Below are 66,870 nucleotides of genomic sequence, written 5' to 3' on the forward strand. Positions count from 1 at the left end.
GTTCGGAAAGCAGTCTTAGAAATGTCCTCATCTTGGACTTTGATTTGATGATAACCGGATCTTAGATCTATCTTTGAAAAGTAACTAGCCCCTTGAAGCTAGTCAAATAGATCATCGATTCGCAGAAGTGGGTACCAGTTTTTGATAGTAAGCTTATTCAGTTCCCTATAGTCAATGCACATCTTGAAGGATCCGTCTTTCTTTTTAACGAAAAGAACTGGAGCTCCCCATGGAGAGAAGCTTGGTCTAATGAATCCTTTATTCAAGAGTTCACTTAATAGCTTGACAATTCCTTCATTTCAGCGAGAGCCAACCTATAGGGTGATTTGGCAATTAGAGTGGCTCTATGAACTAGGTCGATTCGAAATTCGATTTGTCGTTCTGGGGGTATTCCAGGAAGTTCCTCTGGAAACACATCCGGGAAGTCACATGCCACTGGGATGTTTTGAATGCTCGCTTCCTCTTTGGTCTTATCGACCACGTGAGCAAGGAATGCGTAGTTCTTCTTTCGTAAACACTTTTTCACCTTGATACTCGAGATAAGGAGAAGGTTTACGCTGGGTTTATCTCTGTAGAATATTAGGGTTTCGTGGTTAGGAAGATGAAGGCGAATGACCTTCTCGTGACACATAATATCGGCATGATGGGGGCTCAACCAATCCATATCGATGATCACATCAAAACTCCTAATATTTACAGACATTAATTTTATTTAGAATGTGTGATAGTTTAGAGTTAGTGCACACCCTACATAGATATCCTTAGTTGATTCGGTCTTCCCATTAGCCATTTCCACCGTGAAGGCTTCATTGAGCTTCTGGGGTTGTTGTTTTAGTAAATGTTTGAACTTATTACTCACAAAACTTCGCTCTACTCCACTATCAAATAAAATGCATGCATACGAGTTGTTAAGCAGTAACGTACCGGTGACAACGGCTGGGTCGTGCACTGCTTCACCCTGACCCATTGTCAGTACTCTCCCTGCTGCTCTTATCCCTTGATTGTATGCGTTGGGACAATTTCGCGTGATATGCTCAGTTTTCCCACATCCGTAACAAGTATAACTAGCTCCCGTATTGTTGTTGTTGTTGTTGGTTATCATATGGTTCTGTTGAAGCTGAGTCCTACAATACTTCGATGTGTGGCCCTTTCGATTGCACCTTATACAACTCATATCTCTACACTCCTCGTGATGGTGGAGGTTGCATTTGTTACACTTAGGGAGATTTCCCGCATACTGCTTGGAAGTATTTGGTATAGATGAGGCTGGAGCATGTGGTGTGGTAGTAGCTTGTGTTGCAGCATGGACAGACACCGTTTGTTGCTTCTTAGATGATTCTGAATTCCATTTTACCTTTCTCTTTTTGTTTCTTCCCTTCTTACTCTCTTAATCCTTCGGGGTTTTCTTCAGGATCCTCCTCAAGCATTCCTTGAGCCACTAGCGTTTGGTAGAAATGTACCCCTTGCTGATCATCATTCATGGTGACTGCATGGGGCGCGGGAACAAGTCATGTTTCGATTATTCTCATATTATTTTTTAATTATTAGTGTTTGGATTCCCTAGAGTTATTGGAGAGTAGGGTAGGCTTTTGGATTCATTTCCCTCTATGGTTACTCCCGAACACTTGTTGGTCATATTCTGAATAAATATAGTTAATCAGGCTATATTCATCCTTAATATGACTACATAACTGCCCAGGTTTAATCATAGTGGTCAATTTCCTCAAGAAGCTTTTATTACATATTGTTAGGTTATTATCCTAATATGCACACATATGTGTGAAATTTTTATTTTGTTCAGAGTTATTTAGTCTGTGTTTATAGTTGCATATCATGTATGGTTAGATATGTTAGTTCACTATAAACATTGCTCTGATACCAATCTATCACACCCCCGAACCAGATGGCGGAAACGTCCGGGGGCTCGTGTGACTAAAAATTAAATAATCATCCCAATGAATATACATGAAACATAACACATTCATCACCAGCATTACATAATACAACCGACATTGTTTACATCAAGTACATTGTTAAAATTACATAAGTTCAAATTGTTAAAATATGACAAGGATATTACATAAACAAAACCAAACACACTTGCAATTCTTCCAGCTTAACGATTACCTGAGAATATAAGTTATTTTGAAAACGGTCAACATATATAATATTGGTGAGTTCATAAGTATGTTTGAGTAAAAGTTTTTGTATCTTTCATAAAAAACCCAGAAAATCCGATATTTTTTGTAAATTGTCTGGAAATGATGTGAAAATCAAGTATAAATGCATGTGTGAATTTCATAGTTATAACTTATATGAATGTAGTTTAGATTCATTGTATTTTGAATAACTGATAAGTATATATGAATATTTTCCCCAGAAAATCTGATATTTTTTGTCTTAATGTCTAGGTGCTTGTCTCGTTGATTAAGTGTTTTCGTGATGACACAATTAAAGAATTAATCTCCTATGTGTTTAAGTGGTGTTGAATCCCTACGTGAGCCGTTATAACCATGCATGATAATGACTAGGTTGCCCGTCTTGGTATTTTTCCAAATGCCGGTCTTGCTAAGGATGTTGTCGCCCTAGACTGGCCTAGTCTAGCTGTAGCAAGCAACTAAGGCGTAGGGGGGGGGGGTTCACCTCATATAGATATATACATAAACTCCCGCTTTCAATCCAAGAAACTCTGATTATAACTACAAGCTATGATTGTACACTCGGAGGTGCCAACTGACAAGTCTCACTAGATTCTCAACCTTTCCCGATTGATAAGAATTTCCCCAAGTTTCATGTTTTACTCATTAGTTATAGATTCTTCCATTCCAAAGGTAAGTATACAAATTCAGAAATCATGTAGAGGTATATTTACGATCTACAAGTATGTGAATTTTCATTCCAAGCCCAGTTAACATGTAAATGGGCCACAAAGGTCCAATAACATAGTAAAAGAGCAATTTAGGCCCAATTGGCATGAAAATGGGCCACAAAGGCCCAATAAGCATGCAACCCATAATTTAGGCCCAAATCAACATGTAAGTGTGTCGCAAGGCCCACTAAACACGTCATGGAATACATTGGGCTCAATATATACTTAGTTGGGCCCTAAGGGCCCAACGGCTAAGTATCATGAACATTAAGCCCAATAATTGATTATTGACGTATTTCGTTCGTTCGTTTTGTTCCGTTGTTCGTTTTAGCTCAAGGTTTACCAAATTGACGTTAAGAAGCTTTCTGTTAAAATCGACATTTTGTCTAATGATACTCAAATTTTTAGTTAAGCCCAAAGTTTTGTAAAAATGACACTTTAGTCCATAAGTTATAAAAACTTGCAATTTTTGTCCCAAATGTCTAAAAATTTACGATTTGACCCAAAAGTTATATTTTCGCATTTAGAACCCTGTTTTACAGAAAAGTGCACTTTCAACCCCTTGTTTGTAAACATTTTCACTTTCGGCCCAATTTTGGAAAAATTTACATTTTTGGTCCAATTTGAAATAAATGTTATTTTTACCCTTAAATTTGGTTTATCTTCATTTATGATTCGAAAATTTGGCAAAATATCATTTCTAACCCAAAACACCATTTTTTCGAAATTTGGGCCCCAACAACCGTGAGGCCCAAATGTTGGTCCATTAAGCTTAAATTTTCTTTTTTAGCCCTTTTTCAAGTATGTTTAACATAAAAACACCTTTTTATACAACTAGGACCAGTTTGGCCCTTAAGAAAGCTTAAATAACACTTTTTACCCTTATATTTTGTTTTCTTGACAATTTTGACCTTTAACCAAGTTTTTGTTGAAACTTTTTGTATCTTAAACATGTAATCATTTTTGGTTTGGTAATGTGATGTATATAATGTAATAGTTCATAGATCTTTGCTAGATAATACTTAAATTTCAAGATTTGCTAAGATCTAACCCATTATTACCAAATAAACCAAGTATTCACACAAAACATGCATCTAACACATAGATCTACACATTTTACTTGCATTCTCCCCTAAAAATCATATGAAAACCGAAAACAAGGGGGTATGAACTCACATTTGCTTTGATGCTTCGGTTTTGAAGAAGAAGTGGGAATATTTTTGGTCTTAGCACACCCTTGATGTAGATCTCGAGTTTATGGAGCTTCTAAGGTGTGATCATGGAATAAAAACTATGTAAGAAGTAGTTTTTCATATTATATGGAAGAAGATACTTGTGGTTGACAATAACTTACCAAAGATTTGAATGGCTTGAAGAAGAATCCTTAGAACCCTAGCAAAATTTTGTGATCTTGAAGGAAAGGTGAGGATGATCTTAGAGAGGATTTGGATAGAACTTTCAAGTGTGTGTGTGTTTTTTGATTCTCTCGACCGAGGGTAGAAGAAGAGAGGGGAGAGTGAGGGGTGAGGTGACTATCTTGGGTACATGGAGGATCTTTCATGGATACATGATGTATAAAATGGAGGTGACACCTCCTAAAGTCAACCCTCCCTTAATCTTTTTTTTTTTTTTATACATGGGCCGGGATTTTTGGGCCAAGAAGAAAGGATAGAGTAGATTGGGCCCATTCACCTTAGCTAGGATATTTGGATCCTAAACATAGAATTTTTCAGCCTATTGGGCCCTTGGAAGCATTCACTGCCCAATTAGAATAAAAGAATGGCTTATGGCTCACTAATGGTTAATTGGATTAGTTATGGCCCAATAAGGCCCATTAGGGTTAGAATGAGTCATTCTAGACCCAAATGGTCCAAAATGTTTTGGACTTATGAATTAGGTCCAATTAGGATCCAATTAGGGCTTCTAAATCCCATAAAGTTGAATTGGGTGCTTATTGGTCCATTAGGCCCAATAAGGAGCTCCTAGTCCAATATGGATTAGGGCTTCTAAATCCCATAAAGTTGAATTGGGTGCTTATTGGTCCATTAGGCCCAATAAGGAGCTCCTAGTCCAATATGGACTCCAACTGGGATTCTTAGGGTTTTCAGATTCCTTGATGAATATAATTGATGAATCTAAACGAGCATTGAGTGAGATTTACTTAAAGTGCATGTTTTACAATGGATGAATGGTTACATAGGACTATAATTTCCTAGCTAAATGTTAGTTGTGATAGATGGTTTCCATGGCATCCTAGTATGCTTGTATGTTTATTTTGCATGATATTTCCTTGGTTAGCTAAGACCAAGTGGGGGTTTCCATGGAAGTCAGTGAAGACCATATGGGGGTTCCCATGGCAGTTGGCGAAAACCATGTAGGGGTTCCCATGGCAAGTAGTTAAGACCACGTGGGGGTTTCTAGTGGTATTTGGTGTAAGACCTTGGAGGGTTTCCAGGGCATTCTTATATGTTTATATGCATGACTTGTGCAATTAATATGATATATGTGATTATGTGTATAAGACCTTGCATGGTTTCCATAGCATCATTATATGTGTATATGCATGGTTTATGCAGTTGGTATGATATATGTGATTATGTGTATAAGACCTTGGAGGGTTTCCATGACATCCTTATATATGCATATGAATGGTTTATGCAATTGATATCGTTTATGTGATTATGTGGGGTATGCTCTGGGGAACTCATTAAGTTTCATGCTTACAATTTTGTTCATGGTTTCAGGTATCATCAGTTTAGAAAGGAAGGGCCCAACTTGATCGTAGTGCACACACCCTTGTTTTCTGCAATATGTGATTTTGGGATGAATTTTGGTAAATATTTTTAATTAGCAGCGTTTTTGAAATGTTTGGATTAAATGATATCTGTGATTTTGACTGTAATGAAAAATGAAATTTTTACCCTTGATTTTTGGGTAGTTACAAACAATATTTATTAAGTTTTTACAAGTCAACAAGTAATATTCTACTGATATTACAACTAATAAGTATTCTAGCAGTAGTGGTTTCCCCTTTTTAGGCATATATAATTAATCAATTAGTTTGGATTATAAATATTAGGAATAAGTACTACAAAACAAGAATAATGACAAGTATTCTCTAAATCATAAACATTTTGGTATCACAACCATGATGGCCTTATAATTTGTAGCAACAACTAGCCAAACAAAGTGAAAAATAGGAACAACCAGTTTTAGATTACCAATCAAGTCCACGTTATAACATAAGTGTGTGTTTGAATGTTATTATGGTATTTATGTTCCAACTAATTTGGTACAGATAAAACAATACGAAAAACATTGATGATAAATTTGTATCTAATTTGTATACATGAACTATTTTTTGGCATAAAAATGAAGAAAGTGGCAAAAATGTATATTTTCCATAAGTTATGGTATGTAGCTTTGTATAATGAGTTGAAATTGAATACTGATGGGAAGCGGATAAAAGTAAAACCTACTGTAGTACAATGTGATCAAAGAGAACATTGCTACATCATATGTATCTGAGAATGAGATCGACTACATGCTTAGCCGGCATCTTGAAATCATAAGTTGTATCGCAACCATCAAGTAATGTTTGGATAACGATGATCTTCCACATTGTTGAAACCTTGGAAATTATCCGCCAATTTATGCATGCATACTTTCAATGTGTTATTGAGTATTTCCAAAGGACCCAATCTATGAAGTATATTTACTATAAGTTTGGAATCATTTATAACCATTTTGAGATACGAAATACATACCAAAGTATAAAGTGTATTCCTTTTTGGATGACCAGAAATGGTGGGTCCAGATCAGGCAATTATAATGGTACGTATGCATATTCTTTTTAGGTAATCAGGAATGGTGGGCCCAGATCAGACAACCGTAATGGTATGTATGCATATTCTTTTGGGTGATCGGGAATGGTGAGCCCAGGTTAGACAATTGTAATGGTATGTCTGCATATTCCTTTGGATGACCATAAATGGTGGGTCCAGATTAGGCAACTGTAAATATATGTTTGGTCATCTTCCATATCACAATCACTTGATTATTATAATGATTCATCAGGTGAGATAAGCATTCTTTATAATCTTATACTAGGATATGTGGGGATCGATTAGGGTAGGCATGTTTAGGTATGCAAGTTATAGATATCCAAGTCGGAGGCACATCTATATATTGTTTGGTAACAGTTGGTTTTGTAAATTTAAGATATATATATATATATATATATATATATATATATATATATATATATTATAACATTGTGAGATTAAAATCCCTATGTACTCACCAGGTTTTCCAACCTGACCCATTCAGTTTCTTTGTATCACATGTAGCAATACGAAGATAATAATAGATAATGTAATCATTTGCTGAGAGATTAAAGGAGTTTGTAGGCTGCTTTAATATTGATGTAAGACTTGTTTATGCTTATGTTTTGTATCGGTTATGATATCCTAAATTTTTAATAAATCAATGAAAAACATTTTCTTTGGAAAATACTTTTTATGAGACAAATTATGCATCTATAAAGGTCATTCTAATTTAAAATAAGCATAAAAAAGTTTTAAAATGACCGTAATTTTGGGATGTCACAATTTGCTCTCATTTTATACACACATTTGTTGTATTCTCTCTCATTTTCTTTGTAAACGATAGCTATGGTTTCAGTTTGTTATACTTTGTTTCACTCAGCTCTTTATCATCTTGTGAGTAGATTTAGGTTGAGCGTAGAATAGGTTGATATAGTGAACTTTTTGTTGTAAGTTCTTGCAAACAATCTAGTTCTTATGATTAATAAAGGAACCAATATTATTAGGATGTGTTTGTGTATTTTCTAAGAGTGTACAAAAGGGTAAGTGTGGAGAAGTGTGTTATGGCAAACTGAAAAATATCCATATAGAAGGTATTTATATTCTTATTGAGGACACATGTGCTCATTCCATACAGTCTAAAAAGTTAGTTTGTATACTAGGATTTTTTTATCATTTGTCTAATGTGCTCATCCTAGGGTGGAATTGGTACGGTAGTGAGTTTTTTTCTCCAAACCAAGTACTGTACCAACTATAGTTGGTATAAGATTTTAGCTACCAGTACCGTACCAAGTGTACTTGGTACCAATTAATTTGGCTACTAACAAATTTTGTTGATACATATTGGTATTTGGTATATACCAAAATTTTTAACTAATATGTACTATTTAACTAATATGTACTTGTAACATCCCTAAATTCACGGCTAGAAAAGACCGGTTTATTTATGCTTTATTTGAAAATCAGAGTATATTTATAATGAAATATATTGCGGAATTTGTTCGAAAAAATATGATAAAGAATTTATCAAAACATTTCCGAAGAAATGTATTATATTAAAAACCTCAAGATGTCATTGTTAATACATATCAAAAGCATAAACATAAACAACATAGGCCTTATAATATCTATTTATTATAGTGACCTATAATCCATTGATCTCTTATCAGATCATCACTCTTGTGCTCTCTTGCCAATACCTGTATACGAGAAAACTGAGTGGGTCAGGCTTGGGAGCCTGGTGAGCACATAGGGTTTTCAACCCACAATAATTAAGTTTATGAACTTCATCAAATCAAACAAACTGATTACCCATTCTCGTTATCCTTACTTTTTGTCCCTAAATCATCTAAAGTAAGGGACCTACCCTAAGGATTTTCATCGGGATGGACACTACTGCTAAGGGGGTTCCTCATCTATACATGTTATTAAGGCAACCATGAGGGGGATAGAGTATACCTATGAACACATCGTTCACAAAAACCTACAGGTTGCGGGCCTGCTAGCGTTCCACTAGATTGTCTAGAAAAATTTGTGGTTGTCATCTATACTCTGCTAGATGACTGGAAAAATTTGTGGTTGTCATCACACGCCAACTATTTCATCTACTAATGTTTTACCCCAACATATTTGTAGATATAAAATACATATGCGGTTTAAATCATTTAAAACATGTATAATAGTGTTCATTTAGCATAGATAACAAGTATACAAATAATATGCACATATAACATGTAATTTATATAAAAATACTTCATATCTATATGTAAGATGAAAGTAACTATTCACTCACCTTAATAGCGTGAGTTGATAGAATCTAACTAAAGCGGTCAGCAGTTCGTGATCGTCAGGCTAGGGATGAGGCATGCCTTCAACAAACGAGAGAGAGAGAGAGAGACAGACAGAAAAGAGAGAGAGAGAGAGAGAGAGAGGTAAGAATTTGGTGTAAGAATGGCTGAGATCGAACTTGCTATTTATAGGTTGTTTTGGGCCCATTCACGTCGTGGACTTGATGTTCACGTTGTGGCGGATGGCTGAATTACTTTGTAGACTTGCCATCTGCGTTCTAGCTCCGAAAGGTGTCCGGATGGCATTTTCATGTCATGAATTTGATGTTCACGCCGTGGGATCTTAACACATCCCTCCCGTAGACTTAGTACGTGTTTTTCTAGCCTCGATTAGTGTCTTTGACTAATTTCACGCAGTGAACTTAATGTCCACGTCGTGGACATGAGGCGACTAGGGTTTATGCCACGTGTCATGCCCTCAGACAGCTACATCTTCGGAAGGTCATAACGTTTGCATACGAACTCTGTTTTCGACGTTCTTTATATCCAAGGGTAGGTGGAGATGTACTCTAAAACTTTCTTTTAGGTCACTAAGGCCAAAAAGTGCTTTATCATAAACTCACTTTTTTACGGTTCCCGGTGCCGTGCCGGTTTTGTCACGAAACTTCAACAGGTCATAGGGATGAGCAGTTTTTCCCAAATCCCGATCCCGTACTGGTACCGTACCGGAACCGAAACCGGTACCGAATTTAAAAATATGGGACAATACTTGGTACTCCAAATACACAAAATTCGGGATTCGGTATCGCCGGTACCGGTACTAGTACCGAAAATCGGTACCATTCCCGGTACTGGTTTCGGTTCAGTACTCGGGATTAACTTTTGATTGAATTCGGTTTTTGGGATATCGGGAACGGTACGGGTCGGTACCGGTTCCGTTCCACGCTCATCCCTAATAGGTCATAACTTATTCGTTATAACTTAGATGTCAGTGTTCTTTATATCTTGAGAATCCTTGTCCCGACCACTACAACTTTCTTCATAGATATTGGACCTATCTATTATTTTATTTTTGACGCTTATTTTTATTCTTAACTTATTATATCTTATAATTAAGTATAAACCACATAAAATCACATAATACTCAAATAATTTCTCTTTATTACTTCCATGTAGGTTATACTTGTTGATCCTAACTATTACACCATTATATTAATGCTTAGCCTAGAAACATGGGCGTTACAGTACTATTTAACTAATATGTACTATACATGAATATAATTTGAATCTATGGACATTTGGTCGTTGTTTCACTTAGGGGTGTTCGCGGTTCGGTTTGAAACTGTGAAACCGGCCAAACCGATCATCAGTTTGGTTTTACGGTTTGTATTTTTCTTTACGATTTGGCTTGCGGTTATAAACTTTTCAAACCATATTTAACGGTTTGGCTTACGATATTTAAGATTTCAAACCGTATAAAAACCAGACCGGACCGTAAGATTTGTATATATATATATATATATATATATATATATATATATATATATATATATATATATATAGTTAAAATTTCATACCGTTACTATACCAAGACTACTTAATTTGCATGGTATTACCAACCAAACGTATTGACTACCAAACAACTTAGCTACCGATTTTATTGGTTCGGTTGGTAAAATATTGGTTTGGGTCTCCGTGACATGTATTTGCCAACACTAGCTCATCCTAATAGATGGATAGAGCACGATATAATGCTTGCTCTATATTCCTCTATCATCGATGTAAGCATTAGTTGTTTGACCCTGACGCCCGGTCATGTTTTGAGCCCGATCATTTGTCTTATTTACGGTGCTTGGGTCCATCCATTTATTGAGTGTGATTTTGGGTCCAAACTCCCCTTCGAAGTCTGATTATTTAATAAAATTTCTTCGCAGTTTTTAGGGTATTAGGCAAATTGTAACATTTAACGGGGGCATAAAAACCATATTTTTTTCCTTTTGGTTAGACAAGATTGCTCCACCTGACCTTTATAATATATGATCATGTCATGTCTGCTCATTACATTCATCCGCACCTTTTGTCACGTTTATTTCCCATCTTAGGTCTTTAAATCTTTTCGATCCCTCTCAAAACTTCCGTTTCTGCAAATTGCCGCTGATTTCCTCAGGTTCTTCGCATTCGATTGAAGGTAAATCCGCCTACTACAGGCGAAGATTCAAACTGCATCTTCAGAAAATTAGGGTACGCAGGATTCGGTTTCTCTTACGCCCTTTTATTTATCGATTTCAACTTGTGTTTGGATCAACTGAAGTTATGAGATGAGATTGCTTTAGTTTGTAGAATTAAGGCCCAATGTGTCCGATTTGGTTATCTAATAAATGAAAATGAAGAGGTCGAGGAGTGAAGTTTTTGGTTTGAGGAGGGTAAAACTGCCACATATTTTGTTTGTTATAGCGGCATTGTATTTGATCCTTGTTTGCTTCAAGTTCTCTGCTTATTTCGAGACGTCGACCACTACTGAGGATGAAGCAGTTCGGAGAGATCAGTTAGAAGTCAGTAAGCCATCGTTAGGATCTGCATACGAGGATGGAAATAGCGAGGCGTTAGAAAATGATAACAGATTTGAAAAAGTGAAAGAAGAGAAGAAGTTAGAAGAGGAACCTGATGATAACTTTAGGGAAAGGTTAGAAAATGGTAGCAGAATTGAAAGAGCGAGTCAAAAAGAGAACGATGATAGTTTTCCACCTATTGATCTTCGATATGGGAGATTAACTGGTGATATTTTGAGGCGAAGGCAAAGGACTCGGGATATGACTGGATTGGAGAAAATGGCAGATGAAGCTTGGAGTTTAGGTTTGAAGGCATGGGAAGAGGTTCATAAGTACAACGAGAAGGACAATGATTTGACTTCCATACTTGAAGGAAAGCAAGAGCATTGTCCTCCATGGGTATCAATGAGTAGTGAAGAACTAACTAAAGGAGACCGAATCACATTCCTTCCCTGTGGTCTTGCTGCAGGATCATCAATTACAGTAGTGGGAACCCCTCATCATGCTCATAACGAGTATGTTCCACAGCTTGCAAAAATAAAAGCAGGTGACCCCATGGTTTTGGTTTCCCAATTTAAGGTCGAGTTGCAAGGGCTAAAGTCTGTAGTTGCAGAAGATCCCCCAAAAATTCTGCATCTCAACCCTCGATTGAGAGGTGATTGGAGTCAACAACCTGTCATTGAACATAACACGTGTTACAGGATGCAATGGGGTACAGCTCAGAGGTGTGATGGTTTACCTTCAAAAGGCGATGATGATATGCTTGGTAAGCTTTTCACTTTTCACATAAATTTTGTTAACATTACACGAGTTTCTATTCCTTCTTTTGGTATTTCAATCAGTCTATATTATCTTTATCAGTTGATGGATTTCAAAGATGTGAAAAATGGTTGCGTAATGATGTTGTTGATTCAAAAGAATCAAGAACAACAACATGGTTCAAGAGATTCATAGGACGTGCACAAAAACCAGAAGTGACATGGCCATTTCCTTTTGTGGAGGGAAAACTGTTTGTTTTAACAATACGTGCTGGAGTTGATGGATACCATATAAATGTTGGAGGAAGACATGTGACTTCATTCCCATATCGTACAGTATGTTACTCTAAATCCCTTTACATTCTTTATTCTTTTCTGAGTTAATGATGTTTGGATGTAAGATGTGTAAAAAAGAAGTGAGAGAATGACAGAAACTTGGAGAAACAGAAGGAAATGGAATAATTGAGGAGAAATTCACTGCTATTAAGATAATTGATTCGTTTTATTTATTTATTTATTTATTATTAGGGGTATACACTTGAGGATGCAACAGGATTAGCAATTAAAGGTGATGTAGATGTTCATTCAGTTTTTGCCACATCACTTCCAGCTTCTCATCCAAGCTTCTCACCTCAAAGGGTAATAGAAATGTCAGAAAAATGGAAAGCTAAACCTTTGCCAGGTCATCCTATCCGAGTTTTTATTGGGATTTTATCAGCTACAAATCACTTTGCTGAGCGTATGGCTATTAGGAAAACATGGATGCAAGCTTCTGCCATCAAAACCTCAGATGTTGTTGTTCGCTTTTTTGTTGCATTGGTAAGAGGGCATTCTTGTCTTTTCAAATGGTTTTGTAATTTATTTATCTGTTTACTTCTTCCACCCTATCTTTTAATTTAATTGTAGGTTTATTACTTTATATATATATATGTTTCTCATAACAAATTTTTTTTTTTTTTTAAATAAAAAATGTAGAGTCCAAGAAGGGAGCAAAATGCAGTTTTGAAAAAGGAGGCAGCTTATTTTGGAGATATTGTTGTATTAACATTTATGGATCACTATGAGCTTGTGGTGCTCAAAACTATTGCCATTTGTGAATATGCGGTTATTACAATTCTACCCTTTTCCTATACTTTCTATGTGAAAATTTAAGAAAATATGCAAATAACACCCCCTGTTGCAAGAAATACGTTCACATAATATATCCCTATCTTTTCTTTTGTGCCAATAACACCCCCTCTTTCAGAAACATGTTCCCTAATAACCTTCCCTGAAATATATTCCTATCTTTGCTTTTGTGCTTATAAGTAATAGCAGTTAACAAAAATATGTTCACTAATAACCCTATTTGAGATATACCTTTATCTTTGCTTTTGTGCCAATAACACCCCCTTTTACAAACCTATGTTCACCAATGATCCTTACTGAAATATATCCCTATCTTTGCTTTTCTGCCACTAATACCCCTCCTTCGAAAAATTTGCTCAAGATCAGGGATATTTTCTTAAAATTTTCCTTTTTCTGAATTGGCTTCTTATTTACTATGATTCAATAATAAAAAACCATTTGAAATGTAGGTTCAAAATCTAAGTGCATCATACGTAATGAAATGTGATGATGACACTTTCACAAGGATGGATATAATCTTAAAAGAACTCGACCGGGTCCCACGTGAACAGTCTCTTTATATGGGCAATTTGAATCTCTTTCATCGCCCTCTCAGACATGGCAAGTGGGCAGTTAGTTTTGAGGTATCACAACTTTTCATTCTTAATTAATTCATAAACAACATTTATTTATCTTTTTTCTTTTTTTAGAAAACAAACCCATGTTCATAAATCCACATCTAATATCTGCAGGAATGGCCTGAAGCAGTGTATCCACCTTACGCAAACGGACCAGGATACATAATTTCCAGTGACATTGCCAATTTCATCGTCTCTCAACACACCAAAAGAAAACTCAGGGTCCTCAATTACACTCCTTATCTCTGCAAAAAGACATAAATGCCCTTCTCTTCCCAATCATAAAAAAAAAAAAAAAAAAAAAACATTCCCATGTCCACCTGACAAGACACAACAAACTGACCTTGTACTATGTTTTGCGTGCATTGGCCTAGGACTAGGACTAGGACTGGTACCCAAAAAGGTAAAAAGACGAAAATGCCCTCCTCTTCCCCATCATAAAAAATAGACAGTCCCATCCTGACAAGACAGAAGAAATTGACATTGTAGTGTGCATTGCGTATGAATTGGATTGGGACAGAGAAAAAAAAAAGGTAATAAAAAGACGTAAATGGCCTTGTACTGTGTTGGTTTGGCAGATATTTAAAATGGAGGACGTGAGCATGGGAATGTGGGTGGAGCAGTTCAATAGCAGCAAGAGTCGGGTTCAGTACTCGCACCATGGGAAGTTTTGTCAGTATGGATGTATGGATAACTACTACACAGCACATTATCAGTCCCCTAGACAAATGGTGTGTTTGTGGGATAATTTGGCAAACGGAAGACCTCGATGCTGCAACTTTTAGATGATTTTCAATTTTCGTTCATGTAATATGGTGATGAAAATCAAACCATGTTATGTTTGTTATATGATTATTTTGTGGGCAATATAGGTTTTTAGGATCCTTGAGATTCAGATTTGTAGTAATTCACAATTTGTACGATTAATTTGTATAGAACCAATCACGTCTTTTTTTTTTTTTTTTTTTTGGTACCAAACACTAATCAATTTTACTTCATGAGAATTTTTCCAGTTTGGTGATTAACATTTTAACATAAACGATCTCAAAAGTTAAAGTGGACTTGTTTTTATTGGGTAAAAGATAGGAACCAAATTTATAATTTTGTCTTAAAAGAACATTTAGAATACCTGCTATGGTAATTTTGGAGTATGTAATTTGCCAACAAAGTGAACTAGATTTTTGATTTGATCAATGTCGTGTTTGTGGAATACTCGTTATAAACATTGATGGTTGAATCAACTTTGACATTTTAAAATCATAATTCATATAGATGTAAATCACAAGGATTGAGAAGAAAACATAGTAAGCTGGAAAAAGAAATAAAATCATCGTGTGTAAGACATAAAATCACAAATGAACTCATATGATTGTTGTGATTTTTCGCTAATTTGAGATGAATGGATGAAGTTCTAATGCTCGATGGGACTTTGTGTGATACATAATACTCTGCTTTGAGTTAATTGGACAGTTTTTTTTAGCTGAATTTCATGTTGAATATGTATGGGATTTGAGCAGAATTGGTGAATTTTTTACGATAAAGAAAACTAAAGATTTGATTAGAGAATAAAGATTAAAGAAGTGGGATTGTATCTTAGGTAAGATGTTACAACTATAATTGCAATTCTAAGATCATGTTATAAATCTTACTTTAGAATCGGTCATACTATGAGTTGTTAAAAAAAATTCGATAATACTATAATTTAAACTGCTTTTTGGTTGTAAGATCTTAAGACCCTATCTTAGAAATCATAGCAAAACTTAAAAAATAATTTTTTATGTAGAAAATACCATGTAGATGTTGATTTGTAATGCAAAGTTATTATTTTTTAATGTGACATGTTCAAAAAAATAGTTTACTCAAAGTTATAAACAGTTTGGAAGTAACTTTTAACTATAATATAAAAGTATTTTATCTTATAATGGAACAAGACAGTTTATTACATAGCATAAAATTTTATCAAAAGTGTGCTACCAGCTACCTTTTTTATTATTTTTTTCTCACTTTTTAGTCGATGAGTAATTATTTTAAAATCTACTTTTATATTACTCCTATAAACTTATGACATAAAAATTTGGTAAATAAAAAACCTAAAAATGATTAAAGGTAAAAATACAAAAAAAATAAATATGAAAAAAAAATACTTTTATAATCTTGAAATACTAATTTTAAAATTATAAATTGTAAACTGAAAAGTGCATAAATACCCAATTTCATTTTCGTTTACAAATATGAGACACTTTTTTTTTTTTTATTTAAATCTTTTTGTTTGTATAACTTTAATCCGCTTTCAATGTATTTTACAAATATGATACAAGTATTATTTTTTTTTTTTAAAAAATTCTTCAACTTTTTTTTCTTTTTCCTAAATATAAGTTTTAGAAAAAAAAAATACATTTCGCAACCTATTTTCAAATAATTTTTACAATTTTCCTCAAATCTTTTTTTATAACTTTTTTATGTTTTTTTTAATTGAACAATATCTTTTACATCTTTTTTTATGAATTAGTTTTTTTTTTTCGAAAATTTACATTTTTTTTTTTATTTTTGCATGGTTTTACAAACGTTATATTTTATTTTTACAAAATAACACACTATTGATTTAAAAAAACATAACTTTTGTATTATACATGTTCTTTTACCAACTACCATACCATTTAACCTAAAACAAATTGCATTATGTTTATATAATTTACAACATTTGATGTAACATGATACAGGCCCAGCCCAATAGGTTGTGTAAGGTGGACGACGGCCCCGGGCTTTATCACGGTTGGGCCCAAAATTAATTTATTTTAGTATTTTACTTATGCTTAAATTGTTTAAACTTTTATAAAGTTATCTTCAGTTGAGTTGGTTGGTCGGTTATTTTTTTTAAGATTACCAACAAATACAGGTTCGATTCCCGTTATATCCTTCTTTTCAAAGTTTTAGTATGTATGGTTTCTACTTTCTACACATTCTTTATTTATTCCTTTCAAATTTTATTGGGCCTGCCATTTGGTTTCAAAATATCAAAAAAGTTAGGATTCTAATTTATTTTATGAAAATATTTCCTTAATTCTCAAAGACTTCTTCCTTCCACTTTACTAAATCCTTAAAATAAATGATTTGCTTAAATATATAGGATACATAAATTTTCTTTATTATTTACTTGATAACCTTTATTATATTTAATAATTTTCTGAATTTCAACCCCCATATATCAAAAGAAGACATCATTGGCTTGGCTTAACGAAGATGTTGTCTTCCTTTTTTATATAGAAAATGACTCGAGATGATAACAAACAAAAGAATTTTGTTCATATTCAATTTTTTCTGCAACATATATTATCAAACTAAAAGAAGACGTCATCGGCTTATCGAAAATGTGTGTTTTATATTTTTTTTTACAACATTTTTTTGATATATATATATATATATATATATATATATATATATATATATATATATATATATATATATATATATATATATATATATATATATATATATATATATATATATAATTCCTTTACAGTTTTTATATCTTCGTTGTTTTAAGAGTTTACCGTTTTTACGTTTATGCGTATTCTTTTAAAATATTTTCCAACTTTACAGTTTAGGCTTACGTTACAAAATGATATTTTATTATTTTACATATTCATTTTAATATATGTTGGACTGATTTCTTAAATTAATACAGGTACCCATTGTATTTTTGGTAAGTGCAAACCTTACTTAGAGCATATAGTATTGATAACTTGAAGTGGTGTTATAACAAGAAACAACAAAAAGAAAAGGTGGTGTTCATGATGTTATAACACCTGTTAAAAGGAGAGAGATAAAAAGAGAGAATTTGTGCAGCCAATAGAAGATCACGTTTCGTTTAATCATGGGCACAACAAGAAGCAACACAACTAGATACAACAAAAAAATGATGATATTGATCTTGTAAAGACTAGGTTATAAGATATCACATTAGCAATAATAACATATTTCTGATTGTCCAACATACGATATTAAACAATTAATATCTAACTCGGTCAGTAATGTTCAACAAATATCTCTTTCAAACAATTAAAGTTGTTGATTTGCGGTTCCATGGAGCTTTTCAGGAAAGGAGTGGGTTATCAGGTGGCCCCATCTATCAATTATTTTTCTTTAAAGATCTAATTTTTTAAGTTATGCAATACTTAATTAAGGGATTTTGATTCTTTGATTTTTAAATCATGTAACGTTTTAGACACTATAATATCATATAGATGCTGTCTTAATTTATTATATATCGATCGATCTACCAGGTTGTACTTTGTAATACGTTTTAGACACGATAAGATTGGAGGATATGAAAGGGAAGTTTCCCTCACTTTTTGTGTATCATACCATCATTTTCCTCACTTTTATTTTGCTCACCTAAAATCTAAGGAATGGATGGGAAGGGTTTCCCTCACTATATATATATATATATATATATATATATATATATATATATATATATATATATATATATATATATATATATATATATATATATATATAATTTTTTTTTATGATTTATACTTTTTAAATTAATAATACTAAACATAAAATTTAATTAAAAATAAAAGCATTTTATTAATTAAAATAAAAACTACATTATACCAAATATTTAAATAAGTAGAAAATAAAAAAAAAAAAGCGCAAAAAAAAAAAATCAAACAAAAAATCAAAATACGTAACTCGGAATCATCGTCTTCATCATCGACCTCATCTTCTTCGTCATTCTCACGATCGTCACTCTCGTCATTGGAATCTTCGCTCTCGAAGAACATATCAGAATCCTCGTCTGATTCGTCAAACAAATCATCGTGAGGAAACTCTATTGAGGGCTGAATATGTGCCCTATAAATGTGCTCCACCAAATCAGCACGAAGGGCATGATGAATGTCGTGATTGTGTACTTCTCTTCTATTCGCCCTATACTCTTGTATACCAACGGCTACTCCTTTGACATTTGGCAAAACTTCATATTCGTTGTACCGATATATCGTTCTTCTTTCGTCTTCAAGAATCATATTATGCAATATGATACATGCATACATTATGTGTTGTAACATTTTCAATTCATATGACCTTGCCCCGATTGCTAGTACCCGCCAACGTCTCTTAAGTACACCAAATGTTCGCTCCACATCCTTCATAGCTGACTCTTACGCCTCTTTAAACTTTTTCCTTTTCGGGTGTAAACGATTTCACAAAAACAGACAAGAAATGATATATCGTCAATAAGATAGTAGCCACGCTTATATGCTACCATATTTGCTAGTGTATATATATATATATATATATATATATATATATATATATATATATATATATATATATATATATATATATTAACAACTATATATCTGTTTGAATCAAAAAAAGAAAAAAAAAATAACGGACGAATGAGGTGAAGAGTGAGAACGCGACATCCCCAAACCCACCCCCTTCCCGCGCTTCGCATCCCGCACGACGGTGCGGTGTTACCACATGCGGGAAACGTCCCGCATCCCTCCTCGTAGCTCCATTCCGTCCAACCTAATAATGAAACTTAATGTCTTTAGTTTTTATCTAATTCGAATGTAAATAAAAATAATAACTTAGCAAAAAATATGTCATTTTTTAATTTATCCAAACAAAAATCTAAATAGTATTTATATTACATAGCCATGTTAAATAAAGACAAAAGATTGGTCCCTAAGTGTTGAATAGGTCCCTCTTTCTGTTGTAAAATACCACCAAACACCCGGTACATGTCGGCAAGGAGTTAGGCCATGTTATACACGTAGCCATGCAATCTCTTCATTCCTATCATTGTTTTTCTTTCTTTTTTCATTTTTTATAGCGACCAAATAGTATTAACACAGAAAACAAAAACTTAAGTGAACACCTTATGCCGCAATAAAGAAAATGAAAAACATACATCAGCTAGACCAATCAGTCTTATACAAGTTAGATCTATTATTTATTCAATTGAAAGCGTAAATACTAATATTATCTGTAATACGCATAATTGCTCACCTTTTGTTCTTGAAAATAATGAGATCTTTTGTTCCTGAAAACAATGACATACATAAGGTGGAGTACATTAGAGACGCCTTCAGTTTTTTGCATCTTTGTTTTTTCTCCGCCACTAGAATTCAACATATCCTGAAATTTAGAGCAAGACGAAGGTTGATTATGAAGAATGTAAGACCATCCTACTGGCCACTTTCACATTTCCGAGTCAACATAACATATGCAGGAGAAAAACATGATCCATACTCTCATACATTGACCGACAAAAGGGATATAAACTTGAGGACACAACAATCCCACGTTTAATTAAGTTTGGAAAAGTGAGAATTTTGTTTTTAAGCATACACTACACGCAAGAATTAATCGATAAAGGAATCCATTTTACCCAAATTGTTTATGTGAAATTCCATTGGGAATTTTTGAAAGCTAGCTCCAATAATGTAGAATCCTCTAATACATCACACCCAAACCCTGAGAAAATTTAGGATCGAAAATTAAAGAGAAAAGAGGAAGAGTAATTTTGAAATTTACTATGAATTATCTAGTGTTTTTCAAGACTTCTATAGATCCCTATTAATAGTTGTAGGGAACCCTCATTTGAATATTATAATAATAATATTGTAATCTGATTTAAATCACTAACCATACCAGCAAATAGAAGCTTTCAGAAACCCTAATAAGTGCTCCTAAAACTGTCTACTATAAGGAGGTTTTAGAATATCTTAACTATTGAACAATTACACTCTAACCCTTTATCCTTAATCACCTCTAATTAATACAAAATCAATAATAAAATTAATTCTGATTAATTCTAATTATACCAAATATAACTTCAATGGAGAAGCAACAAAGAGGCTTTAATCTAGCACCAAATTGCAAGACTAAAATGGGGAAAAATGAGCATCATGCTCACAGTTTTTTTTTACAAGGAAAAAAAGGAGAAAAAGTAGGAAAAAGCTAACTCAAACCAAGTCCTACAATGGTTTATATACCTCCACATCAAGATCAATGAACCATGCTTTCAACAAAATCAAAGGGATGGAGCATTACACTCCACCTCGACTCCATCGAGGAGTTAGTGGTTTTAGGATAAATACTAGGTCTTTGTATATGATTCACTGTATTATATAAACTAGCATATATTTTTATATACAACCCTTTTATATAAAAACTAACTATTATATAAATAAATTCTAACAAGTTTAATTATATATATATATATATATATATATATATATATATATATATATATATATATAAAATCATACTTTATGATATATTTATAAGTTGTTATTTCTCCAAAATAATATTATTTCCCTAAATAATAATTTCTCAATTAGTTGTTAAAATATTATTTTCATAAAATAATAATTTCCAATTAAATACACGTGTGGATTATATTTATTAATAATCAAATTCAAATAAATAATCAGTAAATGGTAACTTGTTATAAGACCTAACCCTATAGGATCATATGTCATTAGCATTAACATTTTATAATGACTCTTTGGCCGAAAGATATTTTAATCTCCGACTTGCACAAGACTCGTCATAGATTGATATAGACAGTGGTGAACGTCTAACAACATTTCAATGCCCCTAATAATACATGACGAAGAATGACATTCATCAACATCCAATTTCCAAAAGCTCAAGCTAGAATTTATCTATAAGGTAAGTTTATCAGTTATCCATTTGTTACAGACATTCTGTTGAACATGAGACTTGGATCGCAATCAAACATTTGGTGTTCAACTTTAGATACCACGTGGTAGATGTCTAACTCTCAACACATAAGATGAACAAATCTCATCTTGATTACATAAGCCTCTTCTGTAGTTCACACTACACTTGAAAACTGATGGGTTTTATAGGTTACATTAAACATATTTTCACATCAAAATTAACACACAATCTAATTATTGGCATAACCAACCTATGGATCTATGTCTTTACACATTATAGCAATATAGTATTTAAACTACTACAAACCTTAGAATAAATTGAAAATCTCAAGTAAAGTTACATACCTTAGTGTTACAATTCTACATACCACTCTTTTACCCTCAATTAGTCTTCAGAAAACTAGGACCAAAATTATGGTTGCCTCTAATGGCTCATACTCAAACCCTAGAAACTAAATAATCGATTTAAAGAGAATGGGGATCCATAATTTCGGCCTAGGCTAAAAAAAGGGACTAATCGTCAAAAATATAGCCCTATGGGTCCTTTTGTAGTTGCAGATGTCAAAGGATAAACCCTATTCTGAATATTAAAATAATATATTTTAATCTTATTCAAATCAGCTTCCTTATTTGCACTTGGAGGCTTCTAGAACCCCTTAGAGAAGCTCTCCAAACCGTCCACGCAAGGAAGGTTCTAGAATCCCTCATTTTTCAACTTTTAAGCAATTGCAACTTAATCCTTATACCTCAAATTAATTCCAATTAACCTAAAATAAACTTCCATTTAAATCTGATTAATTATAAATTAATTCTAATCAATTTCTAATTAATTTATCAATCATATAATAAATTAATAAATTATTTCCTCTCTCTTCTAATATCATTCCTAGTTATTTATGGATATGAGGGTAACCCAAAAAGGATTTTTCTTTTATTCATAAGAATATATCAATTTAGTTAAGACCTTAAACACCTTAATCCAACAAAAATGACATTTATAACTGTCCGGTTAAGGATAAGCATTTTACCATATCAAAGCATAACACTACTACATTTAAGTCCCACTATGTATCTCAGGTATGAAGGATACAAAGATAATACCTTTTAATCAAGCAACACTCATGATAGCGATCCATGATGAGATCTTGATGCGGGTCCGTTCAATATCAGTTCTCTGATAAGTACCTATGAATATTTGTTACAAACCACTGCCTAATTTCATCTAATAAGAGTCAACTAATCCAATTCATATTAGTCTTACTTCAAAATTGTTCCCATAATTATATCCAACTATAGACTTTTTGAATAATAAGATTATTCATGGATTAAACATGTTAATATAGAACACAACAAGTACTATTCTAAAGATCATATCCCAATATATCAAAAACAATAAATAAAAGTTGTTGTCATAGTGTTCCAATATCCTTATACTAAATCCAAATCAAATCCCATTTCTAGAATAACAAAGTATTATAGCTGAAGTGTGACCATTCATACTTAGATTAAGAAAAGACTTTATTAACGGTTTCGACGAAATTTAATTTGTGTGAATTCTGTGAATACTATCACATCCATATTTGACTTTATTCTAATTATAACTCAATATCTTGAAGAATGTGATTGATATTCTGATGTGACATAGATTCTCCTATCTTGATTAAGTATACTCTTGAGGTCACAAAAGATTTCTATGTGATCCTTGAATGGTAGGACTCAATATAGTTTTTCAATAAACTCATTTATCTAATCGTATCAGATTACAACTTCTAAAGTACTCATGTATTATGATTCTATAGTAGACTGTGCTATAATATTTTGCTTGGACCCCATTCCAACAAAACTTACTCTTCATTCCATAATAAAGTCATAATCCAATTATACTTCATAATTATATTTATATGTTTTGAAGTTGGTATCTTTTGTATCTCTTTACATAAAGATATTCTAAACTGATTATCTTATATACAATATCTTAGTTCTTCTTAAGTACTCTTAGAATGTCCTTATAGTTATCCAGTAACTTATCCATGTATTCAATTGGTATCTTATTATATGTTCACAATATAATCATATACCTACTCTTGTACATAATATTGCATAAATGATGAATTTATTTCCCAAGCAAATATAATATAAATAATTTTATCTAGCTCAAACCTATGTGTTAGCTCCTTTTGAGACATGCTCAAAATGGTGTTATGTTCTAATTCCAGGAGTCCTCCAAATGAATCTTGTATCTTGATCTTTTCAAGATATTGTTAATATATGCAAAAGATTTAAAAACTTTAACATTCATCTTTATATATCTTTGTAGATTTGACATTCTAAGAATGTATCTTATCTTTCCTCTTAGAAACACTTTCCGAGTCAAGGTGAAATGAGCCTTTCATAGTTAGAATGTAGTTTCTCATAATTAAGTATGTCTTGATCATACAATATTAGGGATATCATTATTACTCCCACTAGTTCTTAGCAAACATATGTGTTATCTTCGTTTTGATATAAAAGCACACCTTGTGTTTTCATATTAAAATGACAATTTCAACCTTGAGATGTTTGCTTTATATCCACAACTGGATCTAAAGGTTTACACATTTTATTAGGATAACTTGGATTAAGAAACTCTCTAGGCTAAGCTATTTAGACATCTTTAAGTAGGCATCTATTAAGAAAATCGTTTTTTCATGAAATCTATTTGCCATATCTTATAATCAGAATATGCAGCTATGGTAAATAGTATCCTTCTTGATCTAATCGTAGCTACTTGTGAAAAGGTTTGATCATAGTCAATGAAATGAGTATGATAAGGATCATAGTTAATGGCATGAGTATAAGAAAAATGTTTTACAACAAGTCTTGCAAAATGTGTATAGATCTACATGTATGTATTCTTTCTAAAAGAATTGCTTACTCACTATAGCCTTGATATATAGAGAAAGATTATTCAAACTTACTCTTGATTATTATCCATGGATTACATCTCATGTTCATGACTCAAAGTTATTATTCAAGTTCAAGATCTGATATAACATTTTGGTAATTGATGAATTTTCCAGAAAACATCAATGAGTGATCTCATATTTCTCATATTACATATGATTTCTACCAAATATGCAAACAATTTGTGTTTATGAATAGTTGTTATTCATATTCAATAATTCCTTGTTGAAACTAATGCCAATTGTTGTGACATCAGGCTATAGTTCTTGAGCTGCTTCAAGTTCTATGTGTCGCTACTTGCTTTGTCATTAGAAAATTACTTTCTACTAACTAAACTCTCAGAGGAATAAGAAAACTTATTCTTGGTGGGTTTGAATAAATAATATAAGCAACTTTTTAGAGTACTCTACTAATATATAATTAGTAGCTTTTTGGTTTATAAGCTTAAGTCTAACAGAAGCTTCAAATCCTCAAAACATTGAGTAAGATAAGGGTGGAGCCTTCAATACTAAATCTTGCAAAGTATTTTATCTACTTATTAGTTGGTGTTTGTATTCAAAGTACAAGTGATGGTGATTAAAGCATAATCCCAAAAGTATAAAGGTAAATTCTACCGATTAGAAAATAAACCATATCTAATAAGGTCTATATCATCTTTTATTATCATTAAGGATTTATATGGTTCTACTGGTTTATATCTCAACACTATATTTGAAAAATTCAAAAAATATTTCATAGTTATGTTTTAACATGTAAAAATATAACTACAATGACTATAGTTATTAATAAAGTTGATTTGGTATCGTGTATACTTAACACTCATTAGAAAGAAAGTCATACATCACAGTGTATAGTTCCTTAATAATTATTTTCTCTAAAATTTAATGAAAATATCATTAACAATCTTTTGTATGTAGATAAGATTTACATATGACAAATAAACTACATTATTTCCCTTCAAAAATCCATTTCTTGAAGTTGGAATATGTATATTTTATTTATATAATAAAGATAACAATGTCTTGGATAAATTTGATTCAAAACAAGTTTAAGTAAAAAATCTTTGCATATAGAACTTGTTTATTTAAAAATTTTGATATTTAGTTTATAATTCTATTAAGAAATCTAATTCTCTAAAACGGAATTCTAATCATTATAGAATATGAAGGTGATCGTTATGAAAAACGATTTAAGTAAATAATCAAATTTTAATGAATTAACTGATACATAAATTTAGACATACTAAATTAAAACATACACTGTTCCAAAAAAAAATGTTTTACATTATAAGTACTTTATGTTCTATGTAACGCCCACAAATTTCTGGTTAGACAATTAAGATATAATAAGCGATGAAGACGACATTTTCATAGAAGATTATTTAGGATAAATAACTTTAACCAGATTTATAGTATATGTCGCAAGGATTCCGTTCATATAAAGAACTTTGAAATCCGACTTCGTATGAAAAAATTATGCTACTTCGAAATTTTACGATTAAACCGACACGCCTTTGTGTATCGTAAAAAGTGAAATATTGATAAAATTCTTTTTCGCGTAAGTAATTTAAACAAAAATCACAGAAGTCATAAAACTGAGAGCGTGCATATAAAGAACGCCTAAATCTAACTTCGTGAGAGGAAGTTATGATTTTTCGAATTTTAGCGCAACTATGTTAACACAAAAATTGAATTTTAGATAGGTTGATTTTTAGTCGAAACAATCTAGATGAGAATTGAAGATCTCTTTAATAGGATTCTGGTGATATAAAGACAACCTAAAACGAACGTCGGACGAGAGATTTATGAAATTTTAACAGACTTTCAAAGTTTAAGGTCGTTAAAAATCTAACTTTAAAAATAAAGTCAAAATTAATCGACGGAATCTAAATGAAAATTGTAGATCTAGTCAATAGCTACACCTGGATATAAACTGCATAAAAAACGGAGCTAATATGAAAAAGATATGATTTAAAAAAAAAACAAAACAAAACAAAACAGATCGCACAAAACCTCGCGCACAAATAATAGGCGCGGAGAGCCTCTGAGAACCCATAAGAACTCGCCACATGTCATTTCCAGTGGGGCCACATCATCACCCAAAAACTTGTGCGATGCGTACCTACTTTTTCGTATATAAATAGTAGTCGAAGTTCACTTCATTTCCACACCTTTCCTCAATCACTATCCCGAGTTTCTCTCAACCTTAGCACAATTTCCTTTAGGTTTTAATCTTTAACAAAGCCCAGAGGTCTCTAGGACCCCAACAACTAATATCTATCAAGCCAGAGTAGTGCCAATATAATTTCCAGACTTTTGTCTACGAAATCTGTGTAAATTAAATTACACTCAGTGTAACACCCGGTTCCTGGTAAGTATTTAAATTCAAGTAGTTTCATGTTTTGCCCTGGGAGTCGGCGAGTTAGAGGCCCAACTCGCCGAGTAGACTCGATTTTGACCGGGAGATTTAGTGACCTATTTGACGAGTCAGGGGACCGACTCGACGAATAGAAGTTGTTTTTATGAAACCCTAATATTTCGGGTTTGCACCCTATTTAAACAACTTATCTCATCCCAAACCAGCCTCCATCGCCCCCTCTCACTTCCAGAAGACCCTAAACTGAAACCCTAGCCTTATTTGAGTGTTCTTAAGCCATTTTTGTGCATTTTTGGTGGTTGTGAAGCTTAAGAAGGAGGAAGGAGCTTGGGAGTTCAAGTTGAAACTAGTAGATCCAGAGGTTGTGTTCTGTTTCCAGCTCATTTGAGGTAAAAAGCTTCAACCTTGACTTTCCATTTTATAGATCCTCTTTAGTGCTTGAATCTTGTCTTTTTTGGGGCATTTCTAAGTCACCTTCGGGTTTGGGGCATTATATAAAGGAATAACTTCATATTTGGAACATAAGAGGGTTCTCATGGCATAAAGGTGTCAACTTTACTGCCATAAGAGCCCCATGCATCTTGAAGACTCCATTTTAGGGCCTTTTGAGCTAAATGACCCATGCATGAACGTAAAGTTTATAACTTTACGTACAATATGGACCCTTGGAGGTCAGATCTATGATTTAGATGCTTTGAGACCCACTGTAATCAACTGTATCGTTTTGGATAAAGAGGGACTCGATGAGTCGGGTTGTATTTCCCTATCAAATCCTTCTGTTGATGGACTAGGTGCTAAGATAGAAGAACACTCATCTTTGTGGGCTCATTAGGGACCTGGAAATCATTGAAACTGGCAAGTGTATATGCGGACTCGGCAAGTTCAAAGCAATGTCCCAGCCACTTGATGACAGACTCGATGAGTTCAAGGAGAACTCGACGAGCCATAGACTAACCACCTTCATACGGATGGGGATGAACTCGGCAAGTTCAAGGATGATCTGTTGAAGGTAAACTCGTCGAGTTCTTGCTAGACTCGACGAGTAGGGACGAGGTTGTAACATTTTGTGGACGTGGGGACTCGACGAGTTGTTGAACCAACTCGGCAAGTCTAGTCAACCAAAGTTGACTTTGACTTTGACTTTAACTTGGAATTTAGTGACCCTTGTAAGGGATATGAGTATGAAATGGTAATGTAGAAAGGATGTTGTGTAAGGATTGAGGAGTCGAGAAGATTCGATTTTCATACCGAGGACAGCGTAGTCACTACACGACATTGAGGTGAGTTACCTTCCAGTAGAAGTGGGTCTAAGGCACCAAGGTTGGCCCACTAGTAGTTTATTATAGTTGAAATGATTGTCTTTGTGATAATCGTCTGATTTGCTACTACCTGGTATGTTTATGTGTTATCATGATATGTTATATGTGATAGTGATAGTAATAAGGGGAATAGTCCCCGATTACCGGTCGATAGGACCAAAGGGGTAGTTTAGTACCAACTATGCTAGACAATATGATTATGTTGTGTTAGTATGCGATAGTAGTAGGGGGTGAAATAGTACCCGTAATCGGTTGAGATAAACCGGAGGGGTAGGTCGGACACCCCGATATGTCTGACAGGGGTAGGTTAGGCACCCCGGTATGCCTAGCAGGGTAGGTTGGGCAACCAGATATTCCTGACATTATGTTTATTATAGGATATGTTGTATGGTGGGGAACTCACTAAGCTTCGTGCTTACAGTTTTCAGTTTTGTTTCAGGTACCTCTTCGTTGAAGGGGAAGGAGCCGGCGCGGTAGCAGCGCATCACATACACAAAACAGGTTCCGTATTTTGAGATCTATGGGATTGTACTCTGATTTTATTACTGTTCGATGTTATGATTTTGAGACATGTTTATTATGGTTTTATGGATTCTTATGATATCGACAATGTTTTAGTAAATGGTTTTATAAGTTAATTAATTTAAATCAAAATTTTTGGACTCGAAATTTAGGATGTTACACTCAGCTTTATTGTTGTGTAAATATATTTATATTCATAGTCATTATTATGAATCTATAAATAAGATTTATCAGTAATTCCAAGTCATTATATTGATTGATCTACTTACGAGGGTGATGTCTAGGCAAGATTTAGTGAGGTGTTAAAAATGGGATTTCCAAAAAATATATTACTTATACCAAACGGACCCTAACTCTGATATGATCTTACATGGTTGCTCCTTACTAGATAGATCTTGATGTAGACATTGGGATTGTTGAGAAATCTAGACTATTAATTAGTCATAAGAAATGATTAACTAAGACTTAGTGATAATTGAACCTAGGTGATATCAAAGGAAAGGATAAATGTTGAAGCGGAGTATTATCCAACTTTCCAGTCATCCACTTTAACAAGTAAGTGCATAGTTACTTTCATCTTACACATAAATATGAAGTATTTAGATAATTAAAGTGTTATGTGTTCCTATTATCTATTATCGAAACCTTCTATGTTAGACGAATTTATATGAGCTGATTTTATTTAACCACATATGTATTTTTTGTATACATATAATATATGGGGTAGTGAAGGGTAAAGAGAGATAAAAAATAATAAAGAGAGCCCGTGTAATGCTCGATTCCAAGTATGAAATTATTTCCATTTTGTTCATGAATTATCTTTGAACACGACGTGTTGAAGGCTCAACACTGCATGGTGATATAGTTTTGGCCTACATAGTTTAATGAGCAACCACGACATGTTGTGGTGTCTCAACATGGCGTGTTGTCGGCTGGGAAGGAAACCATAATTTTAGGGTGTTGCACCTTATATAATATCCTTAAGTCCCCAAGGGTTGGTCTCCTTACCAGCCTCCATTGCCACTAAAACCCTAATACGTCCCATAAGCTTTCTTGGTGGTGTTCTTGAGCCTTGAGTGGATTATTGTGGTTATTTTGCTCATTTCTAAGGGAAGCTTGAAGATTTGAGGTGCTTAGCTTGGTAGGAAGGTTATAGATCCAAAATCTCTCCACTTGTTGCAGTCTCTTTGAGGTATCAAGTTCATACCTTGACTATTAGATGTTTAGATCTCCTTAATTCATGCTTTTGGTCTTTTTGGGTTGAAGAGTGTGAGAAGTCGTTTTGGGGTTTGTTATTCCAGATCTGAGTTGCATTGGACCCCTTCGAGCTTAAAGGTGTAAGCTTTATGAGAAGAATTGGTTCCATGCACACATTAAGTTCCTTTTTAAGCTTAAGAGCTTCATTTAGGCATGCATAAACGTAAAGTTGGCAACTTTACGTGGTTTTCTAGCTCAAGGAGGCCAAACCTGTGTTTAGGGGCTTTGACTCATGAGTTAAGTGCTTATTGGTTAATCCTTGTGATATTAAGCCTTAGGGTTTGAGTTTTAGACCCTTTTTGGTAGTCCCTATGGGTAAAGTTGGAAACTTTACCCTTCTAAGTTCCTATTGGGTTCAGATATGAGCTTGGGAACTCTTGGAGGCGAAGGAAACAGCTTAATGTATTAAGATGTTGGGACCCGAGGAAACACGACGTGTTGGCTTGGATTTTCCCGCCTGTGAGGATAAGGGGAAACACGACGTGGTCAAAGGGAACCATGGCATGTTGGGTAAACATGGGCCGTTAACCTTAACTTTTGACTTTTTTTCTTTGACCAAGTTTGACCTATAAGGGAGTGTTGAGGTATTTTGAGTTTTATATAAGGAATTGTTACTGTTTAGGAGTTGGGTAGAGCTGATATTCGGAGTCGGGACCTATTTAACTATCGTTCAACATTCGAGTTGAGTTTCCTTACTGGGTTTAGCAAGTCTATGGCACCAAAGCCGACCCTTGATTAGTTATGTTGATATACTTATTGTATGCGTGATACTTGTATGTGATGTATATGTATATTTATTGGGCGAGGCCCGTTATGCGAGTGTGGGCGGGGCCCATTATATGTTATGTGTGGTATGCAGAACTCACTAAGCTTTGTGCTTACGGTTTTTAGTTTATGTTTCAGGTACTTTTGGTTCCAAGGGGAAGAGCTCGGGTTGACTGCATCACCCACACCATATGGATTCTATTTATGGGACATAATCTGATTTTTATGATGTTTAACATACTTATTTTATTGGGCTGTATGAACAATGTTTTGGGAATGTTGTTTTACTTAAATAAAAATTGAAAATTTTGGGTCATGTTTTAAGGATGTTTCAGCCCGAGACTTTTATAGTACTATCGGACTAGTAATGTAGTTACCTAGTAAGGTATGGATGATGACCACAGATTATTCTAGACGAATCAGGTCAAAAAATAGGAAAGTACACAACTTATAATTTGATCATTAATAACAAATTTTAATAGACATATTTGGTCTCATATATGCATCAGATCTCTATTGCTTAGTTGACTTTTATCACAACATATTTTCAATCTAATCATCTAGTTTGAAGATCTTGTGTAATTAGCCTACAACTAGGTTAAAGAAATCATGACTACACATTGGCCATCAAAAGATAACACTAAATAGTTAGATGACTTTTATCCCACTAGTGCATACAAGAGACGTGTGAGTTCTATACAAATAAGATTGCATAGATTTGAGGTTTTTAAGGGGTATTTTAATGTATTTATAATTCTAGGTTAAAAACATATTATATCATGGTTATTGCATACATCCAAAACCATGGTATACTTTTATTTAAAGTCACATTTTAATAATATTCTTTTATAAAATCTAAATTATATATAATTGATGCGATCAAATTTTAGATTTAATAACAAATATTAAGTTTGGACGTGTAAACGTTAATGAACATTTATAAACCTTTTAATAATTTTTTTTATATAAAATAAGGTTTGGAGTTTGACAAGTCTCTAAAATCTTAATTTTAAACTTATATAATTTTAATCCCGATATTTTTCGTTTACTACCGTTAGCTAGATTTAAACAATAAAGCTTATTTTAGTTTTAAAACTATTTTTACCATCTTATGTTCAAAGCTAAATTTTATTAAAACCAAACTCCTTGTGATGTTGTTTATGTCCAAAATATTTTATACATGCGAAATGTTTTAACAATAATAAGAAATCTCAACATAAATGTAAGCAACATAAGCATGGAAAATATATATGCATAAACTAACTATCTAGTGATATTTTTGTGGACCATCATAAAAATGTCAAGTGTATTCCTAAAAGGATATAAAAGACCAAAAATCTTGTAATGTTTTCATGCTCTCACTTGCTTCAACACCTTGTAGTAAGTTTATAGAAATAATTTTATAGAGTTTGAGAAACTTAAATAAAACCAAGTTTATAAACTTTTGAACTTCAAAATGGCCACCATCTTCATTCTTTTTACATTTTTATAAAAATAAACTATTTCTAAAACAAATTTACAAAAATAAAATAAATGCAAATTATCTGTTTAATTATTACATACCATATGAATAATTAAATATTACAATCATTTTAACAAATCAACACAAACACATTTACAAGTGGTCAATGGCTAGTTTATGTACATCATATACACATGCGCATGCACACACACACACACACACACACACACACACACACATATATATATATATATATATATATATATATAACAACACTTTGTTTTTTCTACAAAAACTTTCACCCTGATAGAAAATGCATGTAACTTTTGTCACTAAAAAATAACAATTATAAGTTGTCATAAAAAATATATATGAATTTTCTTACAAAAAGAAAATCATCCTTGTTTTCCAAAGATAAAGATTATAGCATCTTATCATATAATCTAACCAAGTTTGTAAAAATGGTTCTTATACAAATTATTGGGTTTTATTCAAAAATAGTCTAAAAAAGTGTCAAACTTGACATGATTAGCAACAGAAGCAATTTTAGATTTGAATAAACTAAAATAATTTTACCCGCTAATAATTATTTTGCAAAGCTTAGGAATATTAAAACTTATAGAAAGGAAGAAATTTACAACCTTTAAAGACTTTGGTTCTTTTGACAATTACGAAGTTGATGAAGACGACTAACTACCTAAAGAAGAGATTCTCTACAAGTATCCACCAATCAAGAATCAACCACCAAAGATGTTATTCTTCACTTGTATATTATTTGTTCTTAAGACTTCGAAGTATATACCAAATATTGTTGGATTAAGGTGAAAACCATAACTAAATTGATATAAAGCTACAAATGGAAGCAAAGTCCTTTTTGGGTTGCCCTCGAAACTAGTAATTGTGTAGAATGAATTTTTGGAGAGATAAGTTGATAATTGGTTTATTATATGATTAATAAATAGAAATAAGTGATTTGTTAATATATTATGAGATTATTATATTAATTAGAAATAACATTGTTTAATTTATAATTAATCAGAAATAAATTTAAATTAAGTTTGAGATTAATTAGTTTAATTAAAGGTACAAAGACTTAGTTTGTAAATGTTTAAAAGTTGAGCAAAAAAGGCTTCCGGAACCTTCCAGATGTGGACCATTTTTGTAGGAGCCCATTAGGGTTTCTGTAAGCCTCATGATGATAAAGATAACTAGATTAAATCTTGAAATTTGAAATATTATTATTATATTCAAGATTAGGGTGTCTAGAGTTTTCATATCAACTATAAATAGGACCCTTAGGGTGCCTCATTTCCATCCAACCTTTTACCAAGAGAATAGCCAAAATTCTCCTCTCGTTTCCTCTTTCCTCAAGTCTTCTTGTTACTAGGATTTGGATACAAACCATTACATGCATTATATTTATGGTACTTGCTTTCCTCAAGTCTTCTTGTTACTAGGATTTGGATACAAACCATTACATGCATTATATTTATGGTACTTGCTTTCCAAGGTTTTTGAAGAGGGATTTGAATTGGTTATTTACTATAATAATCAAAAGGTATGTAAACCCTAACTCTCTTACATTTTTTAATTACCTAGGGTTTACTAGGGTTCTTGATGTTCATAGTTTATTGCTATCAATAGAGATAACATAGGTCAAAATAGGTTGCATGTGAACTTAAGAGTTAAGTATTTTCCGCCTCATGCATAGATTTATAACCTATAAAACCAATCAGTGGTATCATAGCCATTGTTTTCTATTGATTATGCATAAAACGAATATATCAAAAAAAAATTATGGTTTATCAAAAATAAACCCTAATCCTAACTTTTTTTAATTTTGGCTGGGGTTCTTGAAACCCTAGCCTCCACCCTTGTATCAAAAAGATGGCTCTAAGGTTTCCTTAGGGTTTATCTTGTTTCCTTAACTATTATTTTAAATGCCTTAAATTTTGAATAATTAAAACTTGATAGTCCTAACCCTAATTTTCGAAAATTGGAAGGGTTTTGGATTCAGATTAAATTTGAATTATTTTATTAATTTTTTTAACTCAAATAACTTTTCAATCCCTAAATGATTTATTTAATTTAATTAATTGTTTATTTAAAAGATAAAGATAAATCATAATTGGTTTAATATTAATTAATTAAAAGTTTAATTCATACAATTAATATTTAAACCTTGTATTTTGAAAAGTTTTAAAATACACCTTATATATTAATAAAAAGATTAATTACTATATGTATAAGAAAACGTAGTTAAATCAATAGTATGTCTTATTCACGAAACTATGCTATAAAGAGGGTATAATGAAACAACCTATAAATGATCGTTGGATGAATGTCTTTTTCACCAATCGCTCTCCTATATGGTGGAGGGTCGTTAGCCGAATGGGTTCGATAGGACATAAGTTCATTAAAAGTATAATGATATAAAGTACTAGAATCTTGATTAACATCCTACTCTAGTTACTTTAGGAAAAATGTGAAATTGTATACAAATCCATGAAAACACACATCATTCTTTATATGTCGTTTGTGCAGCGTGTGTGGCTAATCGACATACTAATTTAGGAATATAAAGTTGAATGATGGTGCAAATTGTAAATTATCATTGTTGATGGAGCGTGTGTGGTTTACCGACACATCAATTGGAGATGATCAAAGACCTCGATGTTACCAAGCAGATCTGCATGGTTATTCACATCTCGTTTGTGATTATCGGCATCTCAGTCACAAAAGTGAGAGCGTAATCCGATATTAAACATGTCATTGATAAGATTCAATGAATCTCAAAAGATCTAGGAGTTTCATAAGATTGAAATTGGTAAAAGCCTTACCTATCTAAAAAGATTCGAATTTGATTACGACATCCCTCTTTAAAGTTCGAATCGAAAATATGGATCCTAGCCTTAATTTAAATTTTGGGTTAGTAATTAAGGGCTAAAATCAACTAACTTAAATTCTCTCTTTTCCCATTTTAGATGTATTATGAAGATAGAAATGGTCTTCCTCATTCTTATGTAAATGGTTTTCCTCAATCTTTCGAAGATGGTATTCCACATTTTGATCAAGGTGAAAATGTATTCTATTCTTCTAGTAATGGTGGAACTGGACATCACACTTCATCAACTCTTCCACCTCCTGCTCTGATTACTTTCCCAAAGTCACATTTTCCCCAAGTTGAAAGATATGAGACTAAATGGTGCGTATACATCAAAGTGGAGATTATGTATGTGCCCAAGTTCTGAAAATAAAGTCATACATTGACAAGTTGGATAGAATGAGTGTCATTTTCCCAAAGGAGCAAGCCATTAATTTGGTTCTTATCTCGCTTCCAAAGTCATATGATCAGTTCATTTAGAACTTTTATATGAATAACTCGATGTGACCCTAATTGATCTGACCCAAATGTTAATTGTTTTTAGAGCAGAAATGCATAAGAACAACTCCTAAGCATAATGTTTGTAGGGTCTGATTCCAAGGTTTCTATGGATATTGGCGATGGTGATATTGGTTGTAACATACACGTTCAGTTATCGTGTATTGTAAATTATAAAAGTGAATAATATTACAAAATATTATGTGAATATGAATGTTGAGTTCTAACAGATGTTTTTTACTAGAAATGAAGTAAAACTATGCTTAGAATCATTCAGAAAGTATTGGAAGTCTTATGAGATTCCAGTCAAATGCCAAATAGTGAAATTTAGCGAAAATATAAAATTTGAAATAAGTAAAATTTTATTATTTAAAGTTTTAAAGAATCTTGTTAGAAAATTTTAAGCGAAAACATCGTCAAAATCCGAGTTATAACGAAGAAGTTATGACCAATCGAAGATCCGTGATAAAACCGGCAAACACTATGTCGCATAAAACGTGAGTTTCCGATAAACTACTTTTTAGCCTTAGTGATTTAAATGAAAGTTGTAGAACTCGTTAAAATAATAAACTTTCATATAAAGAACTTTTAAACCTGTCTTCTTATGAGGGAGTTATAATTTTCTAAGTTTCGGAATAGGAGTAGACAGCTAAAAACTCGAAATAAAGATCGAGCGATATTTAGCCGACACAAACTAAACGAGAATCGAAGGTCTCTTCAATAGTAGTACAACGGTAAAAAGTCTGACAAAAACGGACGTCGGATGAAGAAGTTATGAATTTTTAACGGATTTTCCTGTTCTAATCTGTTAAAAATAATAATATTAAAATTAAATTCAAAGTTAGCTGTCGAAGTCTAAACGAAAGTTGTAGAGCATAATTTTACCTACACGTGCATATAAAGAAAGTAAAAAACGGAACTCGTATGCGAAGGTTATGAATTTCGGAAGATTTTGGCACAAAGTCCGAGGAATTTCCATGCATGGCTCGGAGTTGGCCACGCCACCTCGCCCAAGAACCTGCCTCGTGTCTGACACGCTTCGCTGTCTGATTGGACCGAAGCCGAAGCCTATCCCCGTCCAACGCGCCTCGCCCCGTGTCGTGCCTGAGCCTCACCCTTCCCTTTGTGTGTCTGAGCCTCGCACAAGCCACCTGGCTCTCACATCTACTGCCACGTGCAGCCTTCTCAGCCCTCGGATCCGAGGACTCTCACCCCTATAAATGGGATGCGAAACCTCCCGGGTAAGTTTGGATTTTTTGCCACCTTTTCACCCCTTATTCCATATTTTGGCTATTTCCACTTCCCCCGAAGCCCCGGTATTATTTTTAACACCCGAAAACGCCCCGAAGTGCCCGAGAAATTTATCTTTTCGGTTTGAAGCTCTACCTTCGCAGAGCCCGGTTTTTAAGAAAGCTCCCGGTTTTTATAGAAGAAAGCTATTTATAGGAACGAAGTGTTACACAAATTCCTATTTTAACCCCCGGTTATTTCAAAATGAATTTCAAAATATAGGAACAATTGTATGTTATGTGCTATATATGCTATGTGCTTTTCAGTTGTTATTATTTCCATTATTTATGATAGAAAAGTTATACCTTTGACCATGTGATCAGTGAAAGGACTTACATTCACGGTGATACTGGTATGTAGCCTCTGACCATGTAGAACATGTCTCTGTAAGAGAATGACTTCTATTCTATGGTATTGGCAAATGGTAAGACAAGGCTATAAGCCTGAAATCTACCAAAATATTAATTAGAAATTGTATGTCTTCTGTGCCATTTAGGCCAAAGCTTTATTGATGTATATTAAGTTTGGAAATTGTTATGTCTCATTGATTGTATATCTTTGAATCAAGTCATTGATTGATATGGAAAGTTTGTCACATGATTCACATATGTCTTTATTGTTCCTTGTTCCTCTTTGCTTCTGCAATATTGAAGTATATATATGGCATAACGTTATATTCTATCTATTATTGAACTCACTAAGCATCACCGCTTATCCTCTCAACGTTTTAATATATTGCAGGCAATAAGCACCAAGTATAGTTTTATACTGTTGGAAGAATTAAAATAGTCTATACTATTACTTTGTATTTAAGTTTTAGTATGTGTAAAATATGCAATATCCTTGGTAGTTTTGTAATAAACTTAAACTTAGTCGGTTTGTATCAAGTTGTTTGTAAATAAATTATCAATATAAAATATTATTTGTGAATATGCATATAGCATGTTTTGGAGTAACAGATTGTTTTAGTATTATGAAAGTGAGGGTCTTTCATTGGTGGTCCAGAAAATATTTCTCGTCCCATTGAAAAGGGGTCGTACAAGATCAAATTGTTTGATCATATGGTAAAGAGAAAAGGTTTTTCTGGGATCATTCCATGTGTTAACACCAAAGAGTCCATTTATTTCTACTACCAGTTGAAGGAACATTAGTTGCGAAACTGCCCAAAGTACATGAAGGATTTTAGAGATGGTAAAGTTAATTTGTATGACTCTACTTCAGGTACGTCCATTATCTGACTCCATTGTGTTATAAGTTCCTATTAATAGACTCTTAATACATGATGTGATGATCACATTTTGATGATATTGCAGGATCTAAGAGAAAGAATGAAGCTTAAGAAAAGTGACCTAAATGTGGTTGTGAGAGATGGACTTTTGTCACATGGTTCGATGGTTAGAATTTGGAGCTACTGTTAATGAGTTAGGACGGACAAAATCCTGATCAACTTAGCTCGAAGTGGCGCGATACTCGACTAAAATGCATCGAATTTTGAGGAATTTACAGCATCTTAAACATACAAAAAAGCGGGTCAAACGATTTTGATGTCTTCAAGGCGGCTTTGTACCAATTTGAAAAAATAACGTCAACTCTTAAAGCTTTTCTGTATGTGAAACCTTGGCTAAAGTTGAAAGATGATTCGAAAGGGAAAGAGCAAACAGAAGGAAGTTCACGATCTTCCGGTTCAAAGCGTTAAAGAAACCCCGATGCAACTTCTCAACAATCGGACGGACGAACACATTTTGATATCAACGATGATCTTTTTGATCTTGAAGACGAGCAACCTCTTCATCGGCCCGGTGGAAGAAATAAAGCAAAAAAAAAAACGACTTCAGGATACAGTGTTATGGATCAAATTGGAGAGAAATTTGATCGTTATGTGCACGTTCAAGAAACGAATATGGAGATGTTGAGTCGGGTAGAACAAAAATGATAGAAACACAATCGATGATTCAAACAAAAACTGATATAGAATTCTTGAAAATGAAAGCGGACGACCTCGAAGGCGAATATTTGAAGCTATTTCTCGAGATGAAAGAGTCCGTTCGAGTCCAGCCTAGAAAATAGGGGATAGTTTTTTTTTAGTTAAGCTTGGTAATTTTAGGTTTTTTATTTTTAATGTTTTTTTTTGTATTTTAATTAATGTAATTTTTATTTTTAATGTTATTTTTATTTTTTTTATTTAAGTTAATGTAATTTGGTATTCTAAATTAATGAAACTAGTATTTTAAAAAAGAAAATTATATGATTTTCATGTGTTTTTTATTTAAATTTAATTAAAAAAATAAAATGAAGTGGTGTGTTTAGTAGTATGTATATCATCGTTAGTGGTAGGAAGTGTGGTGATGATGTGACATCCACTATTATAGTAGCTAGTGGTGGTATAACGGATTACCAGGTGTAAATTAATTTCAATCAAGATGTTTTAACTTTTCTAAAAACTATTTAAAATATACTTTTAAGCATTTTTACTCTAATCAAATAAATATTTATAAACGTATATTTTCTTCAATTCTTTTATTTCAATCAATAAATATTTATAGAAAAATTATTGGTATCCGGACCTGACCTTGAAACAAATTTGTGTAAACGGTTAAGCATAACCACTACTTAGATGGATTTACTATAAAATATACCAAATCACAAATTAGTATTCACCTCTGATTGGGAAGGAGTGAACTTGACAACATCTGATTATGCTTCGCTAATGGCTTGCACTATTCCAAACAGAAATTGGATTTTTGGATTCGGCATGGTTGCAGATGTAACATAAGTAGAAATATGATCATAAAGTATTAAAATTATAATTCATAGTGGATTTAAAATATACATATGTATACGTAGTAGGTCTAATTTTTTAAATTTCGTTATAGAATATAATTTATGTGTCATATATAATCTATAAATAAATAATATAATAAGCAACGTGTCGTATCAATTGATTTATATTTATTTTGTCATAGAGATATCCCTGTCAAAGTGACTACTTAGCGTTCTATTTATATCACTCACCACATTGCTGAACAAATTTAAGTATTTATATTTCACTACGATGTACTATTGCACTTTGCTTCGTTAGTGATTTGTATGCACCATTGTTTTGGTAATTTATAAGGATTTATGTTTTAGATTATTATATTGTACAATTATAAAACATAATTTGTTGTGTGATTATATATGGATCATCATCCAAACATTAATTTGCCATTTTAAAGATTAAAAGTGTGAATTGTAATCTATTTAGTATACCCATGGCATAAATGGCACCATAATTCATGCTTATCCTAAGTGAAATGCACATGTTCGTATCAAAATCACTTTTTAAAAAAATGAATCCCAATATTCAAAAGTTCATTAAAAACTCATTTAAAAAATGCATATACATACTTCTAATAGTGTTTGAATGACTAATGGTTACCTATACATCAAAGTTTAACTAGGTATTTAATTATACTTAATGAGAATTAGCATTTGAAAACTAATGGAAGTGGTTTGAGGTCAAATGGATCAATAAAATCGAAGTTATAACATTTTCACAATCCTTTCAGCTTTATACTCAATCGTGTGGATTTTTCCTTGAAATTCCACTCAGTAGAGTGATTCCCAAACAAAACAAATTTGAGGTTAAACATTTTTAAGCCTCTAAAATATGTCTAAATCCATCCTAACTTCATTCCTTCAGCTCCTAATGAATTACTATTATAATTATCTAACATTTAGTTACATGTTTTAAAGACTCATTAACATCCTAACTTAATCATTAACTCAATGATTAGCAAGCTAAAATGAAGATTCAAATGATTTAATTCCAACATGCACATTGAGAGTTCATAGACTTTAACTCAAGGTATTAATCATCAACACTTGAATGTAGATCTTAAACATTATGATTCTAAATGATAATTCCAAACTAAATTCATAAAAATAATTGATAATCTAATGAAATAAACCAATTCACGTACATATTAGATTCAAAATGGCCATAAGAACACATGAACTCCATAAATAGTTTGAAATCATTCAATTAACCTAATATGAGCTATTAACCTCATGCTTTGAACTCATAACCTTAGATTGAGAATTCAACACAAACGTCCAAGTTATAACACTTACTAAATTTGTCCTTTAAGGTTTATGAGTTTCAAAATCACATCACAAATTTAATTCAAGCAACATTAAATGAGTTTCAAAATCACATCACAAATTTAATTCTAATTGGAACTCCATTCTAGCACCTAATCATCATCACAAGATAAATCAAACCATAGGTCACTAAAATGATGAAAGATGAATGAAAATGCTACCTTAGTAAGCCTCTTTTGATAATTCAAGCACCAAATCTTCAAGAGAGCTTCAATTAAGCATCCATATCCTTTTTAAATCACTTATTTTGCTTCAAAATGATGATAACTCTTTGAGTAGCTTTTATATTTATCAAATCAGCCCTAACTAACTTATTTTTTAACAAAGTTATTCTGTATCGGGGTGAAGTGAGTTACATGAGAGATATTTCCTAATTTACCCAAGTCAACTCTTAATTTACAAAACTTTGACTAAAAGTCTGGATTTTATTTATTTAAAGCCATGAAGTTCATATTAATCCTTATTATTATGATTTACTATATTATAATTTTATTTATATAATTATTATTATTTGATTTATTTATTTTAATTTTAATTATATAGAAATTCGCTTAAGGGTTAAAACTCTAGCCCAAAGTTTACGAGTGTTACATTTTGGCAATCTATTGTTAGGATTTAACCCCCCGTGGGTATGATCTTTCTAATTCTCAATACCACCATGGCTTTCATATCATTTTTTGTTCCTATCAAACTTTGCTACTTTAAAAAAGACCTTGTAACTTCCAATCCAACAACAAGAATTCTTTATTGTTAATATTTATAGGCCCTGCGTCTTAATGAATCAGAAAAATCCGAACATTTTGCCAAATAATTTGATGGGCACAAAGCAATAAAGATATCGATCCACCAAAGTTCTGTGTTTCGCACGTTCGTTCCATTATTCCCAAATGTTAATGGTGGAAAACAACATAATATTATGCGATAGGAGATTTAAATTATTAGCACAAAGTTAACATTCTGTATATTCCCTCTTAACCCAAATCTGTCAAATACGCATCCCTTAGTATCATTCGAACCCTTACGCTTATCAACATAGCTTCATCCTCCATGATTCGACATTGAAACAGAAACAACTGTAACCTACAGACGAGTTTAGAATAGAAAATCACATGCTTCACTAATTTGTTTATATACATTAATCTATATAAATTCCAAGATTTTTATAGGTAAGGTATCTTCTAAATTTTTTCTAAGGTAGGTTTCTAAATTCTTTTATAGTAATTTTAGATAAATTAATATAATTAGATGGATCCTAGCACCCACCTTCCTTATAAGTAGCCTCACCAATGAACCTACTAGATAAAAAAAAAAATTGCGAAAACCTAAATTGTAAAAGCTCATTCGAGAGAAATTGTCTTTTGATTGATCCATCCAAGCAAAGAACCCCGAACCAATTAGGCAATGTAAAGCTTTCGCGTAGACACGTGTTGAACAATCACAATGCTAGACTTTATATATAAATACTAAAATAAGATAATTATATACGAATATCAAAATTACATTCAAATTTGGATTAATTTTATAAATCTAAAACAAATCCATTTAGTGATATATTGAATAATTTATATCTTCTTATATTAATATTTAATAATTATTTGAATTAAAAAAAATAAAGAATATATAAAACAAAAAAGTCACCAGCAAAAAGTATAATAATTTAACCAAATACCAAAAACTTAAATGCAACTAAAGCATCATATATATTTTTCTGTGCCCTTACCAATCCAAAAGTAAATGTTGGGTGCACGTTAGAAGTTAGATATTTTGGCAACTGAAAGCACGTGAACAACTTACTTATAAGGGCTAGTCATGGTTCCCACGATCAAATGCCAAACCATTGGCCAACTTGTCATGACTCATGAGTATGAGAGTATGAGTCTGAATGTTTTTGGAATAGCTAGGATGTCGATAAAATTATGCTTTTGAAATAATTTTATCTGTAAATTATCGTTTGTTATGCTCTTATATATCATGCTTTTTAAGATGTAACATAAATCAATAATTTATTAAGAATGTCCATAACTTCAATGAATGATACGAATCGATAAAAAATAACTAAATGAATGACTTGTCTAGATGGGGAGCTATAGTTAATTTACAAATCGATATATTGGATTATAATACTATTTTTTTAATTAGGGCATCTTCAAGTTAATAACAAAATCTCATTTTATATCATGTTACTTAAACGCAAAATTATTTGGTGCATCATCAAAATGCTGTAAGAAATAATGTAAAAGTTTGTTGTTATTTTTTTATATCAGTTAATGTTAAACATTCATATACTTATACATTTTGTATTGTTGGGACCTATTTTTTTGTTTCATCTCTACTCCGTTGGGCTAATTAACTGCGGTTAGAAGCCTCCCAATTACCTCACTTCATGTGCATTGCACATAACCACAGCATGGACATTTCCCCATCCCTCTCTCTACTAATTATATGATATTAATTTTAAAGAGTTTTTCGTTTCACTAATCTAAACAAAATCACGAAAATAAATCAAACTAAAGAAAATGTATGTATCACACCATTGTGGGATACACATGAGATGAGTTAACAGGAGACTTCTAACAATCGTTAGCCTAAGGGACCAAAGGTGAAACAAAACAACATAATAGTGACAAACAATGCAACAAGTCAATCATCTTGAGAACGCATACAAACGATTAGAGAGCACGTGTAACGTTTCTTTAATTTGGTTTATATAGTATAATGTTAGTGTAACATAACATGTAAGACAGTTTTATGCAAAAACTAATAAATATAAAGGTATGTATGAAGATCCATATACCTTAGAAAATAAAAAATTGCTTGAAATGTTGTCTTGGTATATAAAATGGTGTAATATGTTGTAGATGAATAAGTTTGCACTAAAGACTATTATTTTGGTTTTAAAATTGGTGTTATATATTATGGGTTGGAGATGATATTATATCAAAACCAAAGCTGATTAGCCGAGATAATTAGAGCCATTGGAATTACACATGATGAAACTTTCCAGCTCTGAACAACCAAATATTAAGCCTTTTGGAAAAGAAAGAAAAACCTGGAAAACATGGGAAGAACAATGAAAAACAATAAATCAATAAGATATATCAAACATGTTAAACCTTTGCAATCCATATTAACTTTTTACATTAAAATAAAATAAAAAACGGTGCAACTCAGCAACTGTGGAACTAATGTTTTATTTTCAACCTTACTTTGAATCTATTTCCAAACAAAAAATTATTTCAAATATATTTATATTTTATAAATTATATCTTTTATTAATTAGTATTTAATTAGCAAATATGTACTTTTTTTACAATAGTTTTATAAACTTATCATAAATAAATGATATTTATATTGTACGATATATCTCAAAGATAATTTTAAAAATAGTAATTATATTATCGTGTTTTAATTTTTAGAACATATTTAAATTTTCCACCAATTTGAAACATAAAAATTAAACTTTATTGCTGTAATTAATTTAAACCAATTAATATACGTATTGTAAATATTGATTATTATCTTTTAAATATAACTAAGTAATTAAAAATAACTAATAACTTATAAACCTAAAATAAAAGGGATTAAAGTTGATATTTAACCTTTTTAGTGTAAATTATAGGGAAAATGACTTAAAAGAGTAAAAAAAAAGCTTCAAAAATGTACCAAAAAAACATTATTTTTTATATAAAAATAATCTTTAAGTTGAAGAATTTAAACAAAAAACACCAACGATGTACTAATAGAGGCTTGTGGTAACCTAAGGCAACCGGTTAACTCAGGTAAAATAATGCATTGCGTTATTTAATAGACATTTACATCTTCATCTACCAAATTAGGGTTCATCATCTTCATCAACACCCTTCTTGCAACAGCTCCTGATGACATCTTCATATTCATTAACATTTTCGAAATCAGTTTCACACATTTCCAAGAGTAGGAGTAAAACTAATTATGCTCACCTTTGTCACTGTGAGAAGACTTCCGTAATTTGGACCTCAACTATGAGGGATAATTCGGGTAAAAAGTTTTAGGTGTTGTTGTAACTCAATGGGAAATGAATCTATTTTACAGTTTAAAAATAATGAAAACAACCAGCTAACCTATAATACCTGGTAAAATAGGTTTTTTATGCTAAAAAAAATATAATGGTTTTTTTGTATATTTTTTGAACTTTCTTATCCTTTTAAGTCATTTTCCCTAAATTATAATATACTAGTACAAATGTGGATGGACTCTATCATTCCTAAATGTTATATCTAGGGATATTCAAAACCGGATATCTGAAAATTCAGATAATAATTTTTTTTATATCCAAATTCGTATCAAAAATTTCAAATATTTGAATTTCGGATATCCAAAAATTTGAATACGAATTTCGATATCAAACTGGATATCCAAAATTCAATCATTTTGATTGTCACAACCACCTAAACATAAAACCAAATAATACATTTATATAATCAATTCAAAGTAAAGCAAACTATATAAAAACATAATAAGTATAGAAATGAAATGAGAAACAGTTAGACGTATACAAATTATGATCATTGAAAGTGGAATTGTGCATATTAATATAGAAAGAAAACATATTAATATGTATAGAAATGAAATGATAAACTACATGCGGCATGTGTACATCTACGAAACCCAAAGCTCCGAACTTTGAGTTCACTCCTATTTTAAATGCAACAAAATCTTCGAACATAAAAAGTTGCAAATACTCCGTATCGGAAATATCAGAAATTTTCAAAAACTACGATCCGTATCCGAATCCGAAAAGTTGGATATCCGAAAATTAAGGTATTTGAAAATTCGGTTAATTTCGAATCGGATTTTCGAATACATATATTTTTGAACACCTCTATCCATATCGACCTTTCCTCTCCTCTCATTTTCAACAACTCTTACAATCCACACCATATGAAAATTTATCCCTTTAACTCACACATTTTGATATAAACTTTGATGCATATGGTATAAGTGGAGATGAGAGGAAGAGATAGGAAACAAGTATCCAAGCTATTAAACCAATATGTGGTACCGTTTGGTTGTGTATTGATCATTTGTCTCGACTTCGTATACTAATATCATTTACGTCAAAGTAAAAAGAAAAAGGAAAAGAAAAAGAAATATTGAAGTGGAATGGAAAACGACTTAGTACGAAACTAGTAAAGGGTTGAATGATGTTTGCGTGATATATTATACAAATGAATATGAAAGGACTAAATATGATAATTTCGACCTATTTATTTGTGAGGGAGGCTTTTACGTAGTCATGTAGATAAATGGTTATGTTTTGTGTATGAATTGAATAGATAGCTATTAGTTAAAAAATTAATTGATAGCTGAAAAGTTAGTCGTTAAATAAAATGATAACTGATAACTGAAAAACTAGATTATTAAAAATGTCGTTAGTTAAAATTGGCCGAAGAACTAGCTAGAAAATATAAAATGACATAAAATGACATTTAAACAAAATATATGTTTCTATAATTAATTAAGTAATATATTTGGAAAAAAAATTTAATTTTTTTTAAAACTAGCTTTTAAGTTACCTTTTAGCTTGTCAAACATGACAACTAAAAAAAAAAAAAAAAAAAAAAAAAAAAAAAAAAAAACTTGAAAAATAAGTTAACTTACCAGTTAGGTGTTGATGTGGCTTGCCAAACACAGTCATATACTAAAGTATACGAATAGTCCATGTGGTTTATGATAGTTTATATGATTGGTCTTTAACTTCCATTTTTTTTTCACCCGCTTTGTTTTTTTCAAGTTTGATCCCTTACTAAGTTAAATATGGATAGTTTGCTATTATTAAGACATTATCCACCCACCCTACATACCCTTTTAACCCTTCCTGTCTCCTTTCATGTATTAGTGAACCCCATCAACCATGACCACCACGATCACCCGTTATGACCGTCAAGATTACACAGAAAACACGCATTGACACATCAAAAAAATCATCAAGAAAACCTCATTACCAAAATCTACTCGAGATATGTTCCATATATAAAAACGATTAAACCTTATAAAATGATGAATAAGAGTTTAAATCTACAAATTAAACCCAAAATAAGCTCAAAAAAAACTTGTTGAACCACAAATGCACAAACATATGAAAATTGAACCCAAAAATCAATGATGATATAGGTTTATTTTTTAATATAAATCCAACAAATCCACAACCTGAAAACGCACTATAAAAACACTCATAGACTTACACATTAAAAATTCGAGATGCTTGAAATATGATGGTTGAATTATGCCAAAGATCTGAAATTTAGAGAAGCTTGAAATCTAAGGAGGTTTTCTGATTGGGATGAAGAGAGTTTGTAACATTTGTTTTCCAGGTATGAGTTATCTTGGTATTGATTTCTTTAGGATTGAGATTTGAGATTTAGGACGGATCATGGTGCGACATCTTTATGTTGCGACGCGAGCCATGTCATTTAAATAGCGACATGACTATGTGTTGGTCACGACATGAAGCCGCCAAGTCCCAAAACCCTAGGGCTCGGGCTTTGAGCCCTATTTAATGGTGCTAACTTTTAAGGTTTCATTTCATTCTCCATCATTCACCTCTAAAAATGCCATTGTGAAACCGTAGCACCCTCATTGCAAGTGCTTTTGAGTTTTGTTTTGTGAAAGTGTGTTTTGAAAAGGGTGATCAAGTTATTGGTGCAAGTGAGTCCTCCGAAGTGTAGATCCATCTTACTTCTTCACTTCTAGACCCTTTGTGAGCATAAAGATCATTGATTTATGTGTTTTCATGATTAGATCTAGGTTCTAGAATGGATTTTGGCTCTTTTATACATAAAGACTTGATATACATAGGGTTTGGGCAACCCAATAACCTTTGGATGAAATAGAATGATCTTCTAGACATCTTGTTATTGAAAAGTTATGTGTATGGGCTTCCTTGGCACCATACACAAGATTTTGCTCATTATAGGCTTATTTTGATATGGGGTTAGTTATTGTGATGGATAAAGCCTTGGGTCGAGATAAAGTTGGAAACTTTATCCCTTAAGACTTTTAGAAGGACCATATCTGATGTTTTCAGCTTTGGTCTTAAAGGGATTAAGACCTTTATAAATTTGGTTGTTTTGCCAGTATTTACAAAGGTTTTATGCGGAAAAATCTCATTATTTTAAAAAAAAATTTAATAAAGTCCTAAAAGTTTTTTTTGAATAAAAAAGTCTCATTATTTTTAGAAAATCACATAATCTATCATTTGTTGTTCAAATATAAAAAATGACTTTTTCGCTAATTTTGGTAAAATGTTAAATAATCGAAACTTTTCTGTTTAAATTAAGAAAGAAAAAAAAAACTTTTATGACTTTATTAAATGTTTTGCCAAAATAATGGGATTTTTCTGCATTAATCTCGTATTTGCAACACGACATTAAAGGTGTCGCGACTGACCATCCACAGCTATTTTTTTCATGTAGTCTTCACAACGCAACCAGAGTATGGGTTGCGACGCACAACCGTTGACCGTTGACCGTTGAATTTTTGAACAATTTCACTTTTAGTCAAACTTTGTAAGTTTAGGCCAAGGGTCGAGGCTTCACTTATGTGTGTTATCTAGGTGATTTGTGAGGTTGGCTCTTGCGTATTCGAGCATGTAGCTTTGATTCTTCAGCTTCATGTCCAGATGCGTTATCTCACTATACAATGTGTTATCGTATATGTCCTTTATATACTTGGATGTAGATGTATTGTGGTATGTTGATTATGAAGGTAGGCTAGTATAATCTTTACTTGTTGATTGTTCGATTGATTATTTGTGTGATATTTTGACATGTTATGTTTAGGGAGTTGATGGTGGATTGACACTAAAGCCGAGAGCCTAGATTACACACGTTCATGTTAGATGTGCACTAGAGTCGTTAACAAATGAGCCAACTAGACATGCACTAGAGTTGTTAGTCGTCATAACTAGATGTGCACTAGAGTCATTAGTCATTGTCTGGTGGATTGACACTAGAGTCGAGAGTCTCTATTCATGTGTATGTATTGTATATATATTGTTGTATTTGATATTTTAGAGAACTCACTAAGCTTTATGGTTATAGTTGTCGATTTAATGTTTTCAGGTAATTCTTCTGATCGAGAAAAGACCCCAGTTTGACTTCTTCTGATCGAGAAAAGACTCCAGTTTGACTGTACGACACCTACATCAGTATTGTTTTCTATAGACTTCGGCGGTTATGAAATTCGATACATTTTTACACTATGACTCGATGATGTTTTGGAATGATTTAAAACATTAATACATTTTATGAAAATATTTTGAATGATTTAGTTATTATTTTAAAAGAAATTGGTTGAAGTTTAAGACTTATATAATTTTAGCAATTTCCTGCTTAAAATATGATGTCGATGATGAAGACAGGATTCTAACTTGAGGTCATTCATATATTAAAAAAATACTATTAAAGGCAAAATAGTACATTTAAGTTGGTCAGGAATAAAACAAAAAAGATATATATAAGAATAATTTGAGTTAAAAAAGTGCTACAAACCAAATATGCCGTTATTCGAAACCACACCGATTATTTATCACTATACTGTAATATATATGTCATAAATTAATATTAGGTTATTTGAGCGATAAATAATATATATACACTATTTCTATACAAATAATAAGCTAAAATTAGATAAATTTAAATTAAACTAATAAATTATAAAAATTGAATCTTTAGAACTAAATTTGTTATAATGAAAAAATAATATAAAATCTTATTTAATAATTTATTATCAACCAACCATTTTAATATAACAAGTGATAAATAATATATATACACTATTTCTATACAAATAATAAGCTAAAATTAGATAAATTTAAATTAAACTAATAAATTATAAAAATTGAATCTTTAGAACTAAATTTGTTATAATGAAAAAATAATATAAAATCTTATTTAATAATTTATTATCAACCAACCATTTTAATATAACAAGTGATATTAATTTAGAACTACTATATTTGATGCCATTTTTTTTTTTAAATCGAGTTGAAAGTAACTCTTGCTATCTAAGTTGTGTTGACGTTTTCTAAGGTTTCTAAGGTGGTGTTTGTTTTTATAATAATAATAATAATAATAATAATAATAATAAAAGATATTTTCTAACCTCTTAGTGTTGTGCGGCGAAGCACACGCGCATCACTTTTAAGTTCGTAACAGTTTTTTTTGTAAGTTAAAGATGTCGGGCTCAAAAACTTCTTCCCGTCCTCTTCTCCAAACAACATTGGGTTTGGCTCTTGTCACCGCTTCTAACCTAATCTAAACAAAAAAAAAAAACGCGGACAAAATTGTAGCCGCATTCCCTTCTTCTGTCTTCGTTCTCCATCTTCCTTCTCCCTTCTCGTCGATCCTGTTGAAGACTGGAAGAACTCCTCCAGCCGCTCGCCGTTGCCGTTGCGCTGCCCAGTCGACCGTCGTTGTCATCGTCTTCAATAGGTTAGGTTTTTTTTTCTGATTTCTTATTTGAGTATCGATTCTATACTGTTGAGTACCAAATTTTTGATTTGAGTACCGATTTTATTGTTGAGATGTGAATAATCCTTGCTAAAATCTTTATTAAATGTTGATTTATGATATAGTTGTTCTTATAAGAGATTTTCTGCTCAAATTTAGGTTTTGGTTTATGAATTTTTGTGTTGAATTGTCATGAATGTTTGGTAAAATCATAATCTTTGTTGAAATCATATACTTATATGCTGAAATCATAAACTTATATGCAAGTTTATATGATAAAATCATAAATCTTATATGCTGAAATAAAAAATCTTTGTTGAATATGTTAAAGTCTTTGCTGAAATGTTTTTTTTTTTCAACTTATTTGCTGAATTGTTATCATTTGTACTTCTTGAATGGAGATCAAGTTTATGTTTATATGCAAGTTTGTGCTTAAATCGTTGAATATGCTAAACTTATTTGTCGATTGTGTTGTATAATCTTTGCTTATATGGTTTTTTTGTTCATTCATGATGCATTGTTGTTGAATATGTTAAACTTATTTGTTGATTATGTTGAAATATGATTAATCTTTGTTGCTAAATGTCACACCCCCAAACCAGAACGGCGGAAACGTTCGGGGGCGGAGGACGTCATATTCAGTATCATAACAGTTCATAGAAAGGAAAGTACACACCACCATATATATTAAAGTTTCCAAAATGTTTACATAATTGTATTCATTACATGTTCAAAAGTTAAATACATAAACATCTTTCAAAAGAAGTAATTAACGTCAGTACGTTAATTCCCAAAAGTTGATTTCCAAATGTGCTTAGCGGTTCCCTGAGAATACAAGTTATTTCAAAGAGAAAGTGTCAACAATTAAGTTGGTGAGTTCATGAGTAGTGTTTTGAGAAAATGTACGCCATTCGAAAGTTCGTGCATATTTTCCAGAAAATGCAGTGTTTCAAATGTAAAGAGTTGTGATTTGTTATGTTGAAAGCGAATGTATTAGATCCAGAAAATCCCATATTTTCCATAATGGTTGAGATACGAGTTGTTGTGTTTTCCAAGAAAAACCCTTATTTTCTTATAAAAATATGAAATGCATATGAATGTTCGTGTCATAAGTTGTAAATAATTGCACCAGGAAAATCCCTTATTTTCCTATTAGTTGTTTGGTTTGTATGCAGGAAAAACCCTTATTTTCCTATTAGTTGTTTGGTTTGTATGCAGGAAAAACCCTTATTTTCCTAACATAACTGGCAGTCTCTAAGACCGAAAATCGCAAGAAACCGACGTTCTCAAAAGTTGTGTCATAGTTTTATATAATAAAACTATACGAAGATCGCATTTGTTAGATGAAGAATAGTTTTAGTAGCTACTCGTTCATAAAAGCATAATACCATAATAATTGTATATCCGATGAGTTTTATAACCATACTAAACATAATATGCCTGTAACGACGTTCTTCAGGCGTCGCAGCGTTATGACAACTGTCACCCCAAAAGACGGACTGTAGCTAACAGTCAGGGCGCGGGATCATGACTTCCCGTATAGATCTATACACATTTGACACGTTCTCCGAACGGGAGACTCTGGTTATAGACAGGACTTGCAGCATTACTTTCTAATAAAGAAAAGTAACGTTTGAAGATATACACGTCTCATGGATTCTCAACTAAGCCTGTATTAAAGTGATAGTTTTCTATGCAAAGTTTATCCTTTTTCACAATGTTTGACAAAGCAAAATCATAAGTTTTTAGAATGTATAAAACGACTTAACAATGAAAGGTACTTTGAAATCATTATATACTTTGTATAAGTCTATTGCACACAAAGTATGACAAGAGTTTTCCATAATAGAAATAAGTTCCAAGTGATTTATTCGATAAAACAAGTGAAGTGAAACTTTATAAAATACACGATAATAATCGTATGTTTACTTGTATTCCCCCCCCCCCCCCCTAAAAGAGTATAAAAGCATTTAAATGTATTTAAAGTGTGTTTGAAAGGGGTATGAACTCACTTGATTGATTGAAGAAAGCGTGACGAAAACCGAGCAGAACTTCTACTCGAGAAAGCAGATCTCTCGAGATTCTCGGGAAATCTCGGGAGTCTCTGGAGTGTAAAACTTTCTTCCCATCTTGGATATGAAAACCGGGCCTTTGGGATGATTCCGAGGGTTGAAACGCAGAGCTTCGACGCGAGAAAGGAAGGAAATTAGCAATTTTGGCCGGCACCCTCGTATCCTTTTTATAGGGGTCTAAGGGGTTGCGTTACACGGGGCGTACTAGAGTACGCGCTGCGTACTCATGCGTCATGCATGAGCGCATCCTCGGTCGAAACATTGGAGCGACATGGACGAACCGGAGCCTAGCATCCGAGTACGCTGGGCGTACGAGGGATCGGACCGGTGACTCCTTCTTCGGATAATACCGGGCTTTAATTTAAATTATATTTAAATTAATTAACAAACTTCAAAAATTCATATCTTTCTCATACGAACTCCGTTTTTAACGTTCTTTATATCCACGCGAAGGTGAGACTACGATCTACAACTTTTGTTTAGACTCCGTCGGCTAGTTTTGACTTTATTTTTAATATTATATTTTTAATAGGTCGGGACAGGAAAAGTCCGTTAAAGTTCCATACCTTCTTCATCCGACGTCCGTTTTCGTCAGACTCTTTACCGTTGCGCTAGAATTATTGATCCTTTTGATTCTCATTTAGGTTGTTTTGGCCAAAAGTCTCTCGATCTCTATTTCGAGTTTTTAGCTGTCTACTGCTATATCTGTAACTTAGAAAAATCACAACTTCCTCATACGAAGTCAGATTTGGACGTTCTTTTTATGTACGGTTACGGTTTGACGATATCTATGACTTTCATTTAGACACCTAAGGTCAAAAAGTGTTTCGTTGAAACTTTGCGTTTTTACGTAACTTCGTATTGCCGGTTTTTGTCGGGAAACTTAGAATGGTCATAACTTCTTCGTTATAACTCGGATTTTAGTGTTCTTTATATGTATGAAAACCTTGTTACAATATCTACCACTTAGTATACTTAATTATGGTTTTATAAAATTTTAAATTTTGACCTGAATTTTGCTATTGTTACACTAAAGTATGTATTTTATATATATATATATATATATATATATATATATATATATATATATATATATATATTGTTATTAACAATGGGAGATAAACATATATGCACCAATGAGCAAACAAAATGCTTATTGCTCACTTGTATTGAAGAAGTACAAATCGTGGGTAGAAAAGGTTTGAGTTTGCACAAACAATCATGACACAAGTTAGGAACAACCATTAAGGAAAAGTATGGCGTGGATTTGAATCAACGACAATTAAAAAACGTCTATGATAACCAAAAAGCCAAATACACAGAAAGGTTATACTTAAAAAACAAAACTGGAAACCTTTACAATCCACAAACAAATACTTTTAACTTAACAAATGAGGAGTGAGAGGAGTTTAAAAAGGTATATATATATATATATATATATATATATATATATATATGTGTGTGTGTGTGTGTGTGTGTATGTCTGTGTATACACACACACATATTTATATGTATTTTGTTTATATAGTTACCATTAGTTTTTATATTACTTTTGTTACATTGATTGGGTTTAGGGACATCCGAAAGCCGCTTCTTTGAAAACTGACCCATTATTGTTTCCAGAGCTTTGTGCATAACTCTTTGATGGAAACAGTGCATCTGTTAATCTCAACTATGCCACATCCCAAACACCATTGGGACATGGATCATCATCTTTCCATGTCGTACCACTAAAGCTTATGGACTCCCCTTCCATTAACATAGATGAAGACGATTACTTTTCTAATCATACTAGTGAGTATTTTACTCAACCACCACCTTCTGCTGCTTCACCTTCTGCTGATTCACCTTCTGTTGCTTCACCTTTTGGTATCCCCAACAAAAGGGCTAAACCCTCAACTCTTAGACCTTGAGCTCCTAGTGCCTCTCCCAAGGTTCTAAAAAGCTCGCCATGGCTCCGCCATGGCGCGCCACGACTCCAAGGCTTACACCTGCCGCCAAGCTTTGTCAAAACGCCGTCTTAACTTATATATGTGTATAAAAATGAATAATAATTGAAAGTATATATAAAAATATTAATTATATAGAAAATTGCCGCCTTAGGTCACGTCTTACAAATGTCATGACTCGCCAAGGCTCGGAAAAGCTTGAAGCTTGGCATTGTCGCCAAGTCACACCTTACATTATTTAGAACCTTGGCCTCACCTGATCCACCTTCTTGTACCTTGCTTAAAGCTTCTATTACTGCTGATGATTTAGCACTGGAGATGCAAAAAACTCTACGCCATTTGACTCAAGGGCCAACAATTCCCCAATGTCTAGAGAAGTTTGAGTCGCCCGAGTTAGGCCCAATAGACCCTCTACGATTTGATGTGTATCACATTTTTGGAGGGACCATGAATATAAGAGAGATGTGGGTAAATTTTCCCAATGATCCAAAAATATTAAGAGGATAGATCGAGATGACAGGTGCAAGTTTAGGAGTTTTAAAGGATGGAAGATTGCTTGTTAAGTTTATATGTTCGAGTTGTTTAGGTTTTAATTGCATGTTTTGGAACTATATGGTTATGTTTTTTGGTTGTTTGCTACTTGAATATTATTTGTAGTATTTGGTACTTGAATCTTATGTTATTTGGTATTTGACTTTTATGTTATGTTTTTTGATACTTAAATCTTATGTTATTTGGTACTTGAGATTTATGTTATGTTATGTTAAATGGTACTTAAGTTTTATTTTATGTTATTTGGTACTTGTGTTGATTAATAGGTTCTTAATGGATCACGATAAAAAGTTACTTCTCATAATTCTAATGTACTTGTACGTCCGCTACTTTTGGAAGAGGGGTGTCAAACGAGTGCGGGACAACGATTCGGAAATGACGGGACATAAATTTACATTAGATTTACTTCACCGTAATCCTCTACAATGTGTTGAAGTACTACGTATGTCCCGTGAATCATGTTTTCGACTACATGCTCATTTTAGAGTAAACTACGCGTTAAAGGATAGCAAACATGTATCGGTTGAGGAGAAGATGGTTATGTTTTTATGATGATCGGTCATAACCAACGTTATGTGATTATCAAGCAGAGATTTCAACACTCAAAGCAAAAAAATCATAAGTTTTTTCATGAAGTGTTGGACAAAATGTTCCTTTTCGCACATGACATTATAGTACCAACTTCTTTTAATGCGAATCCAACACTTCATGTGTAGCACCTAGTTCCTGGTACGTGAGTTTTGCCTAAGTACTTGTCTTTTTGGCCGTGGACTCAGCGAGTTGGAGGCCCGAATCGCCGAGTAAAGACGAGACTTTGGGGCACGGATAAGATGGCGACTCGACGAGTCCATATTATGGACTCGGCGAGTCCGCGCTGTCTGATGAAACCCTAATTTCCAAGGGTTTGCACCCAATTTAAACAACCATTTGCACTCCAACTCCGCCCATTCACCCCCAGAAGCTCTCCATACGTTCTAGCTCTTGTTCTTGTGAGTTTGAGGCTTTTTAGTGTGTGTTCTTGAAGATTTTGAGAAGAGATGGAGTAGATCAAGAGGAAGGGAAGGAAGCCAACCATCTTAGTGTTCTCTCAGTGCTTTCTTTGAGGTAAAACTCATTTTCCCCATGTCTCTATGCTTATAACTCCATTAAAGTCTTCCTTGAGCCCTTCCCCAAGCTTGTATATGCATTATATTTCGTAATAAGTTGATTGGCCTCTAGATCTAGGCATGGTTGAGCTCCAGGAGCTCGGATCTACTACCTTTATGGACCCATGATGCATGAAGACCTTAGATCTACTCTTTTGGTGCATTTTGAACCCTAAAACCCTCATGGATGAATATCTACACGTAAAGTTGGAAACTTTACGTGTTATTCATGCTATAGAAACCCAGATCTATGAATGGAATGGACTAGATTCGAACAAAATCGCATATATGGCTCTTGCATGAAGCAGACTCGGCGAGTCGCTCATCTAACTCGGCGAGTCTAGTCGCGAGTCTCCGAGATTGTCCCCTTTTAGCTGTGTTGAGTGGTGTAGTGAGTCCAGGGTGGACTCAGTGAGTTGGAATCCAAAACTCACCCATAATGGAACTCGGCGAGTCGATGCCCAAACTCGGCGAGTTCAAGGCAATCTCCTTAGATCAAGATCAGACTCGGCGAGTTGTTCATACGACTCGGCGAGTCGCAGCATAAGTGTTCATCGGATGAAGATGAACTCGCCGAGTTGTTTATACAACTCGGCAAGTAGGATAAAGGACTTGAACATCAGTTTGGATGGAGAACTCGTCGAGTCAACGCCTAACTCGACGAGTAGAAACAGAATCCAGGTCAGTAGATTAGACAGCGACTTGGCGAGTTGGCAAGCCAACTCGGCAAGTCGGGTCAACTGAAAGTTGACTCTGACTTTGACTTAGGGCATGATCAGGGGTAAAATGGTCTTTTTACCCAAAGGACAGTTAGTAGTATTTGATTGAGTAAGTTGTGGGAATTGCAACTGGAGGATTTCCGGAGCAGCATCAGCAGCAGTAGACAGTCAGTTCCCGATCAGATCAGCAGCTACTCCGAGGTGAGTTGCCTTCCAGTAGCGGTGGGTCTAAGGCCACAATGTCGGCCCACCAGTAGGAGATGTATGACAGATGATTGTCTTTGTGATATCATCGAGGTTTGCTACTACTTGATATGTTATATGCTAGCATGATATGTTGTATGTTATAGTAGTAGAGTTCGGTTGTTAGGACCGAAGGGTAGTCAGACACCCCAGAATAGCTCGACATGGGTAGGTCAGTGCCCCAGAATGGCTTGACACGGGTAGGACGGCACCCCAGAATGGCCGCACGGGTAGTCGGCACCCCAGAATGGCCGTACCGGGTAGTCAGGCACCCCAGAATAGCCTAACAGTATGTATGTTATGTATTGTATGGTATGTAGTACGATGGGGGAACTCACTAAGCTTTGTGCTTACAGTTTACAGTTTTGGTTTCAGGTACCTCTTCATCAAAGGGGAAGGAGCTGGCACGGTAGCGGCACATCATGCACACACACTGGTTTCCGCATCTATTAGATTTCTCTGGGATTTATACTCTGATATTTCGATTGGTTGTATGATTTGGATTTTAGACATGGTTTACGTTGTGATGTAGTTTAATCAAACAGTGTTTTTAATTGTTAACGTTTTCTAAAGTAATGTTTTAAAAACGAAATTTTTGGACGTGAAAATTGGGTCGTTACAAGTTGGTATCAGAGCCCTGGTTTGAGGGATTCGGACACACTTTCGGGGGTGTTCGAACTCAAATCGTGGGGATTAAAAGATTTTGGAAAGAGAAAATGTTTTCTAAAAGGCTAAGTAAGGGTGTTTTAAGAAAGAACAAAGTGTGTGATGTGCACGACCGGCCGAGCTCAAGTAAGTATTCCCCAATGTACCCATACATGTTTATTTATGTTTATCAGTTTCTGTAGTACAGCATGCTAGAATAGGACTAAGGATCTAGGAGTGATGCCTTATGTGCCTGCTTTATGTGCTTCAGTATATGAAAGAGTTGCATGCTAGAATTGAGTAGATATCAGTAGGGTAGCATGTTTAGGTTATTCCTGATAGTACGGGTTTAGCATTGTATGCTAGTTCAGTTCTCTCTACGAGGGTAGAGTTGCTTGAGATTGTTTGCCTTATGTCCAAATGTTGTTTGCTTTGTGCTATGTGGGTTTTGAAGTGGTGGGAGTTAACTGTTAGGTGAATTTGTTAAAGTCACATGTGATCAGGGTTGAATAATCTCAGAGTGTTGGATTTGACTCTATTGTGTAGCTCTTGTTTGAGTCCTAACTGTGGTAGAGATGAGTCCCTTACTCGAACGATTATCCGAGCCTCATCACATGTGATTCTATTCAGGTAATAGTTAATTGGCATCACCAAGAGGCCTGCAGCAGCAGAGGACTGGATAGAGTAAAGTCAGAGATTTCCCTATAGGGCAAGCCTAGGATGAGTATAGCAGTGTTCAACCATAGTAAAATGGATCTAGTGGAGTCGAGGCAATCCTTGAAGAAGGTACGGATAGATGTGGAAGGTAGTATGGGCCCGTATTATTGGAAGCAGAGGATCCGTACCCGAACCAAGGGAGGCCAAGATAGGACCAGGGAACTTGTGGTAGATGTGATCCCTCAAGAAGCAGTAGTATCACTAACAGTTATTCTTTCTATATTGCAGAATGGTAGTACTACGATTGAGGCCAACAGTGGGCAGTTCAGGTTCGGGATCGGGTTTCGAGTCGGTAGACGAGGGGCTACGTGAGTTCATCAAGTCAGAGATTACCAGAGGCATCCTTGAGTCGACCCCCATTATCTTCGGGTCGATCAAGGAAGGGATCATCGAGTTGATGGAGGATCGCCTCAGGGCGTTTAGGAGCGACATGGCATCTGGCCAGTTGGGATCTCGCACGCTGTCCTTTAAGGACTTCAAGGGTAGTGGTGCACCGGATTTCCACGGGGTGAAGGACCCCATTATTGGCAGGCGATGGATTGCAGACATCGAGTCTGCACAGTTGACTAGCTTCTGCCTTGAGGGGTTGAAGGTGAGGTATGTAGCAGGGTGTTTACGAGACCAAGCTCGAGATTGGTGGGAGTCAGTGGGTGACTCTTTGGGAGCCTCAGCTATCGAGGCTATGACCTGGTCGGACTTTGTGACCAGGTTCAGGGCAGAGTTTGCACCGGCTGTCGAGCTTCAGCAGCTGGCAAGGGAGTTTTTGGACATGAGACAGACGATGGAGACCGTGGTGGAGATCACCACCAAGTTCCGGGAGAGGGCACTGCTGGTGCCCCAGTATACGGGCGATGAGGACATGAGGAGGACCCGCTACCATGACATGCTCTGGGCTGATATCCGGGAGCACGTTAGTTTTTCAGCCTGCCCCAACCTGGACTCCATGATTGCCATGGCGAGGGAGAGGGAGATAGATTTGGAGCATATCCGGAAACGGAAGTCAGAGGAGGGACAGATAGGAGGGTCTTCGGGGAAGAAGCCCAAGGGATCAGATGGTAGGCTGAAAGGCCAGTTAGGACCGAGCCGCTGCAGGAAATGCGGCAGGCCGCACGAGGGGGCGTGCAGGATGGGATCATCAGGCTGCTACAAGTGCGGCAAGACTGGGCACTATAGCAGGGATTGCACTGCTCCGGCAGTAGTTATTCAGACATTGGAGTTGCTGTGTTTCCAATGCAACCAGAGAGGCCACAAGAAGGCCAATTGTCCCCAGTTGACAGCTTCAGCGCCGGTGAAGGCACCAGCTCCAACGACCCTGCGAATCACAGATGGCCGGCAGGCCAAGGCAGAGGCTCCAGTGGTGAGGAGCCGGGCATTTTAGCTGACCCCCGAGGAGGCACGCGCAGCACCCGATGTGGTGACGGGTATGATTCTTTCCCTCTCGTTTATTTATATGATGCTATGATATTGATATGTGCTTGGTATATGTATATGTGTTAGGATCGTTCCATGTGAACGCTATCCCAGTTCAGGTGTTGTTCGACTCGGGTGCATCCCGATCATTTGTGTCCCTTGCGCTTAGCAAGAAGTTTCTTGAGTCTTCAGGCATGTTGGATTGCCCTTTGGAGGTAGAAATTGCTGATGATCGATCGGTGCGAGCATCGATGGTGTTTCGGGACTGTGTACTGCGTTTGTTCAAGGAGCGCTACTTGGTAGATTTGGTTCCCATTCCTTTGCGTGGGAACAAGGTGATTATAGGCATGGATTGATTGAGCCCTAATGGGGCAGTGATAGATGGAGCACAACAGCTAGTGCGAGTCCGGACCTCAGGTGGGGGAGAGTTAGTGATTCATGGCGAGAGGCCACAGTGTGGACCCTCAGTCTGTTCAGCAGCGAGGGCTAGACGATACCTTCAGCATGGATGCGCAGGTTATGTTGTGTACGTGATGGATACCCGGGAGGCGGGTAAGGCGACAGTGAGCGAGGTTCCAGTGGTGCGAGATTTCGCAGATGTTTTCCCAGAGGAGCTTCCTGGGATACCTCCGGAGCGACAGGTGGAGTTCAGGATTGACCTCGTTCCTGGTGCGACTCCGATAGCCAAGGCACCATACCGGCTGGCTCCTCCTGAGATGCAGGAGTTGTCTACGCAGCTGCAGGAGCTGCTAGACAAGGGATTCATTAGACCGAGCAGTTCGCCCTGGGGAGCCCCGATTCTGTTTGTGAAGAAGAAGGACGGGTCACACCGGATGTGTATAGATTACCGGGAGTTGAACAAGGTAACGGTGAAGAACCGTTACCCACTCCCGAGGATAAATGATCTCTTTGACCAGCTTCAGGGAGCATCTTGGTTCTCCAATATTGATTTGCGTTCGGGCTATCATCAAATGAGGGTCAGGGAGGAGGATATGCAGAAGACCGCGTTTCGGATGCGCTATGGCCACTATGAGTTCGTGGTGATGCCATTTGGGCTCACCAATGCTCCTGCCGCATTCATGGACCTCATGAACCGCGTATGCAGACCGATGCTGGATCGGTCTGTGATAGTCTTTATCGATGACATCTTGGTTTATTCCAAGACGCAGGAGGAGCATGAGGAGCATCTGAGAGAGGTTTTGGAAACCCTGAGTAGGGAGAGCTTGTATGCCAAGTTCTCCAAGTGTGAATTTTGGTTACGCGAGGTGCAATTTCTCGGACACCTTGTCAACCAGAACGGGATTCTGGTCGATCCGGCCAAGGTCGAGGCCGTGATAAGATGGGAGGTTCCGAAGTCTCCATATGAAATTCGGAGTTTCCTAGGATTGGCAAGCTATTATCGGAGGTTCATTCAGGATTTCTCCAAGATAGTCGTACCCCTGACACGGTTGACGAAGAAAGCCGTAGTCTTTCGGTGGGGACCCGAGCAGCAGGCAGCGTTTGAGACACTGAGACAGAGATTGTGCGAGGTGCCGATCTTATCCCTGACAGAGGGCGTAGAGGATTTTGTGGTTTATTGTGACGCGTCTATTTCAGGGTTGGACGCGGTACTGATGCAGAGGGGGCATATCATTGCCTACGCTTCGAGGCAGCTCAAGCCTCACAAGGCGAACTACCCGACGCATGATTAGGAGTTGGGGGCGGTGGTTTTCGCTCTCAAGATTTGGCGGCATTACCTATACGGGGTTCAGTGTACCATTTACACGGACCACAAGAGTTTGAGGTACCTCATGGATCAGCCGAATTTGAACATGAGGCAGCGTCGGTGGTTAGACGTGGTGAAGGATTATGATTGTGAGATCCTTTACCACCCGGGAAAGGCCAACATGGTGGCCGATGCGCTTAGCCGCAAGGCGGCGCCGATCAGGGATATTTGCTTGAGGATGACTGTGGTGACTCCCCTGTTGGACCAGATTCGGGAGGCTCAACAGGAGGCTATCAAGGAGGAACATCGGAAGAGCGAGGGTGTGGTGGGTCAGGTTCCCTCCTTCGATTATGATAGCCGAGGACTATTGACACTACACCGCAGGGTGTGTGTGCCGTATCACGGAGGCGTGCGCCAGATCTTGATGGAGGAGGCGCACAAGTCCCGATTCTCTATTCATCCCGGGGCGACGAAGATGTATAGGGATCTTCGTCCAGATTATTGGTGGCCCTGCATGAAGCGGGATGTGGCATGGTACGTCGAGCGGTGCTTGACCTGCAGGAAGGTCAAGGCCGAACATCAAAGACCGCATGGGAAGATGCAGCCGTTGGACATCCCGTTGTGGAAATGGGAAGACATCACGATGGATTTTATCACAAAACTTCCCAAGACTGCGCGTGGAGTAGATTCGATTTGGGTCATCGTAGATCGATTGACCAAGAGCGCCCATTTTATTCCGATCCAGGAGAGCATCTCGGCCGAAAAGTTGGCCGATATCTACATCAGGGAGATAGTAGCGCGGTACGGGGTGTCAGTGTCAGTGATATTAGACCGAGATGTGCGATTCACTTCCAGATTTTGGAAGAAGTTTCATGACGAGTTGGGCACTCGTTTGCATTTTAGCACCGCCTTTCACCCGCAGACAGATGGTCAGAGCGAGCGGACCATCCAGACTTTGGAGGATATGTTGCGGGCATGTGTGTTAGATTTCAGTGATAGCTGGGATACCTATCTTCCCTTGGCTGAGTTCTCATACAACAACAGCTACCACGCGAGTATTGACCGTCCCCCATTCGAGATGTTGTACGGATGGAGGTGCAGGACCCCGATATGCTGGGGTGAAGTTGGCTAGAGGGTCATGGGGAGCACCGAGGTGGTGCTCGAGACGACCGAGAGGATCCAGTAGGTTCGGAGCAGGCTTCAGACTGCTCAGAGTCGGCAAAAAATTTACGGCGACAAGCGTCGATCCTACTTGGAGTTCCAAGTCGGGGATATGGTTCTCCTGAAGGTGTCGCCTTGGAAAGGCATCATTCGATTCAGGAAGCGGGGAAAGTTGGGCCCGAGATTTATCGGACCGTTCAGGGTTGTATCCCGGGTGGGCAAGGTGGCGTATAGATTGGATCTGCCGGTCGAGCTCAGCCAGATCCACAGCACTTTCCATGTCTCTCAGCTGCGGAAGTGCTTAGTGGATGATTCAGCAGTGGTGCCGTTGGAGGATATTCAGGTTGATGACAGCCTGAATTACATAGAGCGCCCAGTCGCAATCCTCGACAGGAAGTCGAAGGATTTGAGGAACAAGAGGGTGGAACTAGTGAAGGTGCAATGGCAGTACCGCAAGGTTTCGGAGTAGACTTGGGAGCCGGTAGAAGAGATGATGGAGCATTACCCCGAGCTGTTCCAGGATCGAGCGGCAGACTTCGAGGACGAAGTCTAAAATAAGTGGGGGAGATTTGTAGCACTTGGTTAATGGTACGTGAGTTTTGCTTAAGTACTTGTGTTTTTGGCCGTGGACTCGGCGAGTTGGAGGCCTGACTCGCCGAGTAGAGACGAGACTTTGGGGCGCGGATAAGATGGCCACTCGGCGAGTCCGCGCTAGTTTCCAAGGGTTTGCACCCTATTTAAACAACCATTTGCATCCCAACTCCGCCCCATTCACCATGAGAATCTCTCCATACGTTCTAGCTCTTGTTCTTGTGAGTTTGAGGCATTTTAGTGTGTGTTCTTGAAGATTTTGAGAAGGAGGTGGAGTAGATCAAGAGGAAGGGAAGGAAGCCAAGCATCTTAGTGTTCTCTCCGTGATTTCTTTGAGGTAAAACTCGTTTTCCCCCTGTCTCTATGCTTATAACTCCATTAAAGTCTTCCTTGAGCCCTTCCCCAAGCTTGTATATGCATTATATTTCGTAATAAGTTGATTGGCCTCTAGATCTAGGCATGGTTGAGCTCCAGGAGCTCAGATCTACTACCTTTATGGACCCATGTTGCATGAAGACCTTAGATCTACTCTTTTGGTGCATTTTGAACCCTAAAACCCTCATAGATGAATATCTACACGTAAAGTTGGAAACTTTACGTCTTATTCATGCTCTAGAAACCCAGATCTATGAATGGAATGGACTAGATTCGAGCGAAATCGCGTATATGGCTCTTGCATGAAGCAGACTCGGCGAGTCTAGTCGGAGTCTCCGAGATTTTCCCCTTTTAGCTGTGTCGAGTGGTGTAGTGAGTCCATGGTGGACTCGGTGAGTTGGAAGCCAAAACTCACCCATAATGGAACTCGGCGAGTCGATGCCCAGACTCGGCGAGTTATTCATACAACTCGGTGAGTCGCAGCATAAGTGTTCATCGGATGAAGATGAACTTGCCGAGTTGTTCATACAACTCGAAGAGTAGGATGAAGGACTTAAACATCAGTTTGGATGAAGAACTCGTCGAGTCAACGTCTAACTCGACGAGTAGAAACAGAATCCAGGTCAGTAGATTGGACAGGGACTCGGCGAGTTGGCGCGCCAATTCAGTGAGTCGGGTCAACTGAAAGTTGACTCTGACTTTGACTTAGGGCATGATCAGGGGTAAAATGGTCTTTTTACCCAAAGGACAGTTAGTAGTATTTGATTGAGTAAGTTGTGGGAATTGCAGCTGGAGGATTTCCGGAGCAGCATCAGCAGCAGTAGACAGTTAGTTCCCGATCAGATTAGCAGCTACTCCGAGGTGAGTTGCCTTCCAGTAGCGGTGGGTCTAAGGCCACAATGCCGGCCCACCAGAAGGAGATGCATGATAGATGATTGTCTTTGTGATATCATCGAGGTTTGCTACTACTTGATATGTTATATGCTAGCATGATATGTTGTATGTGATAGTAGTAGAGTTCGGTTGTTAGGACCGAAGGGTAGTCAGACACCCCAGAATAGCTCGACATGGGTAGGTCAGCGCCCCAGAATGGCTTGACACGGGTAGGACGGCACCCCAGAATGGCCGCACGGGTAGTCGGCACCCTAGAATGGCCGTACCGGGTAGTCAGGCACCCCAGAATAGCCTGGCAGTATGTATGTTATGTATTGTATGGTATGTTGTACGATAGGGGAACTCACTAAGCTTTGTGCTTACAGTTTACAGTTTTGGTTTCAGGTACCTCTTCATCAAAGGGGAAGGAGCTGGCACGGTTGCGGCACATCATGCACACACACTGGTTTCCGCATCTATTAGATTTCTCTGGGATTTATACTCTGATATTTCGATTGGTTGTATGATTTGGCTTTTAGACATGATTTACGTTGTGATGTAGTTTGATCAAACAGTGTTTTTAATTGTTAACGTTAATGTTTTAAAAACGAAATTTTTGGACGTGAAAATTGGGTTGTTCCATCATGAAATGTTATAGTTACTTCACCGTAATCCTCTACAATGTGTTGAAGTACTACGTATGTCCCATGAATCATATTTTCAACTACATGCTCATTTTAGAGTAAACTACGCGTTAAAGGATAGCAAACATGTATCGGTTGAGGAGAAGATGGTTATGTTTTTGATGATGATCGGTCATAACCAACGTTATGTGATTATCAAGCAGAGATTTCAACACTCAAAGCAAAAAATTCATAAGTTTTTTCATGACGTGTTGGACAAAATGTTGATTTTCGCACATGGCATTATAATACCAACTTCTTTTAATCTGAATCCAAACATTCCGGGACATAATAGGAGGCTACGATGGATATTCAAAGGATTAGTTGGTGCACTTGATGGCATTTTGATACATGTTGTTGTTCCTGCAAACAAATGAGATTTATACAGAAGTAAGGGAAAAGACGATTTTTACTAAAACATATTGGCAATATGTATCTTCAACATGATGTTTACGTTTCTTGTGGGCGGTTGGGTAGGAATCGCACACGATTCTAGAATATTATCAGAAGCATTAGCAAATCCACATGTACCATTCCCGTTACCACCATCAAGTAAGTTTATGGTTATTTAAATAGTTTTATCTTAGTTTGAAAAAGAAATGATTTTTATTTATTTTTTTCCTTTTTAAAGATTAATATTATCTTTGTGATGCTGCCTATGCAAACATTCGAGGTTTTATGGTACCGTACCATAATGTGAGGTATTGGCTTGGAGATTTCCGCCGAAGACGTGCATTAACGAATAAAGAAAATTTTAATCATGCACATGCAAAACTTCGAAACGTCATTGAGCATGCTTTTGGTGTCTTGAAAGCACGATTCTCTATATTGAAGAGGATGACACAATTCTCGTTGGTTACACAACGAAACATTACCCTTGCATGTTTCACGCTTCATAATTTTATAAGAAGAGAGAGAGACTACGTGATGAATATTTTGCACGATATGATGAACCAAATGTTTCGGTTCAGAATAATAATGCAGTCGTTGATGATGATGAAGATGAAATTCTAACACATAGTACTGCAGCGGACCGTAAATATATGACCAAGTTACGGGATGAAATTGCCGAACAATTAATGCAAAATATCGAATAAAAATTATTAAAGTTTGGTTGTATGAACTTTATTGCAAAATGTTATTGTAAGAATAATTTGATTATATGAAATATATTTCAATGTTTTAAGACTATAATTATTAAATTTTATGTGTTTAAAAACCATTTTCAATTTATTAAATTAGTTTATTTTAATTTTTAAATGTGTACATCAGTCATAAGTTAACAAAAACAAACATGCTTTTTATTGCAGTTTGCATCCGTTTGATTCACCTTTTCTG

The 66,870-nt window shown here is 34.8% G+C and overlaps 1 protein-coding gene across 1 annotated transcript; it reads left to right on the plus strand.

Annotated features, from left to right (window-relative positions):
• Nucleotides 1–10,954: 10,954 nt before the first annotated feature.
• Nucleotides 10,955–14,992, plus strand: LOC145004441 (Galactosyltransferase family protein). Its single transcript, XM_078963360.1, has 7 exons — nucleotides 10,955–12,296; nucleotides 12,392–12,624; nucleotides 12,817–13,107; nucleotides 13,264–13,392; nucleotides 13,866–14,039; nucleotides 14,148–14,255; nucleotides 14,612–14,992. The coding sequence occupies exons 1-7, from the start codon at nucleotides 11,360–11,362 to the stop codon at nucleotides 14,816–14,818; spliced, it is 2,079 nt and encodes a 692-aa protein (XP_078819486.1). The 5' UTR covers nucleotides 10,955–11,359; the 3' UTR covers nucleotides 14,819–14,992.
• Nucleotides 14,993–66,870: the final 51,878 nt, after the last annotated feature.

Source organism: Lactuca saligna, chromosome 7, assembly GCF_052625555.1.
Source record: "Lactuca saligna cultivar CGN05327 chromosome 7, ASM5262555v1, whole genome shotgun sequence".
In the NCBI taxonomy this organism is placed as follows: Eukaryota; Viridiplantae; Streptophyta; class Magnoliopsida; order Asterales; family Asteraceae; genus Lactuca; species Lactuca saligna.

What these genes read in the sequence shown, in the direction of transcription:
- LOC145004441 (XM_078963360.1), top strand. Translation starts at nt 11,360, where the DNA reads ATGAAAATGAAGAGGTCGAGGAGTGAAGTTTTTGGTTTGAGGAGGGTA. An exon ending in AGGCGATGATGATATGCTTG is followed by an intron (nt 12,297 to 12,391) that starts GTAAGCTTTTCA and finishes TATCTTTATCAG; the next exon opens with TTGATGGATTTCAAAGATGT. An exon ending in AGTGGGCAGTTAGTTTTGAG is followed by an intron (nt 14,040 to 14,147) that starts GTATCACAACTT and finishes TAATATCTGCAG; the next exon opens with GAATGGCCTGAAGCAGTGTA.